The following is a 72,089-nucleotide window of genomic DNA, read 5'->3' as shown; positions in this document are numbered from 1 at the left end:
GTCGTCGTCGTCGTCGCCCTCGACCCTCCCCCTCGGCCGAGGAAGGCCGAAAACCGCTCTCCGGAGTATAATCCGATCGTCGAGTCGATAGATTGGGATCAGGATGAAGACGGCGGACGCGGTGGTGGTTCAGAGGAAGGAGGAACCTGGACCGCTAATTAAAATGTAAAGTAATTTCATCCAAGATTTGCGTGCCAATGGGCGAGATCCGAGTCGGATGCTCGGTCATCGAGCGCACGACGGCGATCAGAACGGCGGCGGCGAGAAGATAGTGACTAATGGCCCTTCTAATTCTGACTAATCGCCCGATGCCCACCCTCTTCTCATCCCTCGCCTCGCCTCGCCTCGCCTCGGCGGCTCGATGCTTTTGACGGGGTTTATGCGTTCGATACTTAGCGACAACCGGGTGGTCGATCTTCTTTCCCGAAGCCCTGATAATCTTCCTAATTGAACCGACCTTCTGTTCCCGTTTCTCTCTGACCCCTGTTTTTCGCGGCACACAGATTTCGTTCTTGTTCTTTTAATCTAATCGATCGATCGGGCGAGAGGAAACAGAAAAGGAAATGATAATGGAGGAAAATATGTAAATAGCGATAGGATTTTTGTTGCGGAGAACGAAGATGGTTTGGGGGAGGAATCGAACGAAGCCAAAAAGGTTTCGAGCATTCGAGAGGGAAATTAGAGAAGATGCGTAAGAAGAGAGAGCGTTTAGATCGAGTTTTGAAAGTTTGGAAACTTCGTGGAGGGGATGAATAGAAAACGTATAGAGTCGTGATAGAGAATTCGAGTTCGAAGTTCTCTCTTCGAGCGAGAATAACTATTTCGTGAGTGAAAGTTTGTGCTTAAGAAAGCGTTTAATCGAATAGAATTGATGCCATGTAGCATAATAAATCGCGCTTATTCCCTATCAAACAAAACCACGAATATTCCTCTCCACTGTACACTGTACACGAAATGAGTTGAAATCTGATTTCACACCTCCTGTGCTCGTAAACTTTCAACCATCTTGAAACTTTCAATTTCGAGGGAATACGATGAAAGCTAAAACACCTCGGTTCCCGTTCAAATTCCCCTCCCCCCCTTCCGCTCTCCTGCGACTCCCTTATAGCCCTCTTAACAGCTGTAAAGGATTCTCAATTTCCTGGTCAATGGTAGGATCGTTAACGCGATCTACGATTCATGGGGAACGCGCGTGGACGAGGCTGTGGACGGCGTAGTTGAGGATATTATGGGGCTGGACCGTACGCTACGGGCAAAGGAATTGGATTTCGCGTAATGCCCCGTAGTCTAGAGTGAGCGCCCCGCCAAATAGAGGGAGATAGCCGTGGACGAGGAGGAGAGGAGGTGCGGAAGAGGAAAGGTGGAGGGCGGAAGGGAATTGACCTAATCCAATTCGATGCGAGTTCTCGCCCACTTGATATCGCATAACAAGGGTCGGATGGCGGAACAATTTGAATACGGAATAAGATTATCGTTAAGGCAATTAATTAATGCAATCGAAGTAATTGGGGGATACGGCTGTATATGGCCCGTCGTCGCCCCATTTCCGCAAGGACGGAATCGTGAATTTACCCGTTCATCGTTTCGATTAAACTTGGACTTTTGATAATCGTTTAACGACCTCCACCGTGATCGCGTGATAATACAATATTTCATCGTGTAAACGTTAACACGATCTTTGATTCCGAAAAGATTATTAATTTTTATTTTTAAAATGTATAAATCAAGTAGGTAAAAGATAAGGCAAAAAGTTTTCGAGGTATATAATTATATTACGCGTTTATCGTTTAATTTCTTGTCTAAAAATTCCTATTTTCACATTACGTCCGTTAAAGAGCGATTATCGACGATTATTATTCTTAATAATTGATCACGAATGAAATCAAGATTCTCTTTATCCATCGCTCTCTATCTCCACGGGATCCAATTTACCAATAGAATTTTGTACAATTCATTTCGCCGTGACAGTTGCCGTAGCCTCAATTTCTCAAAACACGGGCATCCATCTTCCCCCGCTTCTGTTACGTCCTTTCTCCCTCCCTCCCTTCCTCGCGCTATGTGTATTCACCTTGCGTGACTAACTTTCCCGCCATGGTCCAACATAATCGCCATGGAACTCGTGAGTAATGTGCAAACTTCCATTAAGTCATTGTGTCATAAAGGTCCCGGCCGGTGGCGAGAAGTAACGGCGTTGCCGACACCGGCGAGACCTGGAAAAGAGTTCACGGCCTGGAAGGGCGGATAGTTCCTACAACGATTTACCAGAGTTTTCGCTCCCAGGTCAGTTGCTCGGAGCCTGTACTTCCTCCCCCGGGAACGATTTCAATTAATCTTTCAGTCGAAATTCCATTTTCCAACCCCCAGGATTCTTAATCAATTCTATCGACTCTCTAAAGATAGCCTTAAAATCGAATCCATTACAGGGTTACATCTAACCCGGTTACGATTCGGTAACGGCGTCCCTAAACGAATCGATAAACGTCTAACCGGTTACACGTGATCCACATGTAATCGCCGTTGATTTCGCCACTCGACCTACATACGCCGTTACGCTAATTATCAAACCTCGGCCAGCCAACCGATCGATTCAGCCTGCTTAACGATTCCTCGCGCGCTCCCTTATTATCGTACACCCTATCAGATAAGCAAAAGTAACGCGCACCCTCCCTTTCTTCACACCTATGCTCGCGTCGTTAACATATTTTTTTGTCACGCGTCATCACGCTTAATTGCACGAGCGAAATTAATCAAAATACAAGCTCGCGATAGCGTGTGCACAATCATACACAAGCGTAAAAAAGGAAGGTAATATATATCACGATCGAATATCGGCTGCGTCAAAGTCCGAAGAAGAGGGGGTGCATTGTCTCGGAGGAGAGCACCGGCTCTTATCTGGGTCCCTAATCCCACCACTGGCCGTGGAACCCCTCATTATCCTTACATTTATTACCCGACGGCTTAAGGACTTTCCGATGGCATCGGCACACGTTCACAGAAACGCAGAAAAACTGGCCAGTATCCGTGCAACGCGGCCACCGCCACGGCTTGTTAACATTCTTCACGCTGTAGGTGCGGAGCTCGCCCTTCGACGTGCCTCGTGGCCTCGTTCGCCACCACACGTTGTCGCCTCCGTCGCCGCCGTCGTCGTCGTCGTCGCCGATTACGTGGTCGAATCCCGCGGCAACGAACCAACGAACGAACGAACGAACGGGGAAAGCGAGAGCGTAAAAAGAATGTGAAACGAGGATAGGGAGAAAGGAAAAAGAAGATCGGCTCACGGACATCTCTCCCCGTGATGTGAACAACCGTGCACGGAGCGCAGGTTGCTCACGGTTCTCGCCCGGTACGCTCTTGGTTGCATCCGGTTCGTAGACTTCCTCGTCGATGGCCAGGACCTCGAGCGAGGACTTTATCGCGCCGGTTGAAATTTATGAACGTGGCAAATTCAAGGACTGGACCCCGCGTTCCCTGCAGGATATATAGGCGACGGGCCGAGTACCGGAGATTTATCGGGCATTATGTATATATATATATATATATATATATATATATATATGTACGTGTACACATATAAATGTATATGATACCGCGAGAGAGGCACCGTGATATTGAATATATTTTTTCATATATATATATATATGTATGTATATATGTTACTTTTATATCGTGGATAATGGATTATATCACCGACACATTTCCCATTTCCCGTATGAAAAATTAGACAAGCGAGATTGACGTGAAATCGGTGTGGATTTAAACTGATCAAATAATCAGAAACGCCGGTGACACGTTTTAACCGTGGCACGATACACGCGCGCGTGTCGAATTGGAGCATGGTCGGTTTCGTTGTGTCCGCGGGGGCGGGAAAAAAGGTAGCGGAACTCGGCTAGGAAAATCGATAACCGAACGGCGATCCCGGATTTCCCATTCGTTCTGTCACCATCGCGACGCCGATAATTGTTCTTTCACGGTGGATTAAGCCTCGAAGCTCCTTGTCGCGACGTGTCCACCGTAAATACCGATGGAATCTGAATCGAGCACCGGCCTGCCCAATAATCCGTGAGGCGTGTGCGGTGAGGACGTCATACGCATTTGACCGTGAGCGCACGGTACACGGCACCCGCCCGTCCGTAAAACCAATCGTTATTGACAATAACGACCCATTAAAACACCGAAACGTAGCCCCCTCCTCCTCCTCCTCCTCCTCTCGCTCGATCCGTTCCGCGATCCCTCGTTTCGAGATCCCCTTATCGAGAACGCGCCGCGATCGACCGCGACGAATATCTGTAATACCGCTGATATCGTTCGGTCTACCGATCTGGCATGGCTTTCAAAGACCAATCGCAACTGGAAATCTTTCCTAGCATAGCCCCGTCGCGCATTAAATGGCACCATGTGTATGAAAGGTATATCGGACGAGCGCGAGTTCGCGAGGATATACCGCTTGTTGAAATAATAGCTGTCGACGATCGTTGCTGTTCGTGCATTTGATATATTTCGTATCACGATACGAATACGATGATTGTTTTAATCGTTTTAGATCAAAAAAAAAAAAAAGAAAAAAGAATCTTATTAAAATTAGGAAAAATTTAAATCGTTGTAACTTTGAAGATAGTGATATTCCTAAATGAACGAATAAAAGATCATTAGAAGCGTGAAAGCTTATCCTTTAAAACGTTTCTTCGTTCTTGTTCCAATAGAACGTGTGATTCCTGAGATATCGTCGTGTAAAGGTAATTTTCAATCCTTTAATCTTAAATGCGATTGAATCTTATTAAAATTAGGAAAAATTCGAATCGTTGTAACTCCGTAGATAGTGACTTCCGGTCAACGAATGAACGATCATTGGAAACGCGAAACCTTGCCCTTTGAAATGCTTTTTCGTTTATCTTGATACGATTTACGGTTCCCGAGATATCGTCGTTTAAAGAAAAGAGTAATTTTCGATCGTTTACTATCTTCGTCCTTGTCGCTTATTCGGACCTTTCGCTCGCACCGCGTTTCACTGACCTATCCCAAACTTCAGACGAGTGGCAGAAGCGATTCCTAAAAAAAAACGTAGTACGCAGGAAAAAATGTAGGTCACGGTCCATTCATGATCTCTGCACTATTCTACGTATTATACAAAATTTGACTGCTTATATCTCGGCAACCGATTCAGATATCGAGGCGAAGCAAAAAAAGATTTCAATGGCACGGTTTCCTTTATGTTCTGAGTGTGTTTTGCTGACGAAATTTTCTAAAATTCTAGATTCTTTTCACGTGACGATTACACGATAATCACGTGAAAAATGTGAATTCGCTTCAATACGATTAATCTAATGGTATAAAATATATAAAGACATTTTCTGTATGTTCACAGTTTGTCGAATCGATGACAGCTTGTACGGATGAGGGACTTTTATATACGTGTAGAGACAGATACAGATATTTACGAGGAATGTTCAATTGTAATACAAGTTGATATCTAAAGGCACGTTCATGTTTTAGAAGGGGGTGAACGTGAAGCGCTGTTGCTTCGTAAGTACGGAGTTATAAATTGCTGGCCATAGACGGTACGTTGGCAACAGTCACGGCCGATTCTTGGAATGTACCACCTACAATTCCAAGAATCCGCGATTCGTTTGCCTTATAAGGAGGTTGCGTATCCAGCCAATCAGAATGTTAAACGAAAATCTCTTCGGCCATTTGCGGTTCGGATTGAATTCGACGAATGTATTCATACGGATACGTGACGTAAAAATTGACGTTCCACATTGCGTAGAATAGAATTTCACTTCTTCTATCCTTTCCCACGTTTAACTTACATCATTAATCATCGATATTAATAAATTCTTTTGCAACAACAAGTTTCCAAGTAAATTATAAAATTACAAAGAAGAAATTTATAATCTACTTGTAATTTTTTAAATTCATTAATATCACTTGACAAATTGTTGTGCGAAAATAAATTCATCTTGTGAGTCCGCTTCACATCACGTTCTTCCCAAAATTTATTAATAACGTGCAATTAAGCCTCGTGACAACGTGTTTATCATCGCGCACACGCGAGACTCATCGAAGCGAAACGTTGCCGCAGCAGCGTTGAAAACCGGGCGATTCGTTTCCACCCCTATTTTAAATTCTCATATCTGAAGCTGCTTCCACCGGGAAGAAAGAAAGACGACGCGACGTCGTCGGGTGGCGAGGGGTGCGAGCGACGAAGGATGGAAGAAAGATAAACAGACGAGGGAGACGGTCGGCGAATAGAGACAGAGGGGGAGAGAAAGAAAAGGCAGAGGGTGAAACACGGAGCAGAGAGAGAAAGAGATGGAAGGACTACGAAATTTCATTTCGTTAAGCTGGTTCCGTCGTGGAAGATTTTCCATTCCACGGCCTGGCGAAAGCTGCCTCGGAGACGTATTACGATAATTTTTATCAGTTCGTTTATCAGGCCGCTCTCCTCTTCGTACTTGGATCCTCCCGCGTACGAACTTCCTCGTCCGATCGTAAACGCCAATCGAAAGTCGCGTTTCAAGCAAAATTGCTTCGGAGAAGATCTTGAGAAATATGAGAATAAAAGTGGAAAAAAACGAGTGTTTTACGAGCATCGCAACGAAACAGTGTGGTCTAAATAGCCTTTTCCCCCGCGATATTAAGTGTACAGTTTTCTATCTTGTGGTCGTTTCCTCGATTGTGAGGATTCCGTGATAATTCCTTTCTTATGGAGCAGTAATGACACTCATCCCCCGTTGGGGGTGCGATAAAATCGTCTTACCACTGGCTAGCATTTTTCCGATTATCTTTCCTCCAAAGATAAGCTGCGACAAGGGGAAAATGTTTGCATGTTCGCGTAATCACGTCGCAACAATTGCTGGATAAAATGTACGTATAGTCTGTACAATGGAAGAAGAGCTCGTACTTACGAGACTTTAAATCGAGGCGGAGCCGTAAAATCAAACTTTTCAGCTACTTTTATGACGTCGTATAAACGGCAAGTTTGGAAGTTTTGATTATTCCCGAGGAATGTCTCATCTTGGTCCCTTAAAATTCAACTGGAACGATGACATTTGAATTTAATGAAACTTCGCTCCTCGTGGATAACCCCTTCTTCGACCAGGGGTGAGGATCGACGTCCCTCGAAATTGTCTGTATCGCTAAATCGTATATATACGAAACGAATCGAGTTCTCCCCGTTTCCCGTAAATCCATTATCCGTATTTACATTTCATCGATCACCCCACGCCTCCCTCAAAATCGTCTCTCGTTGCCCGGAAATAAACGCGACTTCGCGGATACGAACGGCTCGATATCATCGAATTATCCTCATTTCTCGTTCGTGAAATCAATCAATTTTCAACGCATCCTTTCGGTCAATCGTCGTTCGAAGTTTCATTTTCGACCAAACCCTCGACGATCGTCACAATTTTATATAATTTTTAAAACGAAAAAAATATCTTTCCCTCTTTCCTTTCTAAATTAATAAGAAAGAAGAAAAATAATAAACGATCGTTATATTTCAGGGACTCGATCAAATTCCACCATATTATCCTTGCAAATATTTAATATTATCCGATTAACGGAATTCAAATACGCGGCGGTAAAATTCGCCGCTAGCGCAAATGTTCCATTTAACGGCGCAAATGGGAATACATCGTTTCTCATTCCAGTTGTTGTTCCAGTTAATAACCTTGTGTTTACGTTGCACCATGGAAATTCCGTCGCCACGATTCACGCGCTCACGGCCCACACACTTTTCCTGCTCATCGTAAAACATCGCCTCGAATCGTTGCCCGTCTTTTGAGAATGTCCGATCTCGCGCGACGAGATCACAAAGCTGTCTAGCTCGGACAACGTTATTAAATTACTCGACAGTTTTAATTACGGGGCGTACGTCGAAGGCATTGTGTTTTTAATACGCTTGTTCAACGTTGCGGAATTTTTCCAACCGTTCACGAGCCGGCCGCGCCGCGGCCGGGAACCGGTGGCGTTACAACGGAAGCAATCATCTATGCGTTTCCGCGTGTAATTATTTCCCATTAAAACGGCATAATGAACCGGGATTACGCACGAACTCGGCGTTATTATGGCAACGTAGTTGGATGGAGGTGAGGGATGGGGGAGGGGAAAAAAGAAGGAAAAAATAAAAAAATAAAAAAATAAACGAGATAGATTTACTAATTACTTGCTATCCCTCGGATAAATAATTGTACCGCGTTAATATTTTAACGAGCGGAATTCTGCGCAACGTTTGGACACATGCAAGGATATTATTCCCTTAAATAACCTGCAACAGAGAGATTTCGCGAAATGTATGAAAACATAATAATAGAAATATATCCGCGGGTGCAAAAATTATTTGCATATCATTATATTTAACGTAACATTTATATATATCGACGAATTAAATCCGTATCCTTGTGTATTAAATTTCATATTATCAACGACGATATTGTTTGGAAAAAAAAAAAAAAATGTTTCGTATCCATGAAACATGAAATGGAAGAGGATATACAACGACATTGTATTGTATCGATCTTCTACTATCCTTCGCATCTGCATAGACGTTATTACGAAAAAAAATATCGACCGGGCAAACACGAAAAGAAATAACAAATAATTCAACCAGTTTCCAAAGTTTCGCAGACGACAATCAATTCGAAATCCCTTCGACATTGTGGCGGCGAAGAACTTGGCGGCGGAGAAGCATGCACACACGAAAGGAAAGCACGTACATCCGATATTCGAGCGGGGCGTTGCATGCACGCACGGTAGCCGCGACGAGAAAGCGGTGTACGTCGAGGTATCGATAGGATAGAACGTGCGTGAGTGGGCTACACACCCGGCTGAAGGTTGAAATCGAATATGAGGAGCAAGGGCTAAGCCGGGCCAAGGAAGCACACGGTAGCCGTGCACACTCAACGGGGGGAAAGGCTTCTTCTTCGCTGGTTCCCTGCCAGTAAAGTCGAGCCACTGTTCCACCCATGCCTCGTCAAACTCTTAAACGAATCTAGCGAGAGAGAAACGAATCCGACGAGTCTGGATAAGCCGCGAGAGGAGAATTTACGGTCGATGGCGGACCGCCATGTTTAATCTCCGATTAAACGGAGTCTCTTCCTTTTTTTCTTTGTTATCCCTTTCGTCACGTTTTCCTTAGACGACGGATATTTAATTTATGCGGACCCCTCGAAACGGTGGACAAAAAATTATCCAGAGGCATATCGATATTAAACTTTCTTACGATTCGATTGAACATTCTTCCGTTTTCGATTCTATTGTATTCGTCCCCTTTTTGACGTTGTTTGGCTGGTGTTTGCGTCGAAGGCATCGTTGATAGGGGATAATTGGAAGGCCGAGAAACGAAGCGGAAATGAAGGATTCCATCTTGGAAGAGAGGAGAATGTAGGAGAGGTTCGTTCGAGCGTGGAACGAGTCGATGACGGAAAAGTGATGCGGAGGAAATTAGATCGGGCACGGTTAATGAAGATCGTGTTAAATCGTGGCTCGATACCTCGATGCATTCCACCTAGGAAAACTGGATATCAGAATTAATCTCTCGTCAAAATTAATCGTCCCGAGTTCGAATAAAAAGAGTCGAGTTTATTTCGAATGAGAATTTCTCCTTTCCAATTTTTCTCGAAATGAATCATTTCGAAAGATCAATCGACAAATCTATCTAATCTATCTAATCATTCTAATCTAAAGCGGAACACGAAGAACCTCATAGTTTGTGTGTCGTTTTAAATTCCACGGTTGTAAACATTGTTAATGAATTCTCGCGAAAAATATTCCGCGAGCAACGGTTCACGATACACGCGCACAGCCTATTTCGCTCAACACGCGCTGATTATATTTATAATTACGTTGCATCAGACAAATCGTTAAGCGAGCGGAATAAATTAGAGGGTATACGCGTGTGCGTACAAACTCGATCGAGCGTGTTCGCGCTCGTCCGTGTTAGGAAGGCCAAAATGCGAGCTATTGGAAAGTCGTTCGGTGCGTTTTTGTTGATCTAGCGGTTGGCCGTGTTTGTTTAATTAAAATTATGCAAGTATGACGTGTAATTTATGGAAATTTACATGGTGCACGCGTACGCGCGCACGGTGTACCACCGATGTTCTTTCGTTTCCGCACGCTCGACGGCCAACTAACGAGGGAAAACGTTAACGTTTCCTTTTTCCACCGACGGAGAATATATCCCATCTCTATATGGAAAATCATTCCTCCACCGGAACAGATGCGATAATTACCTCCCATTACTTTCCATGGAAAATAATTTTGCAGTATATTAACATTATTTGGCTAACATCTTTTTTGCATACTTCCGTATAATTATGCGACAGTTTATATAAAAACGTTATCGAAAGACAAATTGTTTCTCTTTTCTTTCATTTCTTCTCTTCTCATTTCTTTCGTTTTGGCGAGGAAGAGAGATAAAAACGAAGGCTCGATATTCGCGAAGAAGGAAATATATATATATATATATTTATCGAGGCACGAATATCCGTTTTCGGTTTCGAAATTTTAAAATCGAGTCCCTTTCAATTCACCCCGCGTAGAACGGTTCCTCATTACGCGTAACGATGGTTCAGTCATAAGGACACGTCCGTCTCTCTATGTAGGGAAAGACGGTGGAGAGAAGAGTCGCCTGTCCTTTTCTCGCCGTAGTGGCGGCCAATCGCCTGCTCCACCCAAGTCGCGGCTCTCATTACGGTCGCGGCCTGAAGAAAGGGGCCTTCTTTTTTCCCCCTCAGCTAGTTTTATCTGGCTCGTACATGCACGTACCACGAGGGCAGTCTTCACTTAAGGTAGTCTGCCCGAAGAAGAAGTAGTTCCATCCTTCCTTCTCCCTCTCCTTCTCACTTTCTCTTAGCCTCTGGCCTCGTTCTCTTTCCCTTCTCCTTCTCTCTTTCCCCTCCTCCTCTCTCACTCTCTCTCTCTCTCTCTCTCTCCCTCTCTTCCTCTTCTCTCCCGTCCACCACAATGCAGCCTGGAACGATGCAGCCCTGTGCACACCGTTGCGACTGCCATCTAGTCATCCAACCAGTCAGCCAGCAAGCAAGCAAGCAAGCCAAGCAACGAGCCAGCCAGCCAGCCAGCCACCCAGCCAGCCTAGCCACCCTGTCTGTCTAGACACTCTCCTACTCTACTGCACCCTCTGAGCTCGCGCTTTCCCCTCGTGCCTGCTGCACCTACCCTACCCTTCCACGCCTTCAACCCTTTGACACTGCACCACACCAGTCGAAGCTAAAGGGAAAGTGTTGGTGCACCTCCACCAGTCGTTCCACCAGGTGCATCATGCCTTTCCCCCCCTTCCTATACGCCGTGCATATCGCAACAGCTTCGCCTGGTTTCAGAACGCGGAGCTCGAGCAGGGGGAGGAGGGGAGAAGAGAGAAAGAATGCACACACATCAGGCGTCGTCGCATCACGCATCGTAAGTCGCACGTATGAGCGAAGCGCAAGGCCGGAGAAAAAGCGAGAGAGGGCCAGAAGGGAAGTTGGTCCCCCCCCCCTTTCGGTAGGGATTCCATACGAGGAGAAAGACAGACAGCAACGCAGAGAGCAACCCTTCTTCCTCCCCCACCAGACCACGCCTTCTCGACCTACCGCCACAACTGCCACAATATCGTCCCCCACACCTACTCGCTACTTCTACACCTACACACACGGGCTTCTGTTCCATCACCTACCCCGCCGTTCCCATCCTCCCCGGAGACCGCGTCATTTCCGCGTCGAGTCGATAGAAAATTTAATAGAACGGTTTTCAGAATATTTCCTACTAGAGTAGTTTCTACTATTTTTGAACCGGGCGAATCGTCCCTCTTCGTCCCGAGCGATGCGCACGCGTTTCGCGATCGTTATGAAGATTTAACGAGATTTAAAGGGGTGACACGTAACGGATGGAGGAACGTAACGTAAACGGAAACGTCAAGTCAATCTTTCTAAAGTTTACACAATTTACGAGCCCGAAGCTGCGAGCAGCGAGAGGTCCCATTCCATCCGCGAAGAAAGAAAATAGCATCCGTCAAAACGATGGAAAATGGCAACGTCACCGGAAACAGCCGACACTCCACTCCACGTCGGAACGAAATCTCATCGTCGGTTCCCGTAGAGCGTGGCTAAAGCATGCACTTTGTTCGAAGACAACGGAAAGGACGACGAAAGGCGAGGATGAAGCTAGGGTTCGAAGAGGAGGCTGCATAGGTGAATAGGAGGGAGGGAGGGGCGACAGACACCTATTTGAAAACTGTCGCTAAGGGTTAGTAAGTCCGTAAGGGTGTAACTAGTAGGAACGCGCCGTCATCGCGAGGGTGGAGCGAGCTTGCCATAGGGGTCTCCGTCATTATTGAAGGAAGTTCCGCGTTCCCTTGTCGTCTTGTGATCCTGATCCCTTTCCCCCTCCCTGGCCAACCCCTAGCGGCGCGCGCTGTCTCTCATCAAAACAACCCGACTCGAACAGAGCCCGGGACTTGACTGGAACTAGCTAGCTTCCTGCTCGCGTTCCAACCTGCTGCGAACTTGCTGCCTCTGCCTGCCTTCCTGCCTTGTCGACACTCCAGACAGAATTCATCATGCACGGTTGCAACCCCCTCCTCGGTTGTTAAGTCTGGCAAGGCGAGCGACACCGTAGCGTGTTCGAGAAGCTTTCACCCACGCGAACCCGAGAAGAAGAAGGGTTTCCAAGTCGTTTCGTTTCATTCCACCTTCCGTTATTTGTCGCCAACCTTGCCGAATATTCGATATTAAAGTTAAGGGTAAATTCTTCCCGTTTCGAAGAAGAGGAGCAGGGACGCAAACTTGTCGAAATCTGTGAAATACGCGTGAATATCGATCCTCGTATATCGGTTTATTGAGAAGGCTTACCCCATTGACTCCGTGCACGACGTCTAGGTCGCGCGTTAGATACCGTGAAACGGAATAGCGCGTGAAAAAGCTTCGTCGAAGATTTTTTCCCGTTTGCGGGATTCGCGAGGCGGATATTGATAAAACTGGTCTGAATAAAATTGGGAGGGGATATAGACGAAAGTTATTCGAATGAAAAACCATGAATCTTATTTTCCCAACGAGCATGGTGTTTCATTTCAGAAAGAAATTGTGCAAAATTATTCTCGATCGTTCGAGATCATTATACAAATTCCTATCTTTTATTCTTGCCTGATATTCAAACCGGTTCCGGTGAAATGCACCTCGGGGCTTCGCGAAGCCTCTTTTTCCTTTTCACCAACGCTCTTTTCCTAGTCGAAGTCGAAGCGAGCGAGAGGTTCGCTCGTTTACAATGATCGGACCATCCGGCCTGTATCCAAGCCTGCAAAGGAAATTAACTCAAACCGAACGAGTTTCGTTTCTCTTATTCGCTGCTCTAATCTCTCTTCATCTGTTCCGCGCTGTCCGCGCGGCCAGTTCTCCTCCTCACCCTTCCCTCCTTCTTCGACCATTTTCCAACGCTTACTCTCGAACGCTTCCCTCGGTTCACCGATTCCCCTCTCTATCCTTCTCTCCATCGGCTCCCCCCCCTTTGCTCGCGCGCACCGGCCATATCCTATCGCAATCTTTCTTGCGCGCCCAAGCATTTTTCTGAGAACCGTCTCGCTCGCGCCGTTGCAGGGCAATCGCCCAAATGCTGACGCAGCCGGAGCTCACCCGGCGAAGATCGCTCCACTATCTCGCCGACCTATCCGGCCAGGTACGTACGTATGTACGTACATCTGCTACATTTGCGATTGGAAACTTTCCTCCCATCCGTAGAAATTAAACGTTCGCGTTCCCTAAGTTCGAAGGCCGATTGATTCGAAATCAATGTTTCCTTTATTGGACAAATGTTCCTTTGTTCTTATTTATCTTTAAATGATTTTTTAATCTCGATTCTTACTCTCGACAAAAAGGGGATAAAAATACAAATAAAAGATAATAAAGAAATATTTGTGTATTTGAATTTAATTTTGTTCAATTGCTATTTCGTAAATTATCGTTCAACTTTTGATTTCAATAATTTTCTAATAACGGATCTGGAAATGTTCGAATATTTTAATACATAATAACGTTATTAACGGTCCTTTCGGTTCGATGAGGCTACTCGTTAATTGAAAAAATTCTGCTTCCTTCGTCAGGCAAATATTTCTCCGTTTATCTTTGTTCCCATTTTGTATCTTGACAACGTTACATTTTTTTAAGCTAAAACCCTGAAAAATCACGAATATCACTCAACACTTTTGATTTCGATAATTTTTTTCCCCAGTAATGGATTTTGACGAAATGGTAAAGAAAAAAAAAAAAAATCGCATACAAATATTTTCGCAACGGTTAATGCACGGTTATTAATTCCATTAGCGGCATTAGCCGTTACATAAATGCATCGTGTTTCCATGACGTTACCTGGCTAATCGCTAATTGCAAAGTATTTTGCCAGAAATACGAAACGAGCGCAAATAATCGGGGTGATATTCAGCCAAGTACCCAGATTGTTTCCCCGATAACAAATGGGATTCGCGCGAACGATTACTTTCGGCCGGTACACGCTTTTAATAATTGGCATCATTCCGCACTCAGCGCTTACTAATTACATGCGAATGGTATGTTAAATTATGGTAATGAAACGGGGCGAAAACTTAGGGCGGCATTAAATAACGGTAAGGATGAAAAGCCAAAATTTCCATTCGGCTCATGACGAATGGTGATTGCGATCGTTTCCGCTCCACCGGAATCCATTATAGACTTGTTCTACGCCTGACATTATCTCGCCACCGCGAGGTGGAGGTTGTAATTAGTTGTGCATAGTAATCCGTCACGAAATGCACTTTCCGGCGAATCACGCTCACTGATCGAGAAAAATAATATTATCGCGATACAAGCCTCTATTATAGCGACCCCCTTCAACGGGGAGGAGGGGATCCGAATCTAACCAGTTTATTATTTTTATCGTCGAATAATGGAGGTCAACGTGTTCTTTCCTTTTACGAAGGTAACGTTGCAAGCCCGTGGATAATGCAAAAGATCTAAAATTAACTTTCTCGTTAGGAACGGTGGATTAATATTTTTACACGAAACGTAATTACGCGAATTAATATAAACGATAAACAGACGTTTTAACGTAGTTTAAGAAATAAAAAGTACAAACGAGATTAACTTAAATCTCTTGCACGAAACATGAATGAATATGCAATAAATAATAAAAAAAAAAAAAAAAAATAGAAAATACAAATGAAATTACTACAAACAATTTCTATTCCTCTCTTAACTTATCAAACTTATTCTACCTTGAATTTTGCTTGAATAAAAAATTCGTTCCAGGGAAATAAAAATTGCATTTAACTCGACACGTTTCCTTAGACACGATTTATACTCTACGCCGATAATCTTCCTCGAGAACAAAGATTTCTGATTTCTCCGATCCGTCATCCAAAACCAGTTTTCGTGAACACGGACAATACAGTGAGGTCCGGCAACGACCACGTTACACTTGTTTTACATAAGCCACCGGTGGCGGGTTTCAAATTACGCGGTCACTTAAATCTTGGAAATTTATTGCTCGAAGGGCCGAGTCACGTGAACCGTGTATCGGAGGAGAGGTGCGTGGTAAAGCATTCAGGCGGACCGACCCAGCCTCCGTTCGTTTAACGTTCACACCGTGAATTACCTAATCTATTTTATGGGGCGGCGCCGTGACCGTCTCCCCGATAAGTGTTCGCCGACGCCATGTTTTCCATCTACGAGTTGTAGGTAAGCGTGCGTTAAAAACGTTATCACGGGTGTAATTAGAGCGTCGCCCTTGTTCCACGAGTGAATCGCGATGAAACACGGCATGGACATGCCGTTGACTTCCGCCGCGCGCTCGCCCTTCTCCTCCCCTCCTCCTCCCCCTCCTACTTCCGCCGATCGATGCTTTAGATTCACGACCGCTCGTTCGATCGTGAGATTTTTCGTTCCGCGGCCGAACAATTTCGCGGAATTCTTCTTGATCGAATTTAATTAAGTGAGGGGGGAGGGGGAATTGTGGATCGTAAATAAATGGATCGTTGAATGCAACGGAAGGAGAAATGGCGAGAGTGGAAATAATAGGTTTCTTTTATTTTTTTCTTTTTTTTTTTTTTTTCTTTTCCTTACTCTCTCGGGAAGAAGGAAAGGAATCAGTCCTTTTGATCGTGAAACAACTCGCATTATACATTTTTATCTCCCATCCCGTTTTTCATCTTAATTCGTTCCATCGCTGTGAGAACGGTTTTTTTTTCGTCTCCGATTTTAAAATTCGATTCCCCCATATTCAATTATTTTACCGGCTAATAAACTTTGTAAAGATGATAACGTAAAAGTTATCAAATTGTCTAAATTTTTTTATCCGATTCTTCGCGTTAACCACTTTTTTTCAACGTTGTATATATATATATGTTAATATTTAAAATTTAAAATTTACGTATATTTTATAATTCACGTTCAAATATGATGAAAATTCATAATGAAATCGTAATATATTTGATTTACCTCGAATTTCATGAAAAATAATTGTACGATAAAATTGTGAATGTACGAGATTTCAAAGATTTCAACGAAATAAAAATTTCCTGATAGAAGAAAAAAAAAGTAAAAATAAAAGTATATAGAATTAAGGTAGAGATTGTTTCAAAGTCGTATTTAGTATCACCTGCAGAGTGTTGGATTTCTAGCTTCAACTTTAGTTAACAGTGTCGGAAAGGAAGTGATATATCCAACACTGGGAACGGGGGCAAAACTGAGGGCTGTTTTGCTCAAGAATAGTTACAGCCTCTGGCTCGTGAAGTATAGCTCCATTGCACAGCGCGATAAGAATGTGTTCATTTTACACTCCAAAACACTGCGTGAAACACGAAGTTTGAAAGATCACGTGAAACTCAACGACGAGAATAATTTAATTCGAATATAAACAGAAGTAGATCGTAAGTGAATTTTCATCTTTTCGAGCGAAACGGCGAAGAATTTCATTGCCATTTTTACATCGAAATTTAACCATAAAATATCGCATTGTATCGCCAACTTTCATATTTTTCGCATAACGGCGCAATTTTACGAAACATTCTCCCCGCCAACCCTCTTCACGTGCAGCAACAGGTCAACAAATTTGCTTGTTTAGAAAATTTTTCAGAAAGATTAAGCGTCACGATAAATCTACATTTTCGAACATTTTATACCTCCCATTTACCTTTATCCGTAAATTCTTATTTAACGCGAACATTTGTCCGCGGACAATTCGCGCGTATCAAGCTATTAGTGCAAATTAACAAAATTCGAAATAAAGATCATTTCAAACGCTTTGCGCGAGCTTTGCGCTCGGAAATTCAAAATAATTGCGAAAAAATTCTGCAAGAAGCTGAATTTCATCTTAATACCGCAATGCGAGTATTAAGAAATTTATTAACACGACCCTCTTATCGTACAAGTGGTAGTCCGGCGCTATCCTCTAAATAATAGCTAAGCACGCGTTATCGCGGGTATAATTAGGCGATCGATCCGTCTGAAGAATGAATCACGGTAAATCAGAAACGAGCGAAACACGGGTTTAAAGGCGCGGAGTGGAGCGGTGCGTTGATCGGCGAAAAGCCTCGCAGGTGTCCGCTTCCTTGGGGAGGAAGGAGGGGGGAGGAAGGAGCACCGGTAACCCGGTAATTACGCTATCTCCTCTGTAACGCGTTGTTAACGAATTATTCCTCGCCGCGATAAAGCGGAGAAATATAAACGGTCGCGTATCGCGGCCTGCCGTACCGTGTTATCTTCGACCGTTTCATTCTTATCTGGGCGAGGATCGTGGCGTCGCGGATGTTCCACTTTCGATACCATTGCTCGCCCCGATTATGCTCGCCACACGCGCATAAATTGCGATTTATGACCTCGCCGAGGGACCCCCCCCCTTCTTCCTCCCTCTCATTCTCATCCGGTCCCCAACGCCGGACACTTCCCTCCTCCGATCCGATCTTTATCGATGTCCTCCCGAGCGTTAAGGAAACGTATGCATGCGCGTGTATAGTTGGCCGTCGTCGTAGTCGTTTTGTATCGTTTTGCATCGTAATCGAGGAAATGTTGACAAAATTGCGATCGTTTGTGATAAAGGTGGGTGTTTCCGTGGCGGATATCCATGGAAGGAAGGGTAAATCGCGTAAGTCGAGACGACTCGAGGTTTCTCAAGATTATATAAGATAAGAGATGATTTTGCGCGCGGGGTGTAATCAATGGAAATAGTGTGTCTCGACGGGTGGATGTACATCAACTAGGTATTCTTAGACCTGTTTCGAAGCTACAACATTCTACGGTAAATTATACTTTGTAATAATGCTTGGCAATTATTTGCAAATTCTCTAATAAATTATACAGATAGAGATTGATATATTTCGTTCACTAGAATCTCCAGGAGAATAATTCCAAGCAAGAGAAAAGAAAGAAAAAGGAACAAGAGAAAGAAACGTACGAACGCGCAATAATAAGCAAAAAAAAAAAAAAAAACATCTAATCGAAATGACAACGTCTCGATCCCATCCCCCTCAACCGCCACCTTTTATTAAATCCAACGGCATCGGTCCCGACGGTTGCGACGCGGTTGCCGGGCGAATCGATTTTCAGAAGGAAGCGGATAAGCCAGCGGAAAAATCGCGGCACCGAGCCGAGATATGGAAAAACGAGAAACTTCCCCCGACTAATTTAATTCCCCGTCCCCTCGCCGGATCGCCGATAAAGAAGTTTACGCGGGGCTGGTTTAAGCGGCCGATGACTATGAAAATGTTTTATTGCCGGCGGTATTGCCCTTAAAACCGGCGTAGGCGAGCCATTCCCAGACTCGGCGCGATCGATATTTATAACGTATTGCGCGTCGCGTGCCTCCTCCTCCCTCCCCCCCCCCCGCCTCCAGAAATACCCACGGCGTTTAAACGCGTAAAGAACACGCGTTAAACGAGAACGGAACGGATTAAACGATTTACGATTCGGTACGAGCCGCTTATTGAAACATCGCCGCGCCGCGTTCCCTCGGCGGGGTTGCACGCGGCCTCCATCGCCGCCACCGCCGACGTAATTGGTCGTCGCAACCCGATTTGCGGCTCTTAATATCGCGATTCCGCGGGAAATACGCGCGGAACCGGTGGTAAATTGTCGCGAAACGATTTTTCTATCGCGCCACAGGTTTTTAGTGCTTGGATGCATTATTATCGGACGGGGATACTTTGTTTTCGCGTATAGGAAATTTATCGGTTTTATTCACGTTGTTGTTCGGCAACGATCCTGCGAATTCCTGCGAAACGAGGCTTTCCCCGAGCCACAGGGGAAAATACGGTTTAATACGGTATATTTATCTTTGGATGGAAATTTTCCGCTTTACGAGGGGATCGAGAATAAAGTCTTCGGCCATTTTGGTCGAATGATTCCTCGTCGTCACGGTCCGCGATTTCGAAAAGCTTCTGTGAGCTAAATCGCATTCATACGAGAAATTTCGTTGGCTCCTGGCCCCGAAAGGCTCTGTCTTATTCCATCGGTTCTCTCTGTATTTCTCTCGATCCATTCACACACACACACACATACACATACTCTTCTCCCTGTTACCAGTATCCGTACCAACGTAGCGAGAACACAAGAAATTTCTGGGAAATTTCTCCTGGAAATTTTCCAGATATTTTCCCTCGAATCATCAAGACTTGGTACACTATACCGAGCGTCGCGATTTAATTTAATTAATCGATGCGATGCTCGACGAAGTGGCAAGTGGCAATTAATCAACGAATCTCGGTTAAACTTCGCATCGTTGTTTGTTATCTTCGAACAAAGCGCGATTCTTCACCGCGTTGCGATTCAATAAGACGGGATAACATCTGGACGCTATGTAATTTTCAGCCGACACATGGCCGGGCAAACGGCGCAGAAACTTTTTGACGTATTCTTCGCCATTCCAGCGCGACTCGGGACAATTTGCGCGACACCTACCCTCGCCGTGTTATTTCGCGACTCCGTGTCCCGCGTTTTATCTCAATTTCCATCCCCGTTTCCCTCCCCTTCTTTCGCGCGCCACCATTTACAATATTTTCCCTCGCCTCCCCCCTGCAAACTCCCCTTGTTTCTCGTAACAACAACGCGCCACGGGTTACGAAAATATTCCGTTTCCGTGCCACCGGCATCGGATATCCCATGTCCGCTTGTTTCCATGCACCTTTCTCGCCTTTTGAAACAACGCGTGTTGATTCTTGGATCGTCCACATCTTTTTATTATTCCTTATGCGTGACAGAATCGGTAATTTATATATATATATACCGATGTAAAAATGCAACTAAGAGCGCCATATTACGTATTTCAATTTACAGAAATGCACGCACGAATACACTTTGTGCTCTCCGTCTCTTTATTTTCCACGATACGCTTTTTCTGTGGATTTTCGGACGAGGAATTCGTCGTCCCATTTCTCGAATCACGCCTTTATTTTTCCCCCGCGTTGTGAAACGTTTTCGCACAATCTTCTTTTCGATACGTTGGCTGAAAGGACGGAGAAAAACTCCAACTCGATTTTGATTATTCCTCGTTTTTTCCCTCGCGAATTGTCACGTCAATATCGATGCGAGCTCGCGTCCAGTTGCGTTTCGCCGGTATTTTTCGTTTGAACGCGGCGGGGCGGCGTGACTCGCGCCATTGACCGACAAAATTATGCGACGCCGGGGACCCTCGTTTCCGTGAAGTCGAGCGAGCGTGCCGCGCCGTGACACGGATGGAAGAATTTCGAAGGGCACGCGCATTTCACGAAGTTTACGGATCGATCGTTCAACGTTTTCGTTCGCCCCGATAATAGGGCGTCGTAACGAAAGTTGGCTCAACCGTGTATAATTTTTCCAGGTGGGTATTAAATTAAATTTCCTTTCCGTACGATGGATATTTCAACGGATCGGATTAATGCATTCTATATGTTTCTCCCCAACCAAGAAGAACCAACAAATTATCGTGACTCGTCCAAGTGGAGCGCTTTATTGCATAAAAAAAAATACGACAAGATGCACTTTTCGAAAGGAAGTGAGTCACAGTTTCTTTTCTTATTCTATACTCTTAGAATCCCATTTAATTTAACGATTCCAATGTTAAGAACGTAATAAGTAATTTTCGAAGAAATGAGGATATAAATATACAATGAATAATAATAATATAATACCAGCATCCTCAAAAATTAAGAGAGAGAAATAATAATTGTCAATAATGCAAGAACGAGGATTGGCGAATAAAATCACTGGTTTTGAGAAGATTTTATCACTCTTCATTTACGCCACTACCCTTCAATCCGATCGATCGTTTCATCGTTTTCCATCGATTCTGTGCTCCCCGCGTATTTAAATTTCATACACGCCGTGGCGCCGCCTCATCCGAAGGAACGCACGACTTCTTGTTTCCACGAAGAGGGACGAAGAATAGCAAGGATGAAAGTCGCTCGCGCTATTTTCCACGGAGGTAGGCGGGGGGGAAATACCTCTGGCGCGGTCCCCGAGCGCCTAATCTCTAAGTGGCGTCATTTATCTGTAGAGGCGGATACATACGTGCTGCCGGGTTTCCACCCGACGGCGGGTTGGTGTGCGAGACGTGGGTGAAGTGGGTGCCTCCTAGTCTCGTCAACTCGGAAAGATCGCCGTCTCCTTAGGGAGCAGCGAAAAAAAATGTGCCTTCCTTCTTTCAACCGCTCGTGAAAAGCGAGCGGAGAAATATTCCCCTCGAATAATATCGTGCAACGAACGATGATAAATTTCTCGATCTCGTGGAAATCGTCAAAGGAAAAATTCGATATTTTCTTTCTTCGTTATTGTTTGTCTCCGAGTATTTGAAAAAGTTTGTTCGAAGAAGAAGAAGAAGAAGAAAAAAAAAAATTGATTCACAACAGTTTTTTTTCTTTCCGTTTGCTTCCAGTTTGAAACGAGATCGGTCAACGAGCCAAATCGCGAGACTTTCTTGAAATGAAACGAAAACGGAAAAACTTCGGAGGATTAAATTGACTTCGTAAGGTGAGGAAAGATTGGAGTGCCTTCGTAAATAAGAGGGTTGGAAAAATTTAATGGTCAAAGAGGGAATCAAAATCTCCTCGAACTCGAAAAGAAGCTCCTCGGATGATACTGGTGTGAGCAAAAGGTGTTTGGGTAAGGGGAGGGAGGGGGAGAGGTGTAGAAAAAAAAAAAAAGGAGCAGCGAAGAGGAGAGTAAGAGGCGATCCTAATGGCAGTAGTGTCCTTCTGTCGCTCGGGAATCGTGTACGGCTCCTTGAACAGGAGGGTCTCTGCGGCCTCCCTGAAATCCTTGGTAGTAGTACAACGAAGGTGAGATGGTAACCTGAGGCGTTGCCTGAACATTACCTAGCCACGGTTGGCGATCCGAACCGAAACCTTATCCGTTCCTCTCTTAAGAAACTGCCATTCTCTCTCTCTTTGCTCTCGCCAGAGCTACGCCAGAAGGAGAGGAGAGGGACAAAGGAAGAGGGCGAAGAAACGAGAACGAAACGGGCCACCTCTTGGCAGACTAGGTCGGGCAAACGGGAGGAAGTGGAAGAAAGTTCTTCAGCTGTATCGTGGCACGTTTTAAAAGCAGCAGGCCGGGAGGAACCGGTCATAGAGCCCCTGCCAGAGATATTCACGCGTCATAAAGCAACGGAACTAATCTCGTGCCTGGTTCCTGTTCTCCTTTTTTCCAACGACATCGTAATGGCCATCGGTTACTAACTAGAGTGAAAAATGCCGAGACCCATACCCGTGAAGAACTATCGCGCTCGATTTACTCGCGATTTCCGGTCCCCTCGGAATGTTCCAGCTGGCTCACGGAAAGTGGCGGGTTACATTAAGCCCGATTCGAACAGGAACCGATATCTCGATACGCTTCCACGATCCTCCTCCAATCCTATCGATTGAAAATATTTTTTTTCCCTTTAACTTTTTCGAATCTTCTAAAAGCTTGCGCGAATTTCGTTTCGAATCGCATTCGAGGGAGAGAGAGAGACAGAGAGAGGAAAAAAAAGAAACGAATCGATTCGGATGGGGAAGATTTTTCGTAGAGGTCGTCCAATTAAGATAATCAAAAAAATATCCCAACGCATCTCGACTCGTTTTAATCGAAGGGAAAATTTTTTCCTCGGATGATAGGGAGGGAGAAGCAGCGAGGATTTTATAGAACTGTGTGTACGTCTGCACACAGACTATCGATGTAGTTTCATTCCACTCTGACACCCGTCCGCCAGACCGTTTCGTCGTCGATTGATTTCCGCACTTTCGAGTGGTTTCACGAGCCAATCAGAATAAGTGATACGCCTGCTGCCTCCTCCGTCGTATTATGCACGCCACTTTCAGCGTCTCCGTCTATGAATTCGATCCTGTCGTCGCACTGTCGACAACGACGTTCAACCCCTCTCTCTTTTCTAACCCTCGTACGAACAATGACACGCGGATATCGGAGTCAGGATCATCCGTGCGCGATACACATACGATGAGATTCGTTCTATGGTTTATCGTTTCGACGGGATGGAACGAGGGATAGAACCTAGACTTTACCAGATTGTTGTCGTGTAAGGCGTACGTGTTATCGGATGGGATTCCCCTAAGAGGAAATCGTTATATCACTCGTGCATACGCGAGACTATAGTTCTCGCGGAAGAAAAATTAAACGAAACCAACTTCGGAGGATTAANGGCGTACGTGTTATCGGATGGGATTCCCCTAAGAGGAAATCGTTATATCACTCGTGCATACGCGAGACTATAGTTCTCGCGGAAGAAAAATTAAACGAAACCAACAACACTTCGGAGGATTAAATTGACTTCGTAAGGTGAGGAAAGATTGGAGTACCTTCGTAAATAAGAGGATTGGAAAAATTTAATGGTCAAAGAGGGACGGCTACCTCCCTCTTTGACTGAAAAGAAGCTCCCTGGATGACATGCGTGTATTCTCGAGTGTCTGACAACCGACCACGTAGCGGAAATAATGATTAATGGTAGATATTTTGATTCTATCTGCATTCCATTTCGACTTCGCGCGTTGGAATCTTCGTCCGGACTCCGAGATGACTCGATTTCCCGAATTAATTACACGCTATTTGTCCGAGTACTCGCGAGAGTAGGAAAGAAGTTGTAATGTTTAAGTCGAGGATCCCCTCCAAAAGATTGGAGGAACACGGAGGAAAAAGATTAGACATCAGATTTCATGCGTTCACCGATGCTCCTTCCCTGCCCTTCTTAGAATCAAGCCTCCCTTTTCGTGCCCCGAGTTCTTTCGTCTTATTTCATCATCCCCGATTTTCCCCCCCTCCGCTTCTCGGTCGATCTTTGAACACGCCCAACCATCTATCTCAAAGCGATCACGTTAGAGCGTTTCCAATATCTTTAGCTTCCGTCGAAACGGTGGAATGGATAGAAGTCCGCGATAGAAACGTTTGGTCGTACGTACCCTCACGGCTCGTGTTGCCCATCACGCGGAAAGAAGTTTGCCAAAGGCGATGTTATCGAATTTCGATCGGTCGACGGCCATTTACTATGAGCGACGAAGAATGAACTGCGCTCCACCGGTCCATCGGCTGAGGCGTTCAACGGCTAAGGCCTTTCAAAAGCGGATCTACCAGGTATGCGGGAGTCAAGTTTCCTTTCGAAAATTGTGTCCACCGAATACAATCGCTCGCCGATTGAACGAATCCATCGTGCCTCTTAATTTTTACCTCATACGTGGAAAATGGGATGTTTTTTCAATCGGTGTGACTTTTTTTTTCTTGGATACGTGAATGCCGCGCGCATTCGATCGATACGAAATGTTCGTAATTATCGTGACCTAATTGATAGTTTTTTATTCCATAGCTCGCAATTTCGGCTAAAGTGCTTTTCTGTTTACCTCTCCTTCTCATTGACCTAATTGACTACAATCGTAGAAATAAAGAGGAAGCGAGAGCTCTGCTCTTATCGCGACTGCTTGAAAATATCTTACAAATCTCTGAAAGATTAAGGCTCGCTGATACATATAAAAAAGCTGGAATCAAGATCGTGGAAAAACGTGGATCGTAAACAAGATTGTAAATAAGGAAACGCAGTTCAAAAGAGAAAGCGAGAGGAGAGAGAAAGAGAGAGAGAGACACGCTATTTCGAAGAAAAATCATCGATCGCGATCAACAATGTTAGTCTCGAGTGGCAATTTTCATTAGCCCGCATATTTCGAAGGGTAACGAAATATTACGACATCGAGTAGCGGGGGATCGATAGCAATTTTTCGGAGGAGGACTCGGCTCCACGCGAGTATCGTTCCGTCCGGTTGATAATCAGAATCCACTGGAGATCCACCGCAGAGTATCCGTCCTGTCTGCGAATCGATACAATGCATATACGTATATATACCGGTCCGCACGATAAACCCTGTCTCTCTTCCTCCACCCGTGCTCACCCATATTCATATACATATTTACACGTGCACGCGCGTATTCCGTATCGATTATCGCGCGGAGGCCGGGCCAAGCGCGTCGACTGAAGCAATTCCACGAGTAATTATCGGCAGGTAACCAAACATCTAATAATCCCAGACAAAATCTATATCGAGGCGTCCCCTCCCAATCGCGAGTGTTCGACCACAGGCCGAAATCGTCTCTCCCATGGGAACGCGATTTAACTCGCAATAACTCGTAATAACGGGGCTGTTGATTATTACAAACGTATTCGAGTGACCGAAGAGACTGTCGGATTGGTTTGGAACGGACGGAGTGGCCGGATGTCTGACAGACGCGGCGCGCACGCTCCTCGAGACCTCCTCTCCACGCGTGAAATTGAACAAAGCCGAAGGTGGGACGTAATGACACGTCCGCAAACAGGGCACGGTTTAGTTTAGGTATCCTTCTCCCGTTCCCCAATTTTTTGGCCAACACTCGAGACCGGTGTTATTAGACTATTTTCTTCACGGCCCTTGCTTCTTAAGCGTAATACGCGTGGACCACCGTATATAGTATATTGCTATCCATAAGGGAGGTTTAACCAGGTAGGGAAGGGATTATTACGAAAGTATGAGTGATAATATTTGAACACGGGCAGAAATTTCGCCAGGGGAGCTTATTAAAGTTGGCCTTACTTAACTGCTACCGCTTTCCTTCTCTCGCTTCCTTCCTCTCGTTTCTCTCTCGGGGATCATTAGTATAAATAAGGTTTAGACGGGGGTAAACGATGCGACGATTCTCTGCCTCCTCTTTAATCACATTTCCGAGTTAAAAGTATTAGGAGGATGTATCGTAAGTATATTACGAGTCTCTCGCTCTCCATCCAATTTTTTCTTTTTCTCTTCTCTCGCTTCAAAAGAAAAAGAAAGAAAGGAAGAGAGAAAGGAAAATTTAGAAATTCTAAAAAGCTTTCCCTGTCGATAACTATAATAAAAGAAGAAAAATACCTATTTTTATTAACTATCGAATTTCCGAAAAATCCGAAACACGAGTATTATTCATATTCCATTACAAAAATATCGCGTGAATTTTATATAAATATCATGATCCCAAAAATTCCCTGCCGAAAAACATTCGATATTTACTCTCTGCCACGTTTATTCCCTATATCCTTTGTAAAGGGCGGTGTATATACGGTAAAACGTTGGAAACATCGCCGCTTGAATCGGCGGCCTGTCATATTTCCTAGCCCGAAAAACCGTGCTCGAAACTGGAGCACGGGATTTTCCCTGGTCCACGGTATACATACACATATATATATATATATATATATGTATTCGGTTTCGGAATACGCGCTCTCTTTGTTCAACCCTGTCGGTCGGCTCGCCACGTCGGGGGTGCGCGTCACTGAAGTTTCCCTGGCGACGCCGGCGCGCGGCTTTGCCCGTATATACTGACACGGGAGGGACGTCGATGCAAAAGTTGCGTCGCGTGGAAATTAAAGAGGGAGAGATCCGTCTCGTCCGCCACTTCAAGTACGAAGTACGGTGGTGGCCGCGGGTGGAGGACGAATGCGATTGGTCGGGCCAAGTGGATTTGACGGGGGCGCGCTTGCCGGTGGTTTTAACCCCCCTTCTCCTTCCTCCCCCTCCTTCGGCAAGCGCGAATCCTGCACCAACACGGTCGAGGGTCGTCGAGCGAGGGAGGGGAGGGGGTGAGTAGTCGATAAGAGTAACGCACCTAATGCAACGATCTTTTGCCCCGTTCGTTACACCAGGCGAAGCGAGCACACCGGCCGATTGTCACGTCCTTTTCCAGAGAAGTTTTCCATTTCGTCCACCTTCGATCCGGGAAATATTATCTCGGTCGAGGGCCGGGAGGGAAACGAAAACACTTTCGTCGTTTCCCTTCCATTTTAATCTCTCGCCTATCCGGCAAATGTCTAAGCAACGATCCAAGTGTCGTCCAATTTTTCGACGGTTTCTCTTTTCGAAGAAGTAGAATGCAAAGATAATATTTATAATAATAATTCCCCTCCTTCTTGAATGAATTTCTTTAAAAAAAAAAAAAAAAAAGGACGATTTGTTTTCAATTTATCATCGAATTACACTTTACATTTTATCAATTTGACGAGGGGATAAATGATTCGTAAGAAGGGGATAAGAATTGTGTCGATTATTCCCATTACTTTTAACTTTTCGTTCAAATGATCGAAATTTAATCGAAATAAGTCCAGTTCGTTTTTTTCGAATCAATGCGTGCGTTGATCTGTTACGTTACGTTTGTACAATTAAAACCGACTAAACGGTACTAGTAATTTTTATCGAATCCGAGAGATGAATGCAATCTAGCTCGAATTTTTAAAGATACTTTCTTTCGAAAAGAAGATAACGAGTTTTTAATTGATTCTATATCATATACAAAAATCCGACAATGAAAATTTTATTCGCTGTAAATATAATTATACGCGTGCAAAGCGGAAAACGCTCTACAATTTTTTTCTTTTTACTTTTTTTTTCCATACTTTTCAGAGCTAGGGTGAATTACAAAGTGTTCTCGCATCGCGTTTACGAGAAACGATTGTCGCGCGTTGTTGAATAGTCATCGACGTGCGGCGTACGTCGGGCGCAAAAAAAATTGGGGGAGGGGAGAGGGGAGAGGGAGGGGAGAGGGGATGAAGAGTGGAAGGGGGGTGGAAATTCTTGAAAACGAGAAGTTTCGTCGTTTCTTCGTCGTGGGCTAGTCATCGATGCACATGCGAAGAAGGGGCAATGTGCATCGCGCGCACGTTTCCTACGGGGTGCACACAAGGCGGGGGCGCATGTGTGAGATTTCCACTTCCCCCTTTGCCAACATCACGCACTTGATGTCCTCCGCCTCCGCCGTCGCCCAGTGGATGTCAATGACTCGGATGACTTCGTGAATATTCGTCGTCAGTAACAACGACGCCGACGACGACAGAGGAAAATCGATTGCCATCCAGACACCGAGACTCCTAGCAGGGGTGTCGGGGATCTCGCCGAACCGAGCGAGCCGCGATGAAATGAAACGAGAAAAATTCAACGAGTTTGTTTCCTGTCTTTCTCCCACCTTCCGCCCGCCTCGTCCTTTTAAAAGAGGATTTAAAGCGTTCGAGCGTCGATGTCTGATCGTGTTATACGTATAGATAAAGAAAAGAAAAAAAAAAAAACAGAAGGAAAAAAAGAACGATAATAGAAAAAAGAGGGGAGGAGGGAAGAGGGGGAAGAAAAAGAAGAAGACGGGAAGGAAGATTAAACGAACGACGATTTTTATTTTCGCATCACTGAAAACGGTATCGCCAATCACGTCCAATTTTTTTCAACGTCACGTCTAGCTACGAGATAAGATGTTTTTTTTTTTTTTTTTTTTTCTTTAAATTATCGCGACCTCGTTTATTTGACAGGAAGTTTCCCTGTCTCCGGTAGCGAGAGATAGGGTTAAAAAAGACAGACAGCCAGACTGGTTGACCACCTCGGCAATCTCTTACAACCACCGTCTGCACCGTCCACATTCTCATCAGACCCCTATCCCCCCACTCTCCATCTCTCAGTCGACGACCAACACACGCTCGAGCCGCTAAGTGCACCCCCTCTGCATCCACCCTTAAGCTATAACACATGCTCGCTAACTCGAAGACTAGGTATTTTCTATCCGTCGTGTTTCAGCTATCGTATACACTATACGATGCATAGTACATGGTACTATTGTCGTCGATTTTCGTGTTTTCGTGTCGAACTCGCTTCCTCTATTATCATCTATCTCGAAATTTAATGATCGCTCGTACGAATCTTCGCACGTGGCTTCGACTCTCGTCTGGCGAAGTAGTAGCGAGAAAAACTTTCGCAGTATAGATTAAACTTGAACTGCGTTTACTTTTTAAGACTCGGGCAAGTCTCGTTGAATACGCGGTGTGCATAAATTACGAGGCCGCGTCCCCTGAGAATACTCATCCAGAAACAAAAGAAACAAGGCCCTCGTTATTATTATACTTGACGCCGGGCTGCTCGTCCAGTCTCCGTGTACCCCCTCGGTGTCCCGGTTTATAAATGCAAAACGAACGGAGAAACGGCCTTTGCTGACCGATGTCGCACACACCTCGAGTTTCACGACTTTTATAAGGTGACAGAACAGAGCCACGGGGAGTAGCACGGCGACTTTTCTTTTAATTAATTTGGGAATTACCATGAAACCTGGCAGCCGGTCTCCCGGCGTACCCCACCCCCCCACCGGGCCGTTGCATTATGAACAACTTTTATAATTAAGCAATGAAGGAAACTTCGTTGAAAAATTCGTGTCTACACGGCTCTTTCGTCTCTCTCTCTCTCTCTCTCTCTTCTTTCTTCTCATCATCGCGTCACCATCTTTCTGGAACTTAGCACCGTTTCTGTTTCTCGATTTTCTTAACTCCCTTCTTAACGCTCTCTCTCTTTCTCTCGTTATTTTTCCTTCTCATCGAAAATTCTTCCTCTCGAAAGAGTTCGTGGAAAATTTTAACGATTCAGAATTCTCGCGTAAATAATCGGAAAATGTATTTATCAAATACGTTAAAGAGGGATGAACATCTCGCGAATTTATCATTCTCGATTTTTAACAATGATCATCGAATAAATGACAATTTGATGTGAAAAAAATTTGACAGAAGGAAAAGAAAGAACATCAATTGTATCCACGATGTAGAAAGTTTTTTTTTTCCGCGGCTATTTTGTATTATTTAACGGGTTCGTGCATATCTTACGTCACAAACTATCGCGCGACATCGTGGAAAAGATATTGATCTACGCGTTTCCCTTTGCTGAGTTAACGTACATTGCCTCGCGAGTTTTTATTCTTGTCCGTGATTTTTAGATCGCGAACTCGTCATTCGATGACGACACATTTCCCGATTTTTCAATCACGCAAATGGTACGCTTCCTCGCAAAGCAAAATGAAACTCTTCGTCGCATCCCATTATTGTCCTTTTAATTAAAGAAGATTCGAATAAAGATTTTTTTTTTTTTTTCTTTTTTTCAAGATATTCGATCACGCGAAATTGAATATGGAAGAAATGCCTTCAACCTTTGATGATTAACGGTTATAAACGGATAAAAACGAATCTCTGACACTTGATTTTTAAAAACTATCCCATAATCTCCGAAGGGGCGATCTATATCCATCACGACGATCGACACACGACGATATTAAGTATCGGCCATTTTTCTCCCCTGGAACTAGGTTATGTTTTTCCAAGATTCTTCCGCTGTCATCCCTCATAAATTGAAAGATCGAGGTGCAGCTGCGTTCGACAGTTAATTAAACCGGAAGCAAGAACAACTTTCAGAAGATAAAGAGCAACGAAGTATAGCGGGGTGTGTCTCGATCCAACGGAAAGATGCAATTTTTATACTTTCGATTCACAGATATTGCGTCTGATTTATCATCGATCCTTCGAAGTTTCCTTTTTTTTCTTTTGCCGTTTACAACTTATTTCAGAAAACTTTTTTTCTTTCCTATCTCTTCCAATTGTACAACTCTTCGCTTGTATCGATCAATTCGACGATATTCGTTTCGACATAACGTTACAAGTGTCGTGGATTTTTAATTACACCGTACTAGGAATAACAGAAGATACCGAATTGTAATTAGCCCGATGAGCATCTGATGAAACTATCTAGATTCCCGGAAAAATCGCGGATAAATTACAGCGCAAGATCGAGAATGAAACAACTTCTGTCGTACGTTTCTCGTAGAAAGAAGAATATACTCTTCGACTGCACCCATTTCCGGTGCATCGTGGTGGCTTTTAATTATCCGCTCCGGTTACGGTGATCCAATTCCAAGGACGAATTGCCCCAATTCGAAATGACAGGGCATTGTGTTACCGATATCATTCGTGGAATCAATGAAATAATCGATGCCCTCCGGATCACCAGATTATTCCAATTCTCTCGAGTAAAATTTGCTTTCATATATATATATATATACAAGACGTTAAATTCAAAAGTAAAATTAAAAAATTAAATTTCTTCAATTCTTCGGTATCAGAAAAGGGATTGCCTCGTAAAATAAGGCGCGCTATCCTTAGTTTATTTCATTGATCAAAATTTCGTATCTCGGTCTCACGAACATCTCATCCATTTGTGCTCCCTGTCTCGAGGCACAATGCGTTTATATCCGAAACTTTCATCCATCTAATCAAAAGGTTTTTACTATTGCTCGCGTCGCGGGCCAGATTTACGGCGGTTCTGAAACATCGCGCGAAATTAAATTCAAGCGGACGGGGCCCCGGCTTGTAAAGAGCGGATTACGGGCAAAGGCGTAGGCTGCCGCTTTAATTATAACACCGGGCAACGAAGCGGCGGCACGCACGGAGGGGAAAAAGAGCGCGGGCTGGAAAACTGATTTCGTTCGAGTTTTACAACGTTTCGCGAGCGAACTCGCGAATATTTTAACAGCGATACCGCGAGGAGGAGAGCGCACCACGCGCGTTGTCGCATTCAATAAAGCTGAGGGGGGAAGCTAAAAAAAAAAAAGAGAAAAAAGAAAAGGTTGTTTCACGAATGTTCTAATAACCAACTTCCGTTTAATACTCCTGTGCTTTGTCACAGCCGGGGAAACGAGATTTACGAGATTCAAGCGCGAGCACGCTTCCCGATACAAAGTGCCCGACGTTCTGAACAACGCCTCCATAATTATTTCGTTGTAACTAAACAGAGGCGGTAATCTACGTGTAACAAAGTGCATAGTGGATTTGTCGGAAGCACGTGATGGAATTTATTCCCCTTTTACGTGAACCGAACTGGAGGACAACTTTGTGCAATCACATCAGAGCCAAGTTTTGACTTTTTATTCTGCTACGTATTAAACGTATATAAAGTGAAGTGTATTTTAATGCACCAAGTTATTAAGATATTATTCGTTAGAAAAATGATATATAAAATAAAAAATTTTCATCTTTTTTCCTAATGGAGTACACGAGTTTCCAAATCGTAAACTTTTAACTTGATAAAATCTAAAATTATAATTTTTAAGTTGTATCATTTTTCTATCAATAATCGACGATTATTTAACAATTTTATCGTTATTTTATTCGAAAACGATGCGTTGAATTCAATCAGTCATTTAAGAAAGATAAAAAAGAAAAAAACTTATCGTATCTTGGATGACCGAGGATTCTAATATTAAAATCGCGTAAATTCAATTACGTAATCAAGCACAATCGTTTATTCGAGTACAGTTACAGATATCGAGGCGGAAAGAGCGAAAGGAAAAGTGAATCGCGAAAAGAACGATGAGAGTTACAGGAGAGTAGAGAAAAGGCGACAGGGAGAGCGAGTATCATCTATCATCCGGCTGTTTACCAGTGAAACAGGCTGCAAATGCTATTCAATTTGCCTGATGGAAAGCCTCTCTGCTTTCCTTCCTTCCTTCCTCGAGCAACGAGCCGCGTCCCGCTTCGTATCGGCATTCCTCCGCTCTCCTAACTTCCTTCCTCCTCCTTTCCTCCTTACTGCCGCCTTACTTCCTCCTCTCGTCAACCCGCCCTTTCACGATTCCTCACCGCACTCTTTGTACCTTTCTCCTTCCTCCCTATTTCCTCCATTTTCCTTCTTTTACCTCGAATTATTTCTTCTTTCTCGTAACGCGCCTCGAATCCGACTCGACCAGCGATTTCCGATGCCGTCGTTTCTTCGACGCGAAGCGTTCTCTCTTTCGCGAATCTCTCGGCCTCTCCGCTGCCCTCGAATCACGAGAAAGAGACATGGATGGAGCGACTTAAAATGCAGCGACAGCGCGCGTAGATAAAAACCGAGGAGAAGAAGGAGGAGGAAGAGGGAGACGAGATGCGAGGGAGAAATTAGAGCGAAGAAGAGGGAATATATAGGAGCGAGAACTGGGAATATATATATATACATCTTTGCCTCTCGTCTTACAAGAGAAAAGCTTTTTCCGTCCCCCTGTTTAGCCCCCGCGAGAGCGTGGCTGCAACGCCTAGCGACAAGTATTTCGCGATGAATAGGTGGAAGGATGTGAAATAGGATCGACGTCATACGGTGTTTCGCGACACCTCGCAAGGGAAAGCCGAGTAATTGAATCGTCGTTGTTTGAGAAGGAGGCGTGAGCGTGGGAGGCGGGAAGAGTTGATAGATGACGTACCTTCGAGTTTCTTCGATTTCTTAATTTCTTCTAATTCGACGAGGCAAAGAGCGGAACTCTCTTGCTCAGCTAATATATAAAAGAGCATCGTGATAGATTTTTTTATGCGAAAGCATTGGTTAAAACGAATTGTTTTTACTGATTATTATATTTAATCGCCCGTTAAAAAAAAGAAAGCATCGTACAAATAATTGTCGGATACCTTCGCAAAAGATCGACGAAATCGCACAAAACAACGAAGAGGAGAATTCGCGGGCATATCAATTTCTCAAAAAAAAAAAAAAAAAAAAAAAAAAGAAAAAAAAAAGCGAAAAAATATTTCTATCTAAAATTCGATCGAAGGAAGGATAGGAAATTGAATTCTCGACGCGGAGCCGATCTCCCTTCGTGCTTAAACCCGACGACGACGACGAAGACGACGACGACGACGACGACGACACCTTTGTGCCGCGCGGTGCGGCGGCAAAAGCGGAGCGAGAAGAATTTTTCCTATAAATCTCCCGGTCCAGAAGCGCGGGTGACGGCAAGTGGCTCGGTGCTCGCCAGATCGCAAAGGCAGCGCGAAAGGGAGGCAGAGGGAAGGGTTGTAAAGGGGTTCCCCGTGGCGAGGTACAACGCCGCCAAGGGGGAGGGGGTAATCCACGCATCATATCTCACCGTTGACAAGCATTCATGACCCCTGGTACCCGGAGCCCTCAATAGCGAACGACATCCACCGACAAACACCCTTCACCACCCCTTGTCCCCGCCAACCCTTCCGTTCCTCGCGCTCTCCCTTCCCGCCCAGGAACACCCCTTAACCTCGCGCCTCTCCCGGCCTCCGTTTCTCCCTCCCTTTTTTTTTTTTCCTTTTCTCGCAGATTTCCAACCAACGGTGCAATGGAGGCGAGCCATCGAACCGGACCAAATATGCCAGCGGCGAACTGCCCTCTGTTTCGTGTTAAAAATTAACCGAATCACCGTGAACGTATTCATATTTCTCGTTGACCCTCCCTCTCTCTCTCTCTCTTTCACACGTTTCTCTTCTTTGTCCCGGATTGGCGCCGTCTCGCTCGAAAGCGTTCGATTTTTTTTTCTCTCTCTCTCTCTCTCTCTCTCGATGCCATTATTGCGTGGAACGAAAGCCGGCGCGGAATTTTATTGCGTTGGCGCGGAAAGGGGCGGCGTTGGTTCGCACGTACGTCCCTGGACACGTAGGTACGGAGCCACGGCCATTGTGCCCGCTCTGGCTTTTTCGAGGCGCGCGAGAGATACCACCCTCTGGGCACGGGGGTTATTTCGACCCGGCCGGATGGAAGACAAAAATGTAAGCGAGAACAAGCTCACCCTTCTCGGCTCGCCCGTCATCGGTTTTTGGGGACAGGAAATCGTGTGTTACCGTGGCACGTGTCGACCGTGCATTCTTTTTCTCTTTTTCTTTTGCACGCGCGTACTGCACACCGTTTTTATTTTTTTTCTTCTTCTTCTATCTCTTCTTTTTTCGTCGATCGAGATGTATAAAAAACGAACGAATATAAATTCGTTCGGCGTCGAATCTCAAAGACAATCGTACATGACAAAAGTATATATATTTGATTGTGTTTAAACGATTTTTTCGTAGAGGAAATAAGTCTAAGAATTTTCTTTTTTTGAGTAATTATCAACGCTCAGAAGGAAAGTTTCTCGTTAATCTTGTTTCAAATTTTTCTATCCTTTTCTTTTAACTACTGAAAGTTTAAAGTTTAAACTTTAAGCCTCTGAATTATACATTACAAGTTTCTATCCTTGTTATAGGATTTGTTATTGGATTTGCTTCACGGTTCAGATATTTACGAAGCTTCGAAACACGAATTACTGATAAACGTAAATTAAGTTAATCCATTAATACTTACTTGCTCGTCAAAATATTAACAATTAGTTTACTATAATAAAAAATCAAACGTCATTTAACATGAAAACATAGAGTTTTTCGAATAATTTTACTTGATTAAATCTCGTTCGAAAACATCGTTTCGAAGTTTCGCTCGATGATAAATTTTTCCACGAATAATTTCACAACAATAGAGTACGGTGTATACTTCGACCTACGTTCGACGCACCAAAGCGGATAAATATTTAATCGAGGCGTACGCCGAAACACGAGTGTATACGAGTCAGTCGACGTAGACTCGTACAACACGCCACATCGTCTTTACAGCGAGGAGAGAGCGTCGAAGAAAAATAATTCACGTACGCGTGCGTGTCGCGTAATATATATATATATATCGCGGATGCGATGGAAAACGATCGTCGATCCGAAGTTAAGCCGACAAGTGCTTTTATCGCAAACACTAGTTCCTGGTGATGGAATAATTAAGACGGCCGCAATCAATGTAAAAAATGAATGGCCATTAAAGCGTTCCGACCGGGCGTCACCGATATAACGCGGGGATATATCGCGTTAAAGCGTAATTTCATTGAAAATCACGGCCGTACATAATAGCGTTAATTTAAAAGGGAATTAATTCGGTGCGCGCGTCACGTTAATTTAAAAGCATTCGGCCGAAACGATTTGTTTGGCACGCCAAAACTGGCCAAATTGGACCGTCCCTTTGAAAATCCTGCCGATTTTTCCTATCCGAACGACATATTTACGGGTCGATCACATCCGTGTCGAAGTCTCATTAACGTTGTACGAATATCCGCTCCGCCGAGAGAAATCCTCTTAATTAACCCGATACTTTCCCCTCTCGATTGGGCTCAATTAAATTACAGCTTGAGTGAAAACGCAAACCGATATTCATTTCAAGATCAATAATCTTTCGATACGCAAAGCGTAAACATGGAAATGGCGACTTGCAATCCAAGACACTCCCCGATTCGATATTTTCATTCCATATTTTCATTCGATATTTACACAGTGAAACTTTGCGCTTTATCGTCGCCGCGACGAAAAAGAAACGGATACGGATCGCCTCTGACGATTTTCTTAACGAGTTTCGGATCGATTTCCCGCCACGAGGATCGATAAAGAGGAGCAGAGCGGCGAAAGTTGCTCGCGCAGTTTCCACGGCAAATACTTGCAATATCGGGCATATTTGGCCGTATAATTTTAATCCTCTTAACGGGGTCGCTCGCGTAACAGCTAATTACATTCAAGCAAGAGTGGAACGGGCCCTGTGGGACATCAAACGTGGCCACGGTAATCCAGACGTTTTAATTAGACGCCGCCGGCCAATCTTATCCGCATGATTTCGCGGGAAACCCGACCGTTTTCTTTCTCGTTTAGAAGCGTTACGATAACAAGAAGCGACTCGCGCTTAAAATTCTACCTGGGTCTAACCCAGCCAATTCCCAATGATAATATTGTCGTGGAACCGTTCCCGCCTACCCTTAGCCGCCGCGTGCTAGATTTCCAACCCGTAAGCCGATCTTAGAGACGATTCAATTAGCCGATCCCTGCGTGAGAGAACGAGTTACACGCGACGCCGAGCCACAAGTTCGATTCTAATCTGCGTTATGCACGCTTGTACGCGTGTTGGTAGGGGAAAGGAAGGAAAGGTGGAGACAGAGACAGAGAGAGAGAGAGAGAGAGAGAGAGAGCTTGGCGCAGCCGATGAACCGACGCAGTTTTATCCCTTCGAATCGGTATTGCCACCCGATCAGACCGGATTACCCTCATAAAACAACAATTACAGGGGGGAGGGGAGGCTTTTAAAACCCGTTTCCTCGCGCTATCTCATTTCAGCTGTTAAGTTCAGCTGCGGGTTCGACGAACTTTGCCCCTCGTCGGCTACCCATTTCAATTTCTGTAATTAAATCGGTCTGCCTGTTTCGATCGAACAGGAAACGATAGTCTTGCAAGATTCTCGTTAACTCCTCTTGCTTCGCGGTTTAACGATGCGTTTTTTTAGATTGATGGATTGTTTAAAATTATTCGTTTGTAGAATTATTTTTAAGATACATAGACTTTCTGCAAACGGGGGAAAGTTATTGCTACGCTCTTGAATTTTTCCCGAAATATAAAGAGGAGTAGATTCGAGTAGACGCTTTGTGAATTTAAAACAAGTCACTGTGATGTGCTTGTAACACGGAACGGACAGAGAAATTGACGTTGCCAGACTCGAAAGAACTTTGTTATTTTCGAGCGTATAATAAAATAATCGAGGAAGAGAGTTCATTCTCGCCCGGATGGAACGCGAATATCGTCGATATCGTCGAAGATTGAAATTATTTACTCGCGAGCAAGCAAGCGCAACCGCGATATAAAAAAAAAAAAGGAAAAAAGGAAAAAGGAAAAAACTGATTGTTGCATCGATCGAGAGGGCGAAATTTAAATGAGAATCGAATAACCGCAAACAAATTGTTCGTTTCATTTTCCGAACTAATACAGATCGATCGCGAGGCGGGGCGAGTACAAAGTTGGATAAAATTGGCGGATCGAATAGTTTTTCTACGCGTGGCGTGGAATTAATTATAAAGCGCGATACGGGGATTTTATAATGCGAATCCCGTTCAACCACGTATATACACCCGCGAAAGTTGGTTAGTCGGGGAAAAAGCCCGAGGCTATCGAATCGAGCGTGTGCAGTTACCTTTTCATTAGCGAAACGAATGAGATTCGACGAAACTTTCCTTATTTCGCGGTTGCTTCGCGCGCCACATTAAATCGTCGAATTTCGACCAATTACCAGGCCATCTCTCGTGCACGACGAATTAAATTAATCGAGGAGGGAGCAACGGATAACGCGGCCAGGATCGATTAATCACGGGAAAAATCTGGAGAGAGATCCTCGGCCGGGTCTCGGTCACGTTTCGCCAATCATCGAATCGGTTCGCATCCCCGGCGTGATTCGCGTCCGCAAACAAAGAGGAGAAACGCAGGATCATCGAGATTCCGCTCGATAAACAAAGAGGAAAATGGAGAAGCAAAAGCTGGATCGGTGAACGCGGTTTCGGGGATGAATGAAATTTTACAATTTAAACCGAGTCGGCGAAAGACTCGCGATTTTGGCAAGCTTCCATCTCCGACCGAGACCGAGACAACAACCCGAGTTTAACAGACGGGGGTGGGAGGGAAGGGGAGAGAATTAAGTGCCGCGTAATTCCATCCACCCTTATTTTTCCACCAAATGACTGACGGCGGTGTATAAACTTGGCCATCGTAGATTAAATAAATGCGGGGAAAAATATCGGCCACCACCCCCCGCTCGTTTCCAAAACTTCTTGGCAACACGTGCCCGTTTTAATTTTTTCGGGAAAGCTGACCACCAACCTTCGTTCGGTGGCTATAACTCAACGTACCACTCGGCGAACGAGTGGAAAAACTCGAGGAGATATTTCTCCTTCTCTTTTCTTCCCCAATATTACAAAGTCTTCGACAGAGTACACGTAGTGCACCCACGAATAATCGAGGAAATTTTTTTTAGAAATTACTATTAAAATTTTATTCGATCATTGCGATCCAATTATTGATATTTTTGATCCAATTATCTCTCTTCTCTTACTCTCCGTCCACGGATAAATCACGATCAGAAATGGGTGCCCGTTCGACACATGTATACTCACCCACGCAACGAAGCGTGGTCACGCGGCACGTGCGTGCAACCGGCGACTTTTAAACGAACACGGCAGAGAGTTCACTGATTTATCCGATACTATTTGTTCTCCTCCCTATCGCCGTTCCTCGCTCGACCGCTCGCTCATTCGAAATATCCTCTTTTTTTTTTTTTTTTTTTTTTATTCGCGACGCGGGCCAGAGGGTAGTCCCACGAAACGAAGCTGCTATGCGACCAGAGAGTCTGGACCAGAGAACCGGTAGATAGCTACGGCGCTTGCGCACCACCGGGAATCCCCCATCGGGAAATCTGTGGCAATTTTTCATTGCCCGACACGACGATGTATCCGTCTATCCCATCCACCCCCTCCTCCATCCTTCTCCAAAAAAGTGTACCTCCACCACCCTCCATCTGCACCCCGACACAAGCGCGAGCGGACACTTTGTCTGCCGCGATAATGTTTTCATTATTCACTGGATTATACAGCGTTGGCGGAAATCAGGTGGAGGGACGGTATTACGCGACACCACGCCGAAACTTGATTTACCGCGCGTACCGCACGGCGGTGAAAAAAAAGTCAACGGGACACGGTTACCATCTGGCCGTGCTTATCGAGCGGTTATTTGCTCGATCCAGAATCCTACGCGCGTTTCGTCTCGAGGCGCGCCTTCACTTCGAGAGGGCTTGTTTCAAGAGAGAACGGTTGATTTCTTGATTTCGAAGATCGAGTACGGTGAGGGGTGGGTAGATAAGCTCGTTCCTCTCAGCGCGATAAAATTCGTGTCCGTGCTGCTTCTTTATTTACCGATCGACGAATTGAAAAAGAAAAAGGCGAAAGCGGTCGTCTTCCGAAAGCGATCGCGTGTCGAGCGAGGATTCCACGTACGACAAGTTTAATCGAGTTTAACGGTTCTTTTTTTTTTTTTTTTCTTTTTCTCGTGAAACGATCATCTCGTCCCTCGCTCGATATTTAATTCCATCCCGTGACCTGTTAACGCGCGCGCCGTAACATCCGTACGAAACACACGATTTTTTTATTCGTACCTACCCGATTTTTCCAACCGGGGCGCGCGATTCCCGATTCACACCTTTGTGAAATCCGGTTGTGTGCCCTTCTATGCAAAGCGGAAACGATATACCACTTAATGAAATTTCATCGATCGATGACGCGGAGGACACGTCGTTTCCTGAATGCAATATCGTGTCTAGCCGCGCCATCAACGTGACAAAGTACAGTATTCCGTGCGTCGGCCCGACACCGGGCAGGCGCTGATATTGACGGTAAAAAATGTATCGCGAATGCAGTGGACGATGCAATAATGGAAACCGCCAAGCGTTGAATGTTAACATCGGTGAATTAAAAGGAGGAAAAGAAGAGGAGAAGAAGAAAAAGGCGAGGGAAGGGGGGGAAAAAGTGATCGATCATTACCCGATTGATTCTCTTGTTAGTTACGAGATTCTATCTTCGAAGCTTTGCTTTGACGATTTTCGTTCGACGCTTTTCATTGGAAAGTAAGCTGCCTCGAGCAGATCGATATATGGATACCATCCGCCCATCCGAAGGATTAAGGAAAATCGGGTTGGCGGGCGCCAATATGAAAGGGACTCGTGCGAGAATATACGAAATCTTGTGGGTGCAAAGGTAGCTTGATTTTATTCACCCCTTTCGAGAGAAAAAGAGAGAGAGAGAGAGAGAGAGAGATATTGAGATAGGTCTTCGCGCGATAACCGTATTCTACGACTTCTGGTAAAGTGTGTACGATTTCTCAAAGAGCATCGGTATATTTCCGTGTGCTGTGCAACGCGTATTTTCACGATATTCCGAGTATTTTTCTTGAATATCCGTCAGATCTTGGTAGAAGAGGGATCATCGCTTTAAGGAATCGTTCCCTTTACAAATAATGTTTATTTGATTTCGAGGAACGCGACTTTTTAGTTGGATAATTTCTTTCTTAAAGAACGTGATTTCTCTTCTCTTTTGCGGATCAATTCTCTCGAAAGAATTTTGGGGAAGGAAATAGTCGAGGAAAATGATTCGTATAATAAATCACAAAATCGCCGAAACTTTTCCTTCGCGAGAAAATCTTCCGATCTTGAAAATATCTTATTATCGACAGCAACGTGTTTTCAAAGCGCGTGTTAATGCATTACACCGTGTGTTTATGCTCTACACCATCAAGTTTCATAAGCGAACCGCGACTATACTCGTTTCGAGGATTTCGCTTAGAGAGAAGTTTTCACACAAGGAAGGGAGGAAGGAAGGAAGGAAGGAAGGAAGGAAGGAAGGAAGGAAGGAAGGAAGGAAAGGCAACACTGTTTCTCCCCGAAGTAGGACGCGTAATTAGTATACGGAATAACTAACATTCGGCGATGTCTCGCCCTCTCGCGCTCGATCTCCGCGTTCAGCCCTCCTCGCCTCTTTATTTCCCTCCAACGACGCTGTTTCAATTAACGCCCCGTCCCAAAGTACAAAAGGGCAACTAATTTTCGTCCAGACGTGCGATCGTGCTCGCAAAGACGCGTTCGTCCAACCGATTTGACACCGTTCGATACGTGGTTCCACGCGATGCCCTTTGACCTCCTGATCGACGAAGGTCGTTTCATCCTTTCAGCCAGAGAAGGAGGGAGGGGGAGAAATTAACGGAGGGAATATTTCACGGAGCGAAATTATCGAACTTCGACTTTCCCATCTAGTTATCGTCAGTTTCGTCGACGCGGAAAACAAGGAAACAGGGATGTCTGGAACTGACCGTGTCGTTTAAATCCCCCTCCCCCTCCCCCTCCTCGATGGTCTTTTCTTCCACCCCATTTTTTCCCTGGAAAACTAATTTTCTCGCGGAACAATGGCCTCAAAAGCCGGGTGGAACGCGTCGATCAAGCAAACCTCGCAGTCCTCGAATCGGAACGAATCGCGTCGGGAAACCGATTGGATCGAATCCACTTCGCCGCCTCGATAATTATCGCGCGATAAATAAGAGCAACGCTTGTGGATTCCGCGGCGTGAAACGAGGAAGAGGAAGGAAAGAGGGGAAGGGGGCGCGGAAAGAAACGAGGGATACAGAACGGAACGAATCGGGAGGGAGGGCATAACGGGGGATTGGCGAGGGCCGAGACAACAAAGAGCGGAGAGGCTGCGGTTGCCGGTGAACGTAGCTTATTACAAAGGTCCCTCCGCTGCGATTCCACCGTGCGCCACCGGTTGCACTCCCGTCCTCGACGAATCCTCGCTCGATTCACGCTACGATTGCGGCGAACGGTTGAACGAAGGAGTTCCATCGAAGGAGAGAATGGAGCAGCACCGTATCGAGATTCGAGGCGGTATCCAGTAAATTCGGGGAAACGGGGGAGCGTCTAGGAGCGGTCGTTCAGGAAACGGCTTTTAATCGAGTGTGAAGCGAACAAATATCAGGTGCCTTTCCCCTTCGAGAAGGGAGCATAAAAGAATGGGGGAAAGGAGGAGATGGTGTTTGTATCGGAACTTTATTTCTGAATCGGGGATCATTTTTTCCTTTTTCTTTTTTTCTGAGGAGCGGTTAATTTCCCTCCCCTTGTTTTCAACCCTTCCACTGTGCGAGAAGAGGGAGACGCGGAATAGGCCGTTTTATTAATCGGGAGAGGACAAAAGGTGGTTTTTTTTCAACAGGAGATCGACCAAATAACCGCGAAACGTGCGATTTTAAAAAATGGCGGGGGATCGAATCGATTGCTATCTGCTTCCTCTACGAATTACTCGCATTAATTAAGCGGGGTATACGTGGTGTACTGTAATTCAATGCTTGCTTGAATAATCTCGCGCGAATAAATTGCGGGAGATAACGAAGAACGGAGTTTGGGGATGGTCGAACGTTCGGTTTATTTACAATTGACAAACAATCCCCACCGATTCCCCAACTTTACTTCCCAAGATTCCCAGATCAATTTACGCAAGACAAAGTGAAAGCATCCGATATTATTTGCGCCAAATCAGCGTGTACACTTGCGTAAGTATTATGCACCCTCCTAATCCCGAGCAAATAGAATCTCTAAACGGTTGCATGGTTGGAACTTCTCTCGAAATGCAAGCTTATCGAACGAAGTTCAACGAACAGGGTTTCATCGAGCCGATATATTCATCAAACATATCTGTAAAATTGTTGCTCGTTGTACACATTGTACAAGGCGTTCTTAACAGGGATGTCAAGAATCGAACTCGACACTGCGCGCTATATTATCCACGTTTACTCCTAAACAATTAAATGGATTCCCCTTCCTAATAACAGACGCACTCGAGTATCTAATAATGCACCCGAACGCCCGTTTAAATCCGTTTCAAGAAACTTGCCTCGAGAAGAGGTTACCGATTAATCGTCCGTTGAGAGACTTTGAGCAACGTTTCCAACTATTCGACCGGCAAGAAGTTGGTAATTACCAATTATCCATCCACCACCGAAATTGGTAGCGAGGAACGAGGAGGGGTAATAGAGGGCCGATTCCGACCGCTATTAACGCTTCCAAGTGATATGCTTCCTCGTTAAAGTATAATTTCGCAGCAGGCGCCTCCTCCCTCCACCCCCTCCCCCCCGTTCTTGTCGCGTTCCATTCTTTTCCACGCGGTAACGAAATTTCGTCCAATTATCGTTTCATTTAATAAAAGGCAAGGGGCACAGGGTGGATTGGATACATTGGACGGTGGTACAATTCCGTGGCGTAAGACGACACGTAGCCGGCGAATAAAGGTGTAATTATCGAAACTCCCGAACGAGAGTTGGCTAAACGCTCCGCTTTTAATGAAACTTTAAGGGGGATACTCTCGGCTTAATTGCGGGATCGTTTCGGCCGAGTCTACGCTCCCTTTATCGGTTTTGTCATTGATCTCTTGGTTCCGTGTCGATCCGTTCCGTCCCAATTATCCTAATCGCGCCACAGAAAAACCGTAAGCGCCGCCAAAAATGCCGCGCCCTCGAGATTTCGCGAGATATCGCGAGGCGGCAGACTCGAATAACTCGAATAACTCGGTTAATAAATATTTTATTTGGAGCGACAAGCAAATTGTCATTCTTATTAGTGGTCGTGATGGTTAAAAAAAAAAATGTTTGAGGGTAAACGTGGGGTGCGAATCGTTTCATCTCAAGTTTAGAGTAAGAATATCGCGAGATATCGCGAGACTCGAATAACTCGAATAACTCGAAATAACTCGGTTAATAAATATTTGGAGCGACAAGCAAATTGTCTTGTTAGTGATCGTGATGGTTAAAAAAAAAAATGTTTGAGTAAACGTGGGGTGCGAATCGTTTCATCTCAAATTTAGAGTAAGAATATCGCGAGATATCGCGAGGCGGGAGATTCGAATAACTCGAATAACTCGTTAATAAATATTTGGAGCGACAAGCAAATTGTCATTCTTATTAGTGGTCGTGATGGTTAAAAAAAAAAATATTTGAGGGTAAACGTGGGGTGCGAATCGTTTCATCTCAAGTTTAGAGTAAGAATATCACGAGATATCGTGAGGCGGGAGACTCGAATAACTCGAATAATTCGAAATAACTTAATAAATAATAAATATTTAATTTAATAAATATTTAGGTTAATAAATATTTGGAGCGACAAGCAAATTGTCATTCTTATTAGTGGTCGTGATGGTTAAAAAAAAAAATGTTTGAGGGTAAACGTGGGGTGCGAATCGTTTCATCTCAAGTTTAGAGTAAGAATATCGCGAGATATCGCGAGATTCGAATAACTCGAATAACTCGAAATAACTCGGTTAATAAATATTTGGAGCGACAAGCAAATTGTCTTATTAGTGGTCGTGATGGTTAAAAAAAAAAATGTTTGAGGGTAAACGTGGGGTGCAAATTTCATCTCAAGTTTAGAGTAAAAATATTTTATTCCTATTGTCGAGATATTACGAACGAATTTCATCGAACTCATTGAATCGCAACGTTTCACGTGGATAGAAAAACCTTTTTGGGAATAGAAATAGTGTGTCGATGTAGAGTTTATTTATGATTGTATTTATCGAGTTGAGAACGGCTGTTTGATCGGAAATGATGGATAGATGGAAAGTGAGAATCCGCGATCTGCTCCCACAGTCTGCCTTCCCGGTTTGTCGGTTCTAATTATGACACGATCCTTTCCTTTCAAGGACAAGAAGCACTTGGTTAACTTGTTTTTCAACCGAGTTAAATCGATCCCATTAAATAGCGAGCAGCGATCGAACATGTTTCATTATACGAAGTATTAAGAAACTCGTGAAACACGTTTAAAGTATAGTTTCTAGACACTAAGACGATAGAGAAAGTTGGTGATACATAAAAATGTCGGATAAAGCTTGTTTCTCAAGTTATAAGTAATTTTAATTTTCCAATAGGAACATCTGCCCGTAAATATAACCGGCTTAATCGTTTCTCATATAAACATTCAATTTATTTCAAATTAAGTTAAAAAATCGATCAATCATCGATAGAGATCGTCATGACCAATATTTTTCCAGATATAAACAAATTCGTTCGTAAAATTTATTTTAATGATTGAAATCTTTATTACAATTTCGAAGATAACGATTAAAATTTTATCCCTTAAAACGTTCTTTTGTTTATATTTGGAATTCGCGAGATATCGTCGTGGAAAAAAGAAGATAATTTTTAATCGTTTTCTGTTTCTGTCGCTTACTCGGATCTCTCGCTTACATCCCGTTCCAAATTTCAGACGTGATTCCTGAAAATGCATACTATGCTTTTCCAGGAAAAATTGTAGGTCATTGGTCCATTCGTAATTCTCGCGCCATTTTACCGTGAAAAATTTAAATCCTTGTATCTCGGTAACCGATTGAGATATGAATGAAACAAAAATAATTTGCCATAGCAATAATTTCTGAACGCCTATCTATTTTGATTGGCAAAATTGTTAATTTCTTCCCCCGGCTTTTAATACGAAAAAATCAAAGTTTCATTCGTGACTTTATAATTTTCCATTACGTATATACTATACGACATACTCTCTTCTATCATTAATCGAACATTTGAATACGTTTCAACTGCACAAAAATCTGAAATCTATTGATTAAATGATCGAGAAAAATATTTGCCGAGAATAAAAGGATAAAAGGAAAGACGTTTTACATTCTTTTTTTTTTATTTTCATTGAAAAAGTAGATTATGAATTTCCATGTGCAAACGTAATATTCAGCAAAAAAGTGTAATGAACACACAGGTCTTTGAGAAGTCAAAGAGTTTCGTAATTAAAGGTTGGCTGTCCGCAGTATTAATCTCGTTCAACATGCGTTTCCCACGTTTATTTGTCGCGTATCACCGTATCCCGCAAAATTCCAGTCACGGGAATCGCCCCCAACACTTTGAAAGAGTTGACCGCGAAAGTGTGTCGAGCTAGTTGAAACAAACTGACACGCGCGTACCCCAATTAAAACTTTTTCCCTTCTTTCGGAATACACATATATACGTGGATATACATATATACATATATATCGCGATAAACAGATTCTTTTTATTCGGGTCGTGGTAAACAGAGCGAGCCCGTGGTAAACTTTTAAACCGGTTATAATTAGCTCAGATTTCCGTGGCCCCGACAAAAGATGTTCAAATTTAATATTTAACACTTGCACCGGCCGGCGCTCGTACATTCGCCATTAATTAAAATCTTCACCCGTTATATCATCGCCCAGCCATCTTCTTTTATTCCCTCTTCCTTTTATTCCGAGAAACAAACTTCCTACGAAAATCTAATTCCGTAAAGCGGTTTCATCCACAGATGCGGGAAACCGTGTCCATTCTCCCCGGGTTTTAAAAGGAGAGAAAGAATAATAGGAGGGAAAGCCTAGGTGAAGGCAGAAAAACACTCGAGGAATTCTTCCAAGGGAAGAAACGTTTAGCTTGGTTCGCGTGCGAGACAAAGGAGAGAAGAAGGGGAAGAAGAGAGACAGCCGTGAAAATTGAGAAAGACAGGGAAGGGAGGGGGAGGGAGGGAAAGAGGAGGAGGAGGAGGAGGAGGAGGCGAGGAGAATAGGATCGGATCGACCGTGAGGTGGATGATTAAACGTGCGTTAAAACCATATACCGTCTTTTTTTTAGAACGTTGCAACACGCGTTCGAAAGATCGCATCCTCGTGTTCCGCGCAATACGAGAGCCTCCGCTCTCACGCGCGCGACGTGTACGTGAATGTAGGTATCGAGGTGTTCGGTTTCGTGCGTAGTGGCAGTAGTTGGAAGATGTGGCAAGTTCATCCGATCTCGTGTCAGACAACCTGTCTGTCGTGACTCAGAATCTACTCCGGTATTCGATATTTATCGTACGTTAAACGAATGAAAATTTAGAGCGAAAGATGTTAGAAAAAAATTGAACAATGTAAAATAGGTTCGATGAAAAATTCTGATTAACTCTGGTTTCAAGCCGAGGAATCAGCTATAAATATCGATTCTATTTTCGAAGCAAGGAATAGCCAGGGAATGAAATCACGGGAAAATAATCACGACGTATATGCAGATAGGTTTACGATGGATTCTTCGTTCCTTTCGTCGATACGAGAAAAGCCAGCGAGGCACGAAAGGTCGTCGGGTCGACGTGGCATTAACAAATTGCCGTTTTAATGATCGAACGTTCTCGCGTAATTAGGAAGAAAGCGACCTTTTCTTTAACGCAGAGACATGGGCAGGGCCTTCCCCTCCGGCGGGCATAACAATGACGCAATAATGGGCTGGCGTGGCAAACGCTTAAAGCGGGAACCGGTTTTTAGCCAAGCATGCAACTTGGAGAGGCGTCCCCGTCGGTAGTTTGTATTATTTGCCACTGCGGAGTGGCAGTTCTTCTAATTGGACTTGGCTATCTGCGAATCTATATTGCATTCCCAACCGCTCGCCGGACGTGGCTCACGGAAAATCGTGTTTCGACTATCGCCACGGCCCGTTTAATTCTGTAAAAATACCGCGACGGGACAGTTTCTAGCCTCGATGCAGCGCCGGCAAAACAATATCAGATTAGCGAGCCGAATGGAATATCGGCTCTCTCTCTCTCTCTCTCTCTCTGGATATCGGCCGCGAGCGGAGTCGTTTAAACGCGGGGAGGCGTTCGATTCTCGCGGTGTATTTTCTACAAGTAAGGGAAATATCGTTCGGTTGTTCGTTTAACTTTCTACAATTCTCCCTCTGTAAATATCGAATATGGTAGTAAAATATTGAAAAATTGTCAGTTCGTTGAACATCAATCTCTCTCTCTCGCTCTCTCTCTCTCTCTTTCTCGATTCCGATGGTGGAAATACACGTCTCAATCCGGAACGATAAATTGAATTTTAAATCATCGTACACTCGAGCGAAAGAATAATTCCGTACGAGGAATTCGAGCCGATTTAACGAAGCTTGGATTTTACGAGCCAAGACAGCCGATTAATTAAGTAAGAAAACGCCTCCTTTGATCGTTTAAACAAGCTCCATCATCCACCACCTGACACACATTTCCCGCTTTCGCAACCCCGTTCCGATTAAACGCCTACTCGTCGCGGTTACCGCGATCAAAAGGAAGTTAATTCAAGTATGCGATACGACATATCCGCCCCGCGTTGTACACACGCGACGTACACACGTACACACGAGGAGGAGGGGAGGACTCACGCGGGACCTAACGTGTGTGCATGCTCGCGACACGTAACTCGTTCGCCTATTACGCTACCTTTCCTCGATTACCCTCCCCGCCTCCTGGAGGGGGACGAAGAGAAAACGCGACCATTAAGCGCAGCCACGACGACACCACCGCCGTCTCCTCTTCATCGGGGACGTCGTCGTCTCCACGAGATTACGCCGCGTTGATATCCCACCCGATGTGTTATCCGTCGACGAATCAAGATGCAGTTGCCAACTCGTATCCTCCGTCTACGAAAGCGTCTCGCCATCCAATTTCCAACGAAATTCGCGCTCTAACTTTTCGCCCCCCGTATTATCGCCGTCGCAAACCACCCTTGTACTACCGCAACCACCACCAATAATACGACTATCGCCGATATCCATTGGCCCGCGCGCTCGTATTACGGGACCGTGAACGTCGGCGCAGATTCGACGGATCCGCGGACCAACTCGTCGCCTATTATTCGAACGGTTATTGGCACGATAGCGCGTATCTGCGCGCCGTACATCACGGGGCAAACTCCACGCTTGTCATCCTGATTTTGGACGTTCCGCCACGTTGCTCCGCGCTGCGTAACAACCCCCCTTTCCTCCGACTACTCTTTCTCCCTTCCATCCGCCTCCGTTCGCCCTGCCCCGCCATTCCACCGTTCCTCTCAACCTCAACAACGTACGCCGCGCCCAGCCCGCCCCCTCTGCCACGACTCGCCGCATAAATGTATGTTTCCAGGATTTCTGGTTGTCCGCCGAATGAATTATGGACGCTCGGCGGCCAACGCCCGATTGCGACGCCGCCACCGCCGAGGAGGTGGAAATTGCCGGAGAAGGAAGGAAAACTGGGGAAAAAGCGGCACGATTAACTCGTTTAAAAAAAACGAGGGGATTTTCTCGCGGTTTCTTGTACCGTTTACTCCTTAACTTGGCGGATAATTGTTCTTATTTCTTACGGATCAGTTACGCGGATTTTTTTACGCGACACGTCGTTCGTCGCGTTTCGTCGCCTCGGCGAGTTTGACGATGTTATCTGGACACGAGGTTGGGGAGAAACGAGCTGACGCGTGCGAAACTGAGATGAAATTCGGTCGGGGAAACTTTTTTTCTTTTTTTTTTTATTTCGTGCACGCGAGTTTCAACTTCGTTCCGGAGAAATTTCTTTCTTGATCTCGTTTCCTTCCTCCTGTGATAATTTTTCCTACTACTAGTATTTTAAGAAGACTATCGTTGAAGATTATCGAGTAATTTTCCAGTTACTTGGTGAGGCCAAGTTATAATTGGATCTCGCGCTCGCGTAATTACCGTATTCAGTTGCGTACAAGGGGTCGCGGGTACACTATTTGCCAATTACTAGTCGCCATGCCCAGTTATAATGCAATAGATACGATTGTAATCTCGATACTGTAGAGAAATCGATACTAATATCCGTCTTTGTTTACGTAAAATGTTAACAGTTGTGCGACTTAATTAAACCGCTAATCTTTCAGCGGTCAAGTTAATCGCCGGACAAATTCGATTCTATCCCTTCCCAGAAGAATGAAAAATTAGAATGAACCTTCTCCATCCTTTCGATGCGCGCACGCGCGAGAATTGTTGGTTTCGACACGATTCGAGATATCTTGCACGAAGATTCAAAGTATGGCCATTGATCGCGATTCCAACATTCTCTCTCTCTCTCTTTCTCATTGGAAAATTAATTTCTCCGTTCGCGTGATCCCAGCTCGCCTTCAAAGCCTGACGTGTATCGGCAAACTTCTCAACTTGTAGGCGTTAGCATCTCGGAATTCAGGGATGGTTTGAAACGCGAAACTTGGTGGCCCATTTGGCTCGTTTCGAATGGCTGAGGGGGAAGCGGAAGTCTCGAAGTGCCGAGACGTTTCCTCCGGCCGTTCCAACGTGCTATCGTAATACGAGCATAAATCCAGTATCGTTTTCGATACTGCACGCAATGCGCCTCCACGATTCCACTTTCGTTTCGAAATTTCCGCCTGGACGAATACCTGGATTCGCGGTTGTCAGCTGTGGCTGACGGCCGATTACAGTCTCGCCAAGTTGTTGCGCATCACCGGTTTTGTTGCCGGATTAGTTTACCATTCAAAAACCGTCGTACGACGGTTCAACGACGGTTTAGAATTTAAAGTTTTCGAGACGAATAACGATATTTTATTCCATTCGAACGATAGAAATTTATTACGTTAAATAAGATAAATATTATCTGGATCGAGAAATGTAGATGTAAGTAGAAACAATATCGCATTAACCGGAATAAACATTTCAGTGTAAATTCTCGCCCCAGAACCTGGCCAAACCGACACTTTTCCCTTTGATCTTTTAAATGCCTCTTTACAAGGGGATGAAAGGGGAAACTTTTCAGCCGTTCCTCCATCCAACGTGAACTCGAAGTTCGGCCAACGCGACACAGTCGAAAGAGTTATGCCGTTCTCCGCTAATGAAACAGAAACGACAAAGGAGACAGTGGAGCGCAATAACGAAGGACTGTACACACTTATAACCGAAGTAGTTGCTGCTTTCTGTCACAACAATTCGCGGAAACGGGGTCGTAGAGTGCGGGGTATCCTGCGAGGGCCACTGTTTGAAATGATCTCGACACCCAAGCCACGAGTACCTTCTCGAGCTCGAACTTCGCATCCTTGTTTTCGCAGCATTTCCAGCCGAGTAGGGAAGGGACTGATTAATCGTGTCGACCGAGCCAACTCTGCGACTGGACAATGCAGCAGAAATATCGACATCTCTGCAGCTTCTGTCTCCGAACATAGACCGCCATCAGACATACCACCAGAGAACGGTGCGGTGTGTCACTCGCTCGATCTATGGGGATATATTCGAAATAAATAGCGCATCCCTTTATCCTTTTACGCGCGAAAAGGAAAAAATTTTGCGAAGTATTCGTCTCGATCCTAAACGTACTTAACGTAGAAAGGAAAAAGGAAGGAGAAGCGAGACGGAGGAACGAGAAAAGAGGAGGTGCGACGGAGGAAACGTTGTTCGCCTATGAATAGTCGCGCGTCTTTTAATAATACATAAACCCGCGGTGGTGGAAATGGCCTTTTTTTTTTTTTTTTTTGAGAAGCATCGAAATTGCAGGAGGGCTGAAATGTTGGCGAATCCTTTGAGGGTGGTAAGAAGCGCTCCTCGAGCCGTGAATAAATAAACAGTCTTCCGCGAATTAACTGAAGTACCCACTCCTGGTCGTGGCCGGGTATTCCAGCCCTGGAGAGTACTAACGAATTCGTGGTAAACAGAGAAAATTGCTGGTAAATCTCACCGAAGAGGTAAAATGTGCTCGAGGATCGAAATGGTGGAGCGGAAGGAGGAATGAAAATGAGGGGAAGGGAAGGAGAAAGAGAAAGTAGGGGAGAGGAAAGGAGAGAAAGAGAAATGGAGAGAAAGGAAAAAAGGAGAGGGAGGAAGACACGGTGAACTACTTTTCGTTGGATATCGGTCGGAGGCTCGGTTTCGCCTCGTGGAAGCGTAATCGGTGTTATGGCTCATATCCAAAACGCGTTAGACGGATAAACGGATGCTCCAAACCGTCCTCGGTTTCGCATTAAATTCGAAATGCTCGAGATACGAAAGGGATACGAGAGATCGAGAGAAAAAGAGAGAGAGAGAGACGCCCTCCTTCTCGCGGCGGCACGCTTTAAATCGTGCTTCCCTACCACGAATCATAGCATCCACGAGTCACGGGAATCCCACGCTCAAGAGGAAGAATCGAAGAGCGTGCTCGTTCTCGCGGAGAGAAGCTAGAAGCAAAAATTGGCGCACGGGCCATTGAGTCGAAATTTGCGCTCTCGCTCGGATAGGAATGTCTTCGAGTTTATTTCGGTTGACTACTGTCTCGATGGACTATCGAGAACGATCGAGAACGACGTCTCTTTCTTCCATTACGCTGCACACACTCGTGAAACGTTTTCTTTCCATTCCTCGCTTTAATACTCCTCCTTTTAATTATCTCCCGATAAAATAGACTCTCGTTACAATGTTTCGTTCAATTTTCTCCCCGATCGTACTTCGACTTCTCTTCCATGAAATTTATCGTCGCTCTGTCCATTATCACGTGACGAATACGTGGAGAAGAAGCAGTACAAGAAGCAATTTGTTTTCTTTCCGACGAATCTTTCGTCCTTCGAGCGCGATAAATTTTCGCGGTTTTCTTTAACGAACAAACACCCCTTTGTCCACCTTTCGTCCACCCAACGCTTCAAACATTTATATCGCGAGTATATTTCGGATAATAACAGCTTTCGGAGAAAAATTGAAATTTAACAATTTTCGTTAAATCGCCTTAGCCGATCGATTCATAAATAATCGGGGAATCTCTCCGTTCAGAAAATCGGAGAGTTCAACTTTGCTATTTCTCATCGCGTCTGACGGATGATCAGCTTCCGAGACAAAGATCCTCGAGACCTCGAGTTTACCTGAATTGCGGCGAAGTAGTCGGGATTCAGCCCGATTTCCGCATTTACGGGATTCCTTCCTTCTCCATCCTTCCACTCGTTCCGTTTCAAGGTTTCAACCGCTGATTTCCCTTTTCCATGCCCCTTTTCCACGACTAGCTCGCCCCAAGACCTTTTTCCAACCACCACCACACCCGAACCATCGATGCGTCTCGCGCTTCACCTTCACCGCTGATTGGCTAATCAGATTCCGCCGCTCTTGATTTCTCTATCTTTCTCCCTCCTCCCCCACTCCCTCGTTATCCCGTCTCGCGACGCCTTCCGGCTGATTGGACCCGATTAGGTCGCCCCGATAACCCGATTGAATTCGAATTTATGGATATTAGAAAGCGGGCGGCGCGAGTCGCGGGATTAAAGGGACGCCGCGTGACGAACGAATATTTATCGCGAGGCCGCGAGTTGTCGCCCGAGATCGAGCGGCGAGATGCAATTTCTTTGAGTGCCGCCACCGTTTCGCGATTGCATTATGCGAATCGGATCGGTGAATATAAATAAAACTTTGCCTCGCCTCCGGATGGAAGAGATTCAAAGGGGTCTGGTCTCCCACCGTGTTTACACGATGGTCCCCGTATTCGTAAATTCGGGTGACGATTTCGGGTCGTACATTCGCCAGAAATGATGGATCGTTGATTTGGACACAAGAATTAATCAGGTTTACTTGTTGAGGATTATACACTTTTAGAGGATGTCGTATGAAGATATTTTGATATTCACGAGCAACGAGAATATATTAAATATAATAAGATTCGATATTCGATTTTTGGAACGTTTCATATATAAATCGTTTCAACCGAATCGTATAGACGAAACGGTTTCCATTAACGGTTGACCGAGCTTACACTACATTTCTTTCCCTATCCTCTCTGTCTTATACCATTCTCCTCGTGACCCTCTTTGAAGCCGTATCATCCATTTCCCCCTCCCCGGAACAGGGTGTAGCGCGCACTTAGAAACGGCTTACAGCCGAAGCAATTAGATGGACGGGTATCCAGTTACAGCGGGCGAAAACGCTTTTGCGAAAACGAACGTTAACAGCAGGCGAAAGGCGAAACCCCTAACGAACTAGGCGTCTTCGAACGGAAAATTCGACGGTAGTAACCCTATAACACGAATCCGCTTCTGATCCAGTCGTGCGTTCCACCCACGCCGGAAGATGTAACGAGCGGTGTAATAAACGCGTCGAGTAACCGGAAACCATCGCGCTCCTGCCATCGCGGTCTACGTGCGCCGCGTAGCAACCCGAATGAATAAAGGGAAATTTCTCGTGGAAAATTACAACAACGAAATCGTTTCCCAGAAAATGATACTAATGAATCTGAATCGAATGAAATGGAATATCGAAAGAAAGGAAAAATATATATGTATATATCGATTCGATTCGATAGATAGGGACGAGTTTCAAGTCAAGTTTTTGAATCATCCGTTCTTTCATCGGAAATCTTGATTTATTTAAGGGGAAACAAACCGTGGTCTGATCACCTATTATTTAACAGGCGCGCAGGATTCCGGAGTGATCGAAAAAAGTCGCGACACGGGGAAAAAACGGGGAGTGGAGGGAGGGGGAGGGAGAAGCGAAAGAGAGAGAACGTGATTCGGTCGCGAAACAAGATTAAACGTATTTATACGTTGGAGCGTGGGATTTCGAGCGGATGGACGAGGGGGTGGGTCGAGCTACCCGAGCACGAGCTACCCCCTGCAGGAAACGGACCAATAACTTGTCCACCCTTCCTCCGCACCTGGCCGGTGATTTTACGATCGACATTTACGAACGATCCGGCGTACCGAAGTGGAAGTTTACGAGGCCGATAATACGATCGATAACGTCACTCTTCGTCAGAAAGTTGATAGACACCCGTAACCAGGAATTCAACCCCTCTTCCAGGCATCCTCCTCTCGAGTTATTATAATCAAATTTGTCGGATACGATTGACTCTGATCCACGGGTTAAGTGATCGTGGAAAAAAAGAAATGCGATTGGATAATAAAATAATCGAAGATATTCATTTCCCGTCGCGAATGATAAATATTCCACGGCTACTTGAATAATAAAAATCGGATTAGAACGTGCGCTTAGAATAAGCGAGAGAACTTTTTCCCTGCACGATCGATATAACGATTTTTTTGCATTAACCAAAAAGAAAAAAAAATAATTACTAAAAATTCCCACCCGATAGTAGACACGAAATTTCACCGTATGTTCCAAGAACGGAATCGCGCGAAATCGACACGACGAGTCTGAAAAAACCGGAGGAATTTTATCGGGATGGAAGAATGTAAAGTTTCGATTAATTTTCTCCGATTAAAGGATATATTTCAAACGGTGGAATTCAATTCGCGGAGGAATCCCGACGTAATACGAATCGAACGAACGAAAAAAAAAAAAAAAAAAAAAAAAATCTGTAAATTCGAACACGCGATTCCAGCTTCGAAGCGACAGAGGAGGCAGACGGAGTCCCGATTAATATCAACCCTCGACGAATCCGCGGAAGCAATATTAATTTGTCATCGGCCGCCCGACCAAATTTTCCTCGCTCGTTCGCTCCGCTCGCGCCTCGCCTGTGTACACGCCACGGCCTCCGCTGACGTTCCAAGCTTCGCCGCGCATTCTGCATTGGTAATTACTAAAGTAAACGCCGCCGTTTACCGGCCTGTTTGCTATCGTTTACAACGGGTCCGATGACGGCCGCTCGATCGCCCCTGGTAGCGAAGCGATTTCTCGCTCGTCGCCGATTTTACTCGCACGCATACACATACACGCGCGTATGAGTTCGGTAGGCGGAAGGATTCTAATTGTGATCGTTTGAGCGCGTTCAGAGTACACATTCCGTTTGTCACGAGTGGATGATAGATGGCCACGGCGGTATAATTTAACCAAGGCAAGGTAGATAGGTGGGTAGGTAGGCAGTAACAGTCTTTTTACGTCTGTATTTCTGAACGATCCGTGAATACGCTTTCACCGTAGGGTTAATGATGATGGAGGATATCTCTGCAGAGGTGCGGAGATAAGCGGTGTAATACGATGAATGGCTAATTGTAAAGAAATTTATCGTTACACGCGTAGATTAGACGCGTCCAGGATGGATGTACACGCGAAATTGTTACTTTCGCAATTTTCGTGTTTGCATCTTCATCATCGTGTTATGACGACTTCTCGCTCGTTCCTCCATATCCCTCCGAATTTGTGGGGATCGAACTCTTGCTCGATATCGAATAAGGAATATTTCAACGTACGTACATTTCCATAAATGATTCTCGTCTTTTTTATTATCCTCCGTGTCCATATCGTTTCTCGATCGTTATCGATCCAACGAATATAAAATATTCACATATTAATATAATATTTCACATGAATAAAAAAGCATATCGTATGCAAACCCGATATTTCATTCTCTCCCTCTCTCTCTCTTTATAAGATCAAACGGAACGGGATTTATATTTATCCGAACTTGCCGCGAAACACTTTTCGAAACGTCGACGAATATTTCAATCGTAACCTCTCCCCTCCCTCTCCCTTCCATTAGAGAAATCCGCGTCTATTTATCGCTTACGATCAAGCGGAGGAAGGGGAGAGGAGGAAGAGAAAAACGAAGGAAGAACTGCGAGAGATCACCTCGCCGATAGTAATTGTCAGCTGACCGTTCTTTAATTAGCGATACCCTTGTTTCCGATTCAGCTAATTCGATTGACCGCGCGCCGCGCTCGCTCGCTCGCTAACCTTGGACAGGAGCCGGCCGCCACTTGGAAAGGTAGAGGAGAGCGGTAGTAATCGCGGCTATCTTAACCCCAACGGACGTCTTGACATGTCAATAGGGCCTACACGAACCAATTTTATCCTTGGTGCCTCGAGCGCCCGAGCCGATCCTCATCTATTCGCCGCCGCCTAATCTGACCTCACCTATACCCCCCTACCCCGCCCCTGCATCGAGATAAACGTCTCGCTGCGCGCTCCACCACGCGCTCCCTTATTGGCGTATCGTCGGATCACCGGTGGCCCCCTTGTCACCAGCCCGATTATTTCAAACACTGGAGAGGAATACTAAGGGTGTATAACTCGCGGCGCGGCACTTTGTGCTCTCCCGCTCGCGGCCAAGAGCAGCGATGAACAGCCGGACGGTGGACGATGGACGACCACTCGCTCGCCGACGTCTCTCCCCCCTTTCCACGCGGTGGGGAACGTGGAATGTCGAAGGGGGTAAATTTCTGGTGCCGTACGGTTGGTACGTATACACGTTACCAACGCGGGCCCCTAGTTACGACCCTCGTTGTGAACAGTATCGCCGGTAAAATATAAATCCAGGTGGGTGGTATAGGGAACGCCGGCAAGACTAAGAACCAGTCGAAGTCGACTGGTTTACTCCTTTCATGGGTAAACTTCTCTTGGCGATCGAAGCAGTTTGAAAGAATTAATTAATTAATTAATTAATTAATTAATAATTAGGATTGAGAGTGAGATGTGAAGAAAAATTCGTTTTCTTTTTTTTTTTTTTTTTAAGGGAATGATGAAACGTTAAACCGATCGTTAAATTGTAAAAGGAAGGAAGAAGTGGCCCGGGGCCATTGTTTCTTTTTTTTTTTTTTTTTTTTGATAAATATATTTTACGACTCATTAACGATGAATAATATTCCGCGTCAAATATTCGCATATCATTCACTTGGATGAATTGTTCCGTCAAACATCTGTATTGGAAACGTGTGTACATGCATTAGCCTCGATTCAACAATCTGTTTAAACGAGAATAAGTAAATATTGGGAAATTGGTGAACATTGAATGCGCTTGGTACATAGCAACGGTAATAGTTACCGATAAGAAACACGTCAAGGTACAATGAAAACAAATTACAAAAGTCAAAATGGAGTTTTTTCGACAAACAATTCTCCATCGTATCATTTCATTTAACAGAGAGATTTCCATTTAACATAATAACGATTTATCTTCTCTATTGTCGCAACTACTCTCCCTAAGCATCACCCTTAGCTCTAAATAAACGCAACAAGCGTGAAAAATCCGTGCGAGAACGCGGTTGAAAATCATCGATCACGCGGATATTTTATATCCATCGATGGCCCTCACCTGTGACATTAAACCGCGATCGCGTTATTCAGATTGCACTTAATATGTTTACCAAATTAGCCGAGATTATATCAGCCACTTGCGCGTGCATAATATCCGCCGCTCGCGGTATGCGCCCCACGTATGCATCACACGGACGCTCTTACACCGCGAATACACACACACACACGGTCGGTTTCGTACACTGTTTCTCTCACTCTGATGCGCGCACACAGGGATGGGAATACAACGCTCGTGTACAGCGCGCCACCGTGAATACGTATGTACCCTACCCGCGCAGAAATCGGTGACGATTCGAGCCGATCAATTGATACGTGTAGTAGAATCGATACCCGCGTAGAACTCGGTCCAAGGTATCGCGAAACGTGACCTAATACTTCGATACCGCGCTACCGTCGGAGTTTACCGGGTTGCTGATACCGCTAATTAATTCGTGCAGGGGAAGGACGAGGGGAAGGATCGACGAAGCTCGCTAATTCGCGAGATTATAACTTCTACGTGTCGGATGGATGGGTTGGAGAGGTCGTGTTCGATATCGCGCCCACGATGAGAAACGTGACTTCGCGGACGGCAAACTACGCCCACTCATCTCGACGTAACGATTACGAAACCTTGTCCCTGTGATATCGCCCCACTCTTATTCCCTCGTTCGTGTATCGCGTAGGTCACGTGTCGCTTCGATCGACTTGGACCCATCGGGTGAAGGGTGTTTGACTCGTGCTTACCTCGTAACGGAGCTGCCACGTTCCGGTATCGAACAATTCCGCGCTTTATAAACATTCATTCGTGGAACGAAGTTATATATATATATATATATATATATATGTGTTTATATCATTTATTGAAACGATCGAGTCTGTTACACGTCGATCAAACTCTGTTCCTTTCGAATACGCGCGCCAACAGGCAGGAACGATGCACGAGTACCCTCCAAATTGAACCGTTTCAGTTCGACAAGAATTGATAACGCGTAATTTCCATAGGTGAAAGAGGGAAGAAGAGAGAGAATCGATCGAAGAACCCGAAACGTGACTCAATGGCTCGATACCAAGGGTTCGCCCCGATGCTCTGATACCAGCAATTAATTCGTCAACGTGCCTCGTAGCTATGGGACGTAGCTTGTGGAAGCGAATTATTTTATTTTATTATTTTCGTTGGCGAGTCGCTTCGTTAATCTTTAAGGCCGTGCCTTAAATCTATCTCCTCGTCCTTTCTTCTTCCTTTTCTTTTCTTTTCTTTTCTTCTTTTTTTTTTTTTTTTTTTTGTTTCACGAATAGCCGAATAGCCGCTCCCCGCGAAACACGTCGACTGGCCAGAAAAGCGTGTAATTAACCGACGATCAGGCCGCACTTCTTTCTTTGGCAGGAAGTCATTATCCCCCGTCAATTCGCTTACTGCATAGGGTAACGTTCAATTATGCTAATCCGTGAGGGGTGTAAATATAATCGTTCCACCACTCGAGTCCGCGAATTACCGCCGAATCCGTACAAGATCCTCGAACGCCGCCCCTTCTTCCTCCCCCTCATCCCATTCGTTGCGCCCGCCACTTTTGTTTTCCCGCTCGTTCGTCCATCCCTACGTACCACGATAAACACGGTGCGAAGGCACATCTGCCATCCTCGGCCATCGAGACACGATTAAGACGTCGTCGATCGTGCCAAGTAATGCGCGGCTGTCGATCCGATCCTTAACGATCCCCACGATGAATGTTGGTTTCGTTTCCTTCTTGTTTCGCAAGATTTTTACCAATCGATCACGTTGGTAATTTTATATCACGGTTATCATCGCGGTTTCGATTTTTTTTTTGTTTTCGTTTTTTCTTTTTTTAAATAATACGAACACGAGAGTTTCGTTCGTGTTTTTTTTTTTTATTTTTATTTTTAAATGCGATTTAACAACGGTTTAATAAATAACAGGAAACGAACCTGTCCGTTGGAACAATTGAAAATAGCCAATACATTGCAAAAGGCGAGTACCGCTCAATAGCCCTTACCCATGCACGAGTCCGTTCGATAAGCTAGAAACGGTCGCGTTTGAAAAAAAAAAAAAAAGAAGGAAAAAAAAAAGGAAAGAAAAAAAAAAGGAAAAACATTTATTTAGCTTACAATGGGCGCACTTACATCAGTCAAGGGAAATGACATGAAGGAGCGCGCATACAAAAGGCTGGAGACAAAGGTGGCTTGGAAACACAATGCCGGTAATCGTTCTTGATCGCTGATAGAACGAAGGCGACAGACCGAGAGCCGAGCAATATAACCTCCGCCAAGGGTAAGTAATAAACTCTCGAGAAGAAATACCATTGATAATGGCGGAACGAAGGGCGCAATGGAAACTCTCGAGGCAATCCTCGCTCTTTCTTTTTTCCTTTCTGATCTCAAACAAAAGTCTTTTCTATCGTCGATCGCAACCTCCGCGATGAGAAAGCATCGAATGTGCTATTCTTGTCGACAAATTCGCGCCATTTCCTGTTACGATACAAACTACATAACTGAAATTGTTATTTCACGGACGATTCTTCTTTCAAATTATATAGAAATAATAGAAATAATTTCTTTTCTTTTAGGGGGAAAAAGAAATAATATCAGAAGTACAACAACGATAATTTGACAACGATATAAGGAAAAAGTATTTCGATATCTTATATCTTATTACTTGACTCGATTTGTTTCAGGACAGACCGGAAGGAATATGTATTCGCGATTGGTGGATAAAGTGGCGGAGAGAAAAACCGAAGGAGGCCGAGCACGCAGTCTTCAAAAGAGACGGCTAAGCGCAATCTGTTACGGATCGCCATCCCAAGATCGATTATTCTTCCAGAACGGAATCAAGAGTGGCTGCGCGAATCGAGCTATATATCCGGTCCTCGATCCAACCCATTGAGAACATATCTCACGTCATACTAGAGTGCCTCTAAAAGTCTCGTGGTCTCTGCCTTCTTAAACTCCTCGCTCTTCCCTCTTTCGTTTCACCGGCAGAAAATAATTTGGCATTAAGCCGAACGGCCATTCGATTCGTGGAGTACCGTTTCTTTTGTACCGTTGATCGGCTCCTGCTTTTTTTCCTTCCCCTGTTTCCGCCCCCCTTCCCCCAATCTTAAAGAGCGAAGATGAAGAATTCTTCGAAAAGGATCGAGGATTCTGATAACTGGAATTTTTTTCCTCCCTCCATGACAAATCATCGCGGACGTCTTGGACTTCTTCCAACATCTTCCGTATACCACCCCCTTTATGCCTTTGCACGCTCGCCACCGGAGCCTCATTAGAGTTCGATCAATTTTTTCGCCCAATTAGAGAAATCTCGTGAAAATTCTCGTAACGAGCACATACATTGTCCATGTAATTTACGTAAGATACACGGGTACGATTCATTTGTCCATTTTTTATCATCTCGAAGAGATATGCGAAGAATGTGAGTGGAGACGATCGACAATTGATCAGGCATGTTGCAACGCCTGTTATAATATGTAAGAATAAAATTACCAGAAACCTTACGTCTACCTCATAAAATGGGCGAAATTATTAATAATTTAATAATTTTCTCCGGCAAATTTAATTTCGCAATGACTTCTGCCAAAATTACTTTCCTTCCACATTCTAGATTCAATCGCGAGACAACCCCCGAAGCGACAATCGAACAGGTTTCTGATTTGATTTTACACGAAGCCTATATATATATATGGAAAGAAGGGAGATAAAGGAAGAAATTACTTTTCGGCCGAAATTACAGCGAGAAGTATGTGCTCGCGTGCAAACGAGGCGCTAATGGCCGACGCGGCAGGGTCCAGAAGACGAGCGAATGAAAGGAGTAATCACCGTTATTGTGCTCGCACGATGAATATAAATCAATTAACCCACGAAGAGAGGGGTAATTAAATTTCACGCTAGAAAAGAGAACATATTGTATAACGGTCTACCGAATATCGGAGGGGGATGCTTGCTTGCGGATGTTAATTAAACTATATTACGCGACGAGAAAACGAAATATTGCTCGCCTAATACGAGCAAAAGAATCGTTGTTGGACATTCCAGCTCCCTTTTCACGAAGGAAATATATATTCTCCGTTTCTATTCCGTTGGAAACATCGATATTAACAAGCAGACGCGAAAATATGTGCGCCTAATATAATTTACATCCCTTTCGGCTCCCCATTTATCGTCGGTGGAAAGCGTTTTCCCTAACGACCAAATTGCGTCTCGCTGGGAAAATGAATTTCGAAGAATTTCCACGTGAATGAGAAGCGCACGATATTCAATCTCTCTTTGTCTCTCTCTCTCTCCCCCTTTAATCATCCCCCTTTCAAGAAAACGACGACGCGAATCTTCGACGCATGTTTCACGATTAATTTGAGATCAAGTATCTCGTTTCTCGATACGTAACGGATACGATAGATACGAACAGGGAAATTTTCAATTAACGAAACACTCTTTATATATTTAAAATCGTGGAAAAACCCTTTAAAAACACTTGTGCGCGATCGCAACGAGGCGTGTCGAAAGCGCGGCGAAAGAACCGGCGCGAAATCTGTCCCTGTTAACGTTAATCCTGCGCGGAATTCAATTTGTATCCAGCGCCGCAGAAAATTGGTCCACTTGGTAATCGGGTTCTCCATTCGTTTCATCTTGCCCCGGCGCGGTTCGTCCGGCTCGCGTCCATCATCGTTTGCCCCGATACGCCGTCTATCGTCTAGGAGAGAAGGCGAGAGAAGAGGGAGGGCGCGATGATTACGGCGGGGCAAGGAAAGAGATAGGGCCACGGTTAATCGATCCGAAAGTAGATATCTCCGCGAAAGATAGCTCGAGTCTCGGGTAGAATGGGATCGTTCCCCGTATAGGCAGAGGCGTATAATAATCCATTAGTCCGATGGGCTAAATTGAGGGGCGCTTTGGGGGTGTCTACGAGAGCGAGAGAAAGAGAAAAAGAGAGAGAGAGAGAGGGAGGGAGTTAAAGGGGTGAGATGAAGCAGTGGCGGAGGATACGAAAGGGTGGCAAGCTTCTGTGAGGAGAAACGACGAGGGTTTGGGGAAAGAGTTGGCTGAGTTTGAAGTTGAGTAGTGGCAGGTGGAGATCGTTTCCTCTTTCTCTTTTCCTTTCTTTCTTTTTTTTTCCTCTCCCTTTCTTCTCTCCTTCGTTCTCCTTCGCTTGTTCTATCTTTCTCTCTCTCTCTCTGTATATATATATATATACATTTCGAGTTAGTACATACCCACGGTATATGCGCACACGATATGCCTATCAAGAGAGAACATATCCCGTTCCCATCGGGCCAGACAATTAATTTACGAGTCAGAGACTCTGCGGTCCATTCCTGTATACGTCCATTTAAGATTGATTAAGAGTCCTACGAATCTAGGTTTCCCTCGTAGTTCGTTCGGGGCATCGATCTTCCGGTTCGCATCTTCCGCTGGAAAACAGAGGATCCATCCCCCTTGCCCTACATCCTCCACCGTTAATTAACTACTCGTTCCCGTAATGAACGAAATCGCGTCTAAGGAACATCGTAACTGGAACGCGGACCGTGGAAAGTTTCCACGATGAACGAGTAACCTCCGCTCCGCCGTTGTCCCTTGCGAATAAGCGTGAAACTTGATAATTGGACGCTCCATAACTCGATTTCCTTTAAATACGAAATATCAAGAGAGAGAAAAAAAAAAAAAATAGGAAGAAAAATACGAAACGGAACAATTCGCTCGGTCTCTCCTTTTTTCCCCCCGTGCGTACCCTTCTTCTTCTTCTTCTTTTTTTTCTTTTTTTTTTTTTTCCTAGAAAATAATTCTCGCAGAGCGAGAAGGATTCCACAGTTAAAGGATTCTGGGACAGTAGTTGACGACGAGCGAAGTTGGCGACAGCGTTGCAACGTTAACGGGCTCGCCGCGGAACGCACGTACACGCCCTTATGCGCACGTACACCACGATTGCAATGGCACGCGTGTACCATCGTTACGTCTATAGACGCGAGATCTGGGTTACGGAGTGCTCGTTTCGCGGCATTATCCGCCCGACTGTCCGGTCACGTATCTCTCGCGACTGAACAGGTTAAAGGTGGCTCGCATGCAGCGGAAGGGTAATTTCGGGCTCCGCTCGAAACACCTGCGGAAAACAGCGCAACGCAACGGGGACATCATTATCCACCTTATAATTACGAAGCATAATTGCGAGGGAAAATCGCGGACATCCTCGCATTCTGCCTTCTAACGCACTTCTAATTATTTTAGCTTTCCGTGAAAAATTCGATAGTTCCTTCCAGTTTTGTCTGGACTTTTAAACGCTTCGCACTCTGTTCGGAATTTTTCCGGATATTTTGATCGCTCTCGATTCGTAGAATTGAATATTGCTTATAAACTTGTAAAGGGCTCGATCCGAGTTCTTGGATTGGATTTTTAATTCGATCACGATTTATTATTTTAGGTTAAGAAAGTTTTTAATAATATTCGCGATTCTTAAGAAGGCGAGATAAAATTTTTAGGAAACACGAATTTGACGAGTTTCGGAACGCTTGGTTAAAGCGGCACTCCGACGATTTAACCCTATGCTCCGATCCATTTCTCGCGAACGATGAATCATTCCCCGGCATATTACGCGTAAACGCCCTAACATCGCCCGAAGCGGGATAACTTTTCGCGGGCGGAAAAGAACGCGGGATGCTTCCTGACGCGACACTTCGATCGGAAATGGCGCGGAAGGAAAAGGGTGAGCGAGCTTTACGACCTCCTCTCACCCCGTATTTTCGCCATAGACACAGAGCCTTCCTTCTTGTGATTCATGGACATATCGTTCGAATCATAGAGCCCGGAAGGTTTGCCGCGCAGAAGGGGGAAACAACCGCTTCTTTTTTTTTTTTTTTTTTTTCTCCAACCCTTCGTGGGCGCGGCGAGGAGAAAATAAAGTACGGTTAAAGCGTGGCGTGCATCCTACGTGGCGTGCAGACAGTAGTTGAGCCGTTATTAAAAACTAGCGCCGTTGATTAGATGAACTAATTTCTTCTGTGCACGTGAAATTTTTAAAATCCACCGACCATTTTCGCGTGTTCGCGCCACTTGCCAAAGGATGTACACGTCACACGTGCCAACCCTTTGTGAACGACTCGTGCGGCACCCTCTTTGACGCATCCTGCTCCTCTCCTTCTTTCTTCCTCTCTCTCCTGGATCGCCACCTGCTTCTTTTGCTGCAGCGGCCATATTCTTTCTTTTTTTTTTTATGGCGCTAATTTGGTTAGCTACTTCGGCAACGATATCTCGTAAAACGACGCTCTCTATTTTCGTTCGTAAAACATCCGGCCATCGTGCGTCCGTCGAAACCGTTCCTCTTCTCGCCCTTCTTTTTCTCTCTTTCTACCTCACCGATGAACCAAGCCTCCCTTTGGCCTGTCGATGCCAAATTACCGTTGACGGAGGGTGAGGGCGAACGAAATCACCTCGTCCGTGCGGGGCGACACCCGGTTTCGGGGAAACGATTGAACGGTCGTTGCATTTGCAACGACGTCGGCCTTCTTACGGTTTCGAGGAAATTCGATTTGAAGGAGGGAACAAACGAACCGGGTACGATACGATACCTTCTCGTGGTCGAACGAGGGGGATAATTTTCCAAGAGGACGTACACGGGTGACGAACAAACGAGGGAAATTATCGTAATTTTTTATCTTCAGATTTTCTTTTTTTTTTCTCTAATCGTCGACTGCCTCCGCCAACGGATATATATTAGGGAAAAATTGGAGAGGGAGGAGCGTATATATACGCGATAACGCCGTTAAATCTTCTTGGCGGGCGAGACGTAAAAGGTTGCATTTCTCTCTTCATCGGTGAATAATAACGGCGTAACCAGCGGGCGGTGCCTCGGAGGGCGTTAAATACAGGTGGAGGAGCAATCGCGTATCGCGAAAACGTGGCGTTGGCCGTGGCCGCTATCAACCATTGCCACCCGTGGCGGTTTGCTGCGAAAGAAAGAAGATAAATTTCAAACGAAAAAAAAAAAAAAAAATAAAAAAATAAAAAGGAAAAAGAAAAAGAAAAAGGAAAAAAATAGAAGACGAAAGGAAAACCGCCGTCGGGGTCGGTGGTTAAAATACATCGGTCTTTCGCCCTATCCCCGTCTTCCTCGCAACTCACCCCTCCCTCCCTCCGATTTACTCCGTAAATCGTCGCTACGGGTATACTTCACGCTCGGCGAAAATTATCGTACACCCGTAATTTCGGTGAAAGGTATGCGCCAATCTTTTCACGGTAACGAGGAAAATTGTTGGAGAGAGGAGTAATAATAACGAATAATAAGATTCGCGGATTTCTGTTCACAGGGAATTTCGATCTCAAGCCCTTACGGCCCTTCGTTTTGTTTAGAAAACAATTATCATGTGTTCATTAATATCGCGTTAATCTTTCGTTCGATGTTAAATAGATGAATAGATGAAAATTTATTCTTTTTTGCAGCTAAAATGAATTGAACGAACCAAAAGAATGGTATTATATCGCGCGAAAAACCGATGATTTCTGCCACAAAATTTAAAATACCGTACTAAATAACAAAAAGTCTTTTTACCAAGTTTTATTTTTCAAAGTACAATCCTACAATCCTAAAATCCTATATGAAAAATTCAACAGAATTTTTTTTTTTTTCAAATTCAAATTTCGTTCCTTGTTTTTCTTTTTTCCGTTTTTTAATCGTTCATACAAAATACCAAACCAGAAACAACAAATGTAATCTGCATAAAGAAAAAAAAAAAAAAAAAAAAAGAAAAAACAAGCATCCCGTACTTTTCCCAAAAAATTTCCACAATTCGTATCCACAACTCGCAACAAAAGCAAGAAGCAACATCTCTCATTGCGAGCTACGTTCGCCAAATTCGATTATTCGCACGGTGCTAAAATATCGAAAACGATTCAATGGAAGCATCCACGCGCATTCGGACCATTCGAACAATCAGGCCATCGTGCGACATCAATCTCTCCTTCGGAGGGACAATACATCGTATAACTTGTCTTGCATAAAAGCTCGCATAAAATTCGTATATATTAAGCGAAGTCGCATTAATATTTAATGGGTGGCGGCGTGTTGTGCTTACTTTTTTCTTTTTTTTTTTTTTTTTTTTTTTAACCGCGTTATCTACGCGTAAACACGGTGAAATATGGGCCTGTGGAAGGGTGACTCGCACGCTCCTTATTCTCGCGGATAACCGGCACGTTTTATGGCGATGCGTCGGCGGCGACCACTTAAGAAATGGCCTTACCGTACGCTCGAACGCGGACGCGGTGAAAGGATGTTTTAATTTACAGGCTGCCGCTAATGCGCCGGGTGTCGCGAGAATCAAGCTCGTTCATTAACATGCAATCGTTGCCCGCCGAGAATAAATTTCGCCTCGATCCTCTACGAACCGATTGTTTATTACGGCGGAATTCAATTTTCCAAAGCTCACCGCGATTACCTTTCCTCCCCCCGCCTTTGAATAGAAATTGATTCATCAAACTTGCAAAGTCGCAGGATATCGGTTTTTTATATATATATTATTAATCTCGTTTCCCGTGCTATTAGTATACGAGGTTAACTCAGTGGTAAATTGGGAATAAGTGTTACGCGACTATGGAATGAATTATTCCTTTGTATCTTAATTTGTTTACGAGGCCTCGTAAATATTCAGAAAAGTACATATATATATATAGTTAATTTGTAACTTATACGATTCCATTTGAATGCGAATATTTTTATATACGTATTTTTATATATTTAATTTTCAAATTGAATTATAGATGGTTAGATGATAATAATAATTAGGATATTTAATAAGTCTCCTTTTAAACGAAGATCAAAGAAATCGAGAATGATAATGGAAAGGGGTGGAAAGATGGTATTCTCGAAAGGTTGCGGCCAGAAACCTTGTCGACATCTGCCCTGTCGTCATCTGGCCAATGCACCGTTGCATAAGGAATCGAAATTAACTTACAACTGGCTAAATTCCTGAAAACGGAGGAGAACGGTGAGGCTGGTGAGGGTGAAATAGGATTCGAAATAGAATTCGGGGAGAGGTGTCGGTGCATTATAGAGGAGAACTTCGTCGAATCGTTATTGAGCTTTCTTCTAGACTTTCGTCTCGGAGTCGTCGACTACCATTTTCTTTAACTTCCACGGGATCGTGCACTTTCTTCGACCTGAGGGAAACTTTCTTAATTCATGCTTCCTCACCCGTCCGCGTCAAGACGCCAATCCTCGTGAGAGCCTTCCATCCCTCTTGCTCCATCCTCCAATCGTCAAATTTTTGCCTACTCCCGAGGTGAAACCGCGTGAAACATCTCTGAACAAATTAATTTCAATTCCTGAATGAAAATTAACTTGAAACTTTTCTTCATCGACGGATTATCACGAAAGTATATGAGACGTATTATAAAGAATTTTATTTCCTAGGAAGATCCTCATAAAGTTATGACCGATTCAAGGTGTGTCCGTTTTTAAAAGAAGAAGAAGAAGAAGCCATGCATCTTCCGCTTAATAGAGCCAGAGTGTTTCCAACGTAGTTTCCCTTCGATCAATTTATTACACTCACTCAAGCCCGTTACGACGTTCTCGTTTTGCACGTTTTAGATCGGTCGCAGCTCGCTTCCTCACCGGCTGTTCGTTGACCGCGTTCACCGGTTACCGCACCTGATCGCCGATTTATTTCCATTCCCCTTTCCCCATCGTCCGCGGATTCTGATTTCTTTGTTCGAAGAAAGCCAAGTCGAGCAAAGTCCACCAACGCCTTCCGAACACATCGTTTCATAATTCCAGAAAGAATCGAGGAAACGGAATTACTTCCCTCTCTCGATCGATCGTTCGGAGGAATCATTCAAACGATGGTCGTATTTTAATTTCGACGCCCTCTCCTCCAAGCGTCGATTCTTAAAAAAAAAAAAAAAAAAAAACGATTCGAATCAAAACGGTGATTTGATTCCACGATTAATTCCACGTTTTCGTCATTCTTATCATCAATTCGTATTCTTCTTTATTCTTCACCTATTCGCCTATTCGCGAAATTTTCTTTCCCATTTTCTTCTCTTCCCTCACTCACGTTCAACTACACACTCATACCCACGCTCGTGATACGTATATCATCCAGGAGAAGGTGGAGAGACCGGTCCACGATTATGATGCGGTGGTAGTTTGAAGTTGGCGTAATAACAGGCCTCGAACGCGTGCTCCACCGATGAGAATGCGCCGCAGGGCTAGAAACGTCGATTCCTCCGCTTCGATTAGTAGTTACCGGCCCTAGACCGTCGACCATCCACCTCGAGATAGTTTCAGTTATCGTCTATAAAGTGCTAACGCCCGATCCTACGCTCGTTTCACGGATCGAGTTCTCGTTACGCCGCACGCACGATCACGCTTACCTTTATTATATCCGACCAGAAGAGGATCCTCTTCCTCGATCACCTTGATCGCAAAAAACCTCGAGCTCGTGTAATTACCGCGTAAATCTACCCGATTTGCATATACCATCGCTCCATTAACGACATTTTCTCACGCCTTTCGTTATTTCACGTGTATTCAGAATCCGAGAAGGAGGTTCGATCAATCCTTTAACCATTTTTTAATAGTTTTCTTGTTCTCCGCCGTTATTTATTATATTACGAATTTTATTCAAAATGTAAAAAATTACGTAATATAATTTCTAATTGGATAGTATTAATGACATTTTCTCACGCGTTTCGTTATTTCACGTGTATTCGGAATCCGAGAAGGAGGCTCGATTAATTCTTTAACCATTCTTTAATAGTTTTCTTGTTCTCCGCCGTTATTTATTATATTACGAATTTTGTTCAAAATGTAAAAAATTACGCAATATAATTTCTAATTGGATAGCATTAACGACATTTTCTCACGCGTTATTTCCGTGTATTCGGAATCCGAGAAGGAGGTTCGATCAATCCTTTAACTATCCTTTAATAGTTTAATCGAATTTCCAGGAAGCGTTTAATACATTCGATGGTGATTTTCTTCGGTGATCGCCGTTACGAATTTTGTTCGAAAAGAAAAATAACGCAATATACAATTCTTTATAATATAATATTCTTTTGGAAAAGAAACGTTCCGTACATAAATAAACGTAACGTGATTATTACGACGCACAGTGTTTGAAAAATTATAAACAGTAACGTTCCTTTGTCTTATCGCTTCTTTCTTTCGCCGCTCTCGAACGAATATAAACAAACACTCGCGCGTACATGCGTCACACGTATCCCCTCTCTCTGCCGGATAAACATTCACCTTCGTGCTACGTACTCTCGTCAATATACAGAACGATTTTGGACTTCGCAGTTCACGCATTTTACGCAGTTCTCTGTAACTCTGTGTTCGAATAGAAAATCGATATCAGAAGAAGTTTGCTCGATTCTTGTGCTTCGAACGTGTTAATCCATCCGAATGGATCGATCGAGAAGTGCATACCATTTCTTGGAACGACGCCCCGCTCGAAACGGACCTTGGAGGAATTTGCAGCACGGACGACGGGGGGATCGTAAGCCGGCCGTTACATCCCGCGACCACGTTTCAGATTCAACGGATGGAGGAGCGTATAAAAGGAGGATGGTCGATTCGATGGTCGTGGATAAACGGATCGAATCTACGCATAAACAGAGAGTCGAAACGGTAGTAGGCCCAAGATAAATTTACGAAAGGTAAGCGAGAGAGAGCCATCACGTCAAACGGTTACGAGGGCCCACCGCGGTTTTATGACGGTTTATGGCCACCTAGGCCGAGATTTCGCGCGATGGGAATACGAGTGGTATTACGGAGTGTCGTTACGTTACGCCGTTGCTTCTTCGGGGTGGAATATGAGCGTGGCTTCTGAACATCAAAGCTAAGGTTCCGTTTGTGTTTGCATAAACGTATAGTAGAGTATTAAGAGTATTCGCGATGAACATTTTGGTAACGGTAAGGAAGGACGATGGTTGTTTGAGCGAAGATAGATTATGTGCTCGAAAGGATCACAGTAATATCTAAAACCGTTACGATGTGCGTGGTAAACTTTTGTGAATTATTTTATTCGCTGTGCGAGCATGGAATAGCGTAATAGCGAATTAATATAGCAAATGTATGATAATGTTCAGATGTAATAATAAAAAATTGTGAAATAAATCTTGAATCGTAATATCGTAAGATATTAAAATAGGTATTGAAACTCTCGATACATATGTAATAGATTTTAAGTTGTAAAGATAATCTTAACTTTTCCAATACTTTCAGAAACGGAATATGAAACTTCGAAAGTTGATGGACAAAGTTTAATTTGACAAAACGTTCAGAGAAACGAATCGGTCATCGGATTTCAGAGATTCGCGATAATCGCGGCTTTTAACTCGTGAAAATAAAAAAAAGAACCGAGAGAAAAGGGAGGACGAGAGGGAGGAAAACAGCCGCAACGAGATTCGTTGGTTATCTAGGAACTTGTTACGCCGGCCATGCGCGCCGGAAATCCCACTCTCGTTTCGCAAATAACACGGGGGGAAAGGGGCGGAAGTGGACAAAACCAGAGATTGTTTGCGCGCCTCCCCTGTAAAACGGCCGTTTTTTCCCTCGAGTGAAAAGCGCCGGAGAATTACAAGTCGAAACCGCTTAACCCGCTCGATGTCGGTTAAGGTCGACAAAGTGACATTGTCTCGCGAGAAATAGTAGCCACGAGAGATGAATGAATCGTTCTTCCCTCGTCTCTCTCTCTCTCTTCTCGCGTTACCTTTTATCTTTTTTACGTACCCGAAGGAGTGGAGAAACGACAACAACGAAAGGAAAAGGAAAGGTAACCGAGAAAATCTTCTTCTTGGTTCGTTTCGAAATGACTGGTTTGCTCGGTTGCCCGGACGTCGAGCGCCTCGAAAGTTGAAGAAGGGAAGAAGGAGGGAACGAGCAGGAGAGGAGATCGGAAAGCTGGGGTGACGTCCCTTGAGACGCGCTCGGTAAAACGGAACACGCGTACAGT

The sequence above is a fragment of the Apis laboriosa genome, unplaced genomic scaffold, assembly GCF_014066325.1.
Source record: "Apis laboriosa isolate Shangri-la unplaced genomic scaffold, ASM1406632v1 scaffold12_cov154, whole genome shotgun sequence".
Lineage (NCBI taxonomy): Eukaryota > Metazoa > Arthropoda > Insecta > Hymenoptera > Apidae > Apis > Apis laboriosa.
This window is presented reverse-complemented; position numbering follows the sequence as displayed.